Raw genomic sequence first — 72,089 nt, forward strand, 5'->3', positions numbered from 1 at the left:
TTGTTCAAGAACCCATTTTTCTTTTGTCTTTTTGGCTGACCACGATATCCTCATCAATTTTCTCCAGCACTACATCTCAAATTTTCTAACAGTTTCTTCATTGTCTAGCTCTCACATGATGATGGGAAATACTATGGCTTGGATGATCCTAACTTTAGTATTTGTCTGTATATACTGTATTTGGACTTTAAGATCTTGTCTTGTTTCTTCACAGCTGCCTTTCCCAGTCTAAGGCGCAGGACAGACCATCCAAAAAGGACGGTCGCCTGTCGCCTTGCCTTGCTCTGTGGGGAAGCCGCAGCCTCCAAACCATGGGACTTGCCTGTGGAGCAAAAAGTACCCACAAAAAGCATGTTCTTCTTGCAGCACGATTATGATGCCGCAATGCACCAGTGGCACACTCACAGCGTTATAATGGCGTTGTGGCGTGCGGACACTAAGCATCTGTCACATCAAAATGGCGGCGCCCATCTGTACAGGTCACCGCCATTTTGATGCCCTCGTCACGTGCGAGGGGCGAGGGCCATCTGGAAGCTCCACCCCTCGCACGTGATGAGGGCGCACTATAGCCCCCGTCTGTATAGCTCTCTAGTTTTCTGTATAGCTCCCTAGTTTTCTTCTGATTTCTGGGCTGCAATCTTCATTGTGATCAATGATTGACCCAAAGTATGGGAAATCTTTAACCATTTCAATTTCTTCATTGTCCAGTTTGAATTTATGTAACTCCTCCACGATCATTATTTTTGTTTTGTTAATGTTCTGTAATAAGGCTGCCTTTGCACTTTCATCTTTAACTTCTTTTAGTAATTGTTTCAAGCAGATGTTATTTTCACCTTTCCCTCTCTTCCTCCAATTTAAGGCACCTACAATGCCTGGTTAATTTTGTGTTTTACACTGCTTATTAACCATCATATATTTTAGTTTTACATAGAGAACTAGCAAATAAATATCCAAATAAAATAAATTTACATAGATAACTAGTAAATAAATAGTTTTACATAGAGAACTAGCAAATAAATAAATAAATAAATAAACAAATAAATAAATAAATAGTTTTAAGGAACTACATGACCTGCTTCTTTCCAAATGCTTTTTAGATGGTTTTATACTGAAATTACAGGAATCAAAAATGAATTTTTAGAACTGAAGATGTCAAGAGTAACAGTAATTCAGCAACTGTTGAAATGCTTCTTCAGCCTGGACTAATCCTCTCCACATGTTGAGGCTCTCCATCCTTAATCACAAGCGGCACATAGATTCTTCCAGATGCAACATATCACCACAGCAGCTCCAAGAAAAACCAGTCACTTTATCATTTCTCATTCCCCTCCAGAGAAATCAGACCCCACTGTGTGAAAGCCCCTTGGCTATGATCAAGGACCAAAGTCCCTTATCTCTTAGCTGTACTGGGAGGATTTACCACTGCGGGAGTCCAGCAGAGGAACCAAATAAGATGTTGCATTAACGAGGGTTGTCAGCAGGAGAGAACAGCTACACTTGAGAGCTTTAGTTCAGTTGCTGTAATATTTCTTATAGCCTTTAAAAAGAGGGAGAGAAGTCTTGTTCTTTTTTTTTTCCCATAGAGTGTTTCTACCAGTGAAACACAGTATCTTCTTCAGGAGTGCACAACTCATGCCAGCCTGAAGACGCATATAGACACACACAAGTACAGTATGTCTACATCAAAAGTGAATGGGAAAATTCAGCTGCAATTTGCTCTTTTTTTAGGCTATTCTTCCTTTTCTTTAATCCCTTTTAACGCCTTGTGATTCCTTTATTTGCTTCACCACAGGCTGCTCTAAAGTTTCCCCCTCTGTAAACCGTCTCCCTTTTGTCACTCTCCCATAACACTTTCTCCTCTCTCTGAACCCATTAGCACAACTCTGATTCTTTCTATCTGCAACATATCTCAGTTCCTCTTCTTCCTTTTTTCTCTCCTATAGCCAACTAGGCTAACTGCAGTCTCATATTTGAGTTTCTTCTTTTATACCTCTGTAGTCCATGGGATTTTGCACCTCTGAAATGTATTGTTGTCACTGTTGTGTGCTTCTACTCATTTATGACTTGTGAAAACCCTAAGGTGAACCTAGCATGAGGTTTTCTTGGCAAGATCTGTCCAGAAGTGGTTTGTCATTGTTTTCCTCTGAGGTTGAGAGAGTGTGATTTCCCCAAAGTCACTCAGTGTCTTTGAGTAGGACTGAGCAGTGAGTCATACCATCATCTCCTGAAATACTAGCCCAGTATTCAACTACACTACACTGGCTCTCCTAAAACCAAATGCCTAAAATGAGAAAGTATTACAAGGTAATTTGGAATCCCTCCAAGAAGGCATATATTGAAGTGGGGCTGCTAGAGTTTGCTATGTTAAGGAAAATGCAACGTGGGACATACAGTAATAGAAATAAAATATGTATATGAAAGTCACAATGACTAAGCAAGAGCAATTAAGAAGCTACACAGGTGAAAAAGCTAATGTAATTTAGAAGTCTTGAAAGTCAAGGACAGAATTATAGAATGTACAATTGGAAACACCTGAGATTCATTAAGTGTATAAGGTAAAATGATGAAATACTTGGGTTGGTCTTAAGTGTGGGTTGAACTATGTGAACCAATCAAAATCAATGTACGCACCCACTGGGTGGAAACTGACTCGTGGGTGGTGATTAACAATGGCTATAATAATTGCAATGTTTACCAATGTTATTTGTTGGGTAGTTGGTGTAGTTTGGAGATATTGTGGAGTTTTGGAGATTGTAGAGATTGTGATTTGTAGGGCATATAGTATTTGTATATAGTAGAATAAAGTAGATCTTTTATATAAGACTACTGAGTTGTCTGGTGTCTTGGGTGAAGATACAAGAGCCAGCAGAATCCTGGAGAAGTTTGGAGACATCTGAGGAAGAAGAGTGAGAAGGCTTGGAGAGTTTGTCAGGGTCTTCAGCCTATTCTCTGAAACTCTGCTGCTTAGAAGAAAAGCATTAACCACTGACCAAAGCTGGTCAGCTCCGCTGCATAACAAGGTGGTGAGTTAGAGCCAGAGGTGAAGAGCTACAACTCCCATCATCCCTGACATGCTATTGCCCCTTCTATAAGGAATTTTAAGAGACCTACTGACTTATGATGATAGGAGAATGTCTTATTTACCTAGAGTTCTATGGCTGGCTGGTTTGTTACCTTTATATTCCACTTTCTTCCACAAAAATTTAGGTGGCAAACACAGCTGTCTTCTTCCCTAGTTTATCCTTGCAACAATATTGTTGTTGTTGCTAAAATTCTTAGAATTGGAAGGGACCACAAGAGTCTTCTAGTCCAACCTCCTGTCATGAGGAATACATAATTAAAGCAGTCCTGAAAGACAACCATCCAACCTTCATTTAAAGACCTCCAAAGCTAAACCACCCACCAAGGCAATCTATTCCACTGTTGGATAGCACTTACATTTTAAAAAAGTATGTAGAGAGATCTTGTAGCACCTTTGAGACTAACTGAAAGAAAGAAATTAGCAGCATGAGCTTTCCTAGGGTGAAGTCTTAGAAGATTATCACATATCGTTCTGGGAACGTTCTGGGAACAGATATTACCGCATTGAAGAAAGTGGAAAGTGATGGGAACATGATGGGAACGCATTTTACCGCACAGCGCATCCCTTCTTCTTGAGAACGTTCCCAGAACGTTTTGCTGTAGCGCATGCATATTTCATTTGGAGGACTGTGTAATGATGACATCTCCACTCTGTGGTTGTTTACATAATTTTCCCTGGGTCCTATCCACTCCTTGAGTCTCCGCTTTGGCCTCTGCTGTCCCCGCTGTCTTTCTAGCTTGCCTCGATTGTTCCCTTCGTTTCTTAGCTTCTGCTCCCTCGCTGTTTCCCTGAGTACTTTCCGCTCCTTGAGTCTCCGCTTTGGCCCCTGCTGTCTCCGCTGTCCCTCTGACTTGCCTCGATCGTTCCCTTCGTTGTCTTAGGGCTCATTCCCACTGGCGGTTTTTAACTGGAAGGAACTGGGAAGATTCGGTTTCTGCCCCTCCGAATGCCTCTGGAAGCAAGTGCCCACTACAAATACCTCAATCGGGGTATTTAGCCCCGGCAGCCATTGCAGTTCTTTAAACCGGTTTGAAAGGAAGAGTCCTCTGCTGTCACTCCAATTCCCCTTTTTGGCAGTTTGTCACCCTTTTGCCTCCTGTGTGTGTGCATGTACGGTGTGCCTTCAGGTTGTGAGCTTCCCTCCCCGCTTTAACTCTTGTCTGGCTCTTTGATATGGAATTCTGGGAGTTGTTTGCTTGCTTTTGTGTGGTGCTCCAAACAGAGGAGCTTTTGTGGTTCCCTCCTGGAGGGAAGGAGGAGAAGGTCCTGGGCAACCTTGGCATCCCTGCCTCCTGCAGGCTGACAACACAGGAGCCCTGCTGGACACGACACCAGAGGCCTCCGCAGAAGCAGCCAGACCCTCTCTCTCTTGCTCTCTGCCCTGATCCCCTCCTTCCCCTCCTTCTCTCTTTTCCCTCTGTTTTGCCCTCCTCCTTCACTCTCTTTCTCGCTGCTTATCCTTCCTTCCTTCCTTCCTTCTCTCTCCCTCTTTCCATTTTCTCCTTCCCTCTCTCTTTCTCTCTCTTTCCCTCCTTTCCTCTTCTCTCCCTTGTCCCACCTTCCCTCCCTTTTTCCTTCCTTCCCTGCCTCCTTCTTCCCCCCCCCCACACCTTCCCTCACTGCAGTTGCTCGCCTGCCTGCCTGTCATTCTTTCAGCCAATCAGGAGACGGAGGAATGAGAGAACGGATTTGAGAATGGAAGAATACTGCACAGACCTCTTGTGGAACGTTCTGAGAACGTTACAGCTCGCTGGGAACACATCTAATCCGTCCCCTCCCTGGAACACATGTGGAACACATTGGGAACGTTCTGGAAACCCGATGGGAACACATACGTGCGGTATACTTAACTGCATTCTGTTCCCATCAGGTTCCCAGAACGTTCTCAGAATGCAGTGCGGTATTCTCCTTACTGAAAAATGGTAACTGAAAGAAAGAAGTTGGCAGCATGAGCTTTCCTAGACTAAAGACTACTTCCTCAGATGCATATGTAGACTTTAGATTACGAAAGCGCATGTTGCCAACATCTTTCTTTCAGTTAGGACCTTATCGCATTTAGAAGCTTCTGACTTCTAAAAATGGCCATAGAAGCGTCTTAGATGACCCTGGCTGCATCTGGGATGGGCAGCAATTCCATGGTGATTTAGGTGTGATAGGACATGGCTGCCTCCTGAATTAATGCTGAATTTGGGAAAGGTAAGCTGCACCTTTCACCCCACGAGATAGGGTTTTTAGTCTCAAAGGGGCTACAAGATCTCCTTACATATTGATTCTACAGACTAACACGACTATATCTTTGGATTCTATTTTTTAAAAAGTATTTTTAATGTTTAGGTGGAATCTCTTTTCTTGAAAATTTAATCCATTGGTTTGTGTTCTAATTTACGGAGCAATGAAAAACAAACTTGTTCCATCTTCTTCCTGACATCCCTTCAGATATATAAAGTTGGTTACCATGTTACTTATCTATTTTCTTGTCTCCAAGTTAAACATAACCAGTTCCCTAAGTAATTCCCCACAAGGCTTCATTTTTAGACCTTTGATTATCTTGGTTGCTCTTGTCTGGACACAATCTAGCTTGTTGATATTCTTCTTGAACTGTGGTACACCGAACTAGACACAATATCCCAGGTGAAGCCTGACCAAATAAGAATAAAGCAGCTCTACTACTTCCCTCAATCTAGAAACTATATAATTCTTGATACAGCCCAAAATTGCACTTGTGTTTTGTTTTGTTTTTGGCTGCTGGTATTAGCATTCTTTCCCTCCACAACATCTGATGGTCTCCAGAAAGCACTGTTGCACTGAGATAGACCGCCTCGGCCATTCCATTGCTGGTAGACAGTGAGCAGAAAGAATTTTTTGGCTGTGTCCTCAGGAATAGGCACAGATCCATGACTGCATCTGTTGAGCTCTACAGAAGCCCCCATGGACCTCAGCGACTGTCCTCAGCTTGCATCTGGGGACCTAGGTAGATGTACTGCTCTCCACTAACTATGGAATGCCAGCTATCACAGCACAAAAGTGAGTTGGGGATGATGATAAGGGAACCATAGTGGTGCTCCACATGTGGAACTCTCCACTATATAGGATCTCAGCCCCATTCACTTTTATGGCTCATAGAATCATAGGACAGGCAAAGGGCCATCCAGTCCAACTCCCTATCCTGCAAGAATACACAGTCAAAGCACTCATGACAGATGGTCATTCAGCCTCTGTTTACTGTTTGGAACGGTATAAAACAAGCTTGCTCCATCCTTAATATGATATCCTTTCAGTGACATCCTTTCCAGACAGAGGCTCAGTGGGACTTTAAAGTTGGATCTCCTAAATCTGAAATCCATCACTGTCAGCACTACACCACAATGGCTAGTTTAGATTCATGTCTCTCTGTGTGTGCATGTGTGTTGTGCGTGTGCACCTTCAGGTCAGCTGTCAACTTATGGCAACCCTATGAATTTCATAGGGTTTGCTTAGGCATGGAATATTCAGGTGGTTTTGCCAGTTCCTTTCTCTGAAATATAGCCTGCAGTACCTGGTAGTAATTAACAGTCTCTCATCCTAGTACTAACCAGGGCTGACCTTGCTTACCTTCCAAGATCAAGCATGAATTGATGCCTTTGGGGTATTTAGGCATAACCCTATCTATATTAATCCTAATGTTTAACTGAAGAGACTGCATCCAGTTGAAGCAATTATATTTATAATTAAATCTGGATCCAATCCATTACATTTTCTGATTTCCCCTTATCCTGTCGATAGAAGGTTGATTGTGACTTACAGGAATATACAATAGAATGGCAAGGGTTCTTCAGTTGTTCAGGTTTCAACACATATATACCTTTAATGGTCTGTGACTGACAATAAAAATTGATTGATTGATTGATTGATTTCTGCTTGCTATTACCAAGTTCAGAAACTTCAGTTAGTTCAAAACATGGCAGCTAGGTTGATTACTGGGACACCGATCTTATAATCACTCCACTGGCTGTCAATTAGATTGCAGGCAAAGTACAAAGTGTTGGTTTTCTGAAGATGCCATCCTCAGATGCTGGCAAAATGTCAGGAAAAAACTCTTCTAGAACACAGCCACATAACCCAAAAAAAACTCACAAAAACTACCGTATGTTGGCTGTTATCTTTAAAGCCCTATATGGTTTGGGTCCAGGTTACCCACAGGCAGTAGCATCACTGGGGGGTGCGGGAGATGCGGGTCACACAACCTGACACCCCAGAAGAACACACACACACCCCAGCCCTGGGTGGTTTCATTTACATGGGCTGGGTCTTGATTTTGCTGTTTTTCAGGACTGGTAGACAAATAGGGGGGTTTCCCAGCAGACAATGGATCATTAATTAAATAAACATCCTGAGGCCTTGCCATTCAACAACAGATCAACACTGAGATTATCATGTAAATCACTTCCTCTCAACCAAAGGCCACACAGTATATATATATATATATATATATATATATATATATATATATATACATACACATACACACACACACACACACACACACACACACATATATATATCCCACTCACTCCCATGCCAGCATTCTCTGAATATGCCAGCCACTGATGCTGGCAAAACATCAAGAATAAACTGTTCCAGAACATGGCCACATAGCCCGAAAACCCCACCTGCTGAAATTCCCCCTTTTACACAACCATTAAAGGTACAGGAGCCATCTCCAGTTTCTGTTCTGGCAATCCTACTGGCAGCAGAAAGATCACAGAATATTACTTTTTAAAACTACAATTTTCACAATCCCCTTAGAAGTCCCTTAATCTCCAGGTGACCACGGCCAGCAGACAGGCTGACTGGAGGATTATTGGCACTGTAACCCAAAAATTGTTTCTGAGTGCAGAACACTCCCTTTCTCTCCCAGGCAGATGGGTTTCTCCATTTTCCTATAGGCCCATTCCACACGGGCTGTCACACACACCCTAACCCTAGTACATCCTGGGGCCGTACAAAATGGCACTGTCCGTTCTACATGGGCTCTGCCATCTTGATGTAGTGGATGCTTAGTTTCCACACGTCACGTGGCACAAATGATGCCTCACGGCGTCATTAATGCACCGCAACAAGAAGCGCCATTTTTGGTGCTTCTTTTTTGCGGCACCAGGGAGCCTCATGGTTTGGCTGCTGGGGCTCCTCGGTGCCACTAATGGCGGCGGCGGCAGACTGCCGCTTTCAGGCGGTCTGTAATGCACCAGTGTTCCTCTTACGCTATCCTCCATAGTTTAAGATTGCTTCCACACTGACACCAACCTATTTTCATGTTGGCAGCTTCTCTGAATTGCTGCTTCACCCAAGATCCAAGCACAATGGTTTGTGATAAACAGATGGTTAGAATGATGGTTTCTTGCACTTCTACACTGACAGAAAATCCAGTTTACCTCCAGGCTCCTCTGATCTGCAGCAACCATGTGCTTATCCTCACAACTGCCACACACACCAAGACACGTTCGGGAACACTGGCCATACACAGTTCTCCCTTTTGAAATCACCTCATTCAAAAAAAAAAAAAAAAAAAACACATGAGTGATCACACAGCCATGGCTGTCCCAGTTTTCCCCCCTCCTCCCTGCATGGGAATGTAGGTATTTCTGAACTTCTCCCCCACCCTCCAGCTCCACAATAATGTAGTTTGAGAGTGCAGATATTCAGATTTTCTGGCCAAAACTAGAAAAAAAATTCCCCCCTTTTCCCCCCTCAGGATTAAAGCCCTGAGGCAATGAAAAGGCCCCAATTTGACCCCAATTGTCCCATATATTGTTTGGAGCTGGCTGTGAAAACTAGGTGAGACTATTTTATTTGGCCCATGTAAACAACAGAAATTCCCAGCATTATAAATTCAGGTATACCCCCAGCTTCTCAGTAGACACAACATTGAAGAGAATTATCAAGCCAGTATAGAATATGATGTAACCCAGTGTTTTATTGACTGCTGCAACATTTTTATTTCATGCCACATTTTTTTAAAAAAAAACATTAAAATAAAACACAAGGTGTGGTTTGGAGGGCAAAATACCACAGTATGGATCAGTATCCAGCCCATCTGCCAGCAACAATGACCAGCATGCAACCTGGCAAAAGGTATGTCCAAAACGTACTCCCAGAAAGCTTCTTTGGGGAGTAAATCATAGAAGAAATCCAAAGAGAGATTCGCCAGCAAATAGATGCACTTCATATGCAGGCTGCACTAGAATGAATTACTCTGAAAAGTTACACCGTACTATCTCATCAATGGGTGTGAATGGGACATTGTTATGGGATTAAAAAAGGAAGGTAGAATTTCTGAAGTTGCTGTTCACAGGAAGAAAGGAAACAATGAAGGGCATTTGAGATTCTTCAGTCCATCAAACCTCTAAGATTGCACTCAGATTTTAAAATAAAAAAGACTTTTTATACAAATAGGTTAACACAAAGAATAGTGCCCTTTTGTCCAACAATTATGCCACAGTTAACATAATTTGTTTTGATAAAGGTGTAATATGTGTTTCATGTGTAAAGAAATCTCGTTTAGATAGATAATAATTGGGCTATATTCTTTTGAGTTTACTATTTGAGCAACCAATGAAGATTGCAAGACTATGGACTTAATACCATAGCTTACATGCAATGATGTTTCTTTTTTGGACAGAAAGTATTATATTGCTACTCCAGATAACTCTAGATTAACATGGCCTGAATCCTATTGCTAATTCCAGCTAGAGTATCTGTCTATCTACTTATTCATCAATCAACAATTGATTGAATGAGTTTATTCTATATAGGATTTACTAATAGAATTCAGGCCCATATTTGGACAATTTGAGAATGTGGTGAGGGAGATCTGAGGTAAAAATTCAAGTGTCTAGAAATCATATTTTATTTAGGGTTATGTCATCTTTTCCCAGAGCTGTCCTGTTTTTCAGAGCTAAAGTTTCTGTTCAGGCAGATATGAAAGAGAAAGCAAAATGTGTTATTTAAATACAATGAAGATTAGGAATATTTCTAAAAGCTATTATCCCAGTTTATATAGGAGGGGTATTTAAAGTAAGAATCATCAGTGATCAGTGACTTGCAATAGTCAGTGAATAAACATGTCCTATTTTGCTTTGCATAATATGGTAAGCCTATTTTGTTAACACTACATGCACAGAAACTATTTTATGCTTTTGCTTCCAACCCTCTGCCCAGTTTCAATCTCCTGCAGGCATCCTCTGTTGGTAACAAGAACAATGCCAAAAAATAAGAGCCCAAATGGGGTAATCTCCTCTTCTTCTTGTCATCATTTCTTTGGAGCTCTATTACCACTGTTTTCAGTTCTGAAACTAATTGAAACTGGACTTCGAACCATTTCAGATGCTTAACCCGTTCTTTACTCAATCTTGGAAGCATCACAAATTTTGGAAAAAGATGCTTCAATAAAATATTCAGATATTTCGCCCCCTTTAGAGCTACATCCTCCTAGTGAGCGCACAGATTTTTCATGTTCTCAGATGCTCCAGATGGACCAGGTTTTCATATCTAGTAAGACTGGTAAGGCCAGCTGTTGCAGAAAAATGAAAAGGAAGCAACATATATTACATGAAATATGTCAGCCAATCACTGAAAATGTGTAGTAACCTCCCTGACAAGACATGCAGTTACTGAGATGAAATCTTCCTCTACCAGTTTCCACTATTTCGTCTTTTAAAAAAAAAGAAAGAAAGAAAAAGAGGAGGGTTACATTCAATTCTGTCTGACTGCAGGAAAAAGTGGGAGAAGTGCATCTCCCATAGCTTTGAAAAGTTAATTTTCCCTGCAAGTTGACAGGCTAGCTGGTGGATTCTGGAATGTATAGTCCAAAAAGTAACACTTATTTTGCCACAGGTATAAGTGATGGCACATGTCAAGCTATTACTAACCCTGCCTTTCTTCCATTTCCAGAAAGCTCTTTGGTGGAGCTAATACTGTTCTGATGGGAAGCAAAAGAGGACCTTTTCAACTTTCCATGGCCAGCCCACCCCCTTCACTAACAGTAAGCTGTGTTGCCCACAGAATGGGTAGAGTGGGGAGTCTGATCACTCACTAAAACAAATGGAATGCATTGATGTATATGCTATATCCACAGCATCTAGTCTGAGCTGATCACTTCTTCTTGAAATGAAACAGGAGCTATATACAGAGGTCACACAGCAATCTCACCCAAATGTGTAAAGCCATGTGATCAAATAGGAGCCTTCAATGGGAAATTTGAGAAGAAATTGAATAATTCAGAAATATCTTATAAATCAGACATCAAATTGGCCAATAGGAGTAGCTTCTTTTCCAGTACAAACAATTGCTATTTTGTTATAAAATGTGTTGCTTTTACATGCTGCATTGCTAAGTGTCTGAAATATTACCCAGCAGAAATAGGTTAGGCTGGACAATGCCTCAGTATTTGTCTCGTTCACTGGTTTCTGTTCTGGGACAAGCAACTGGCTTGTCTAGAAATAAGGTGATATAATAACTTCCATTCCTTCATAAAGGAGAACAGCAGGAAATGAATTGGCTGAAGAAGAGGTTGGTTAATATGAAAAAGGAAAATGAGAGTTGCCGGAGTCAATTATGTTACTGAGAGGATATGGAACATGGAAGAGAATATATATAAATACACACATGGAAGAACAAACAGAATCTCTGATTCAGTGTTCATAACATCACTAGAGATATCAGTTAAGACAGAGAATTTACCCTGACAGTATGTTTACATTAGTTTTCCTTCCTGAAATCAAGAATATTTTTGTAGAACGACTGTTGGATCTCCCATTCTAAGCATGATCCATGCTAAATGCTGAACATCCAATGTTCTGTTGTTTATTGAGTAAAGCAGCAGAGAAAATTTACTCACTGAAGATCTTTTGTCTTTTAAAAAGTAAAATTAGGGTGAGAAAATATCTGCTTGATCTTTATTAACCCTGTATCTGTGTAACTCATGGCTCAAATTAAGGAAGGAAATATTTACCTGTAGTAACGTAACATGTGGGACTGAGCAATTTCTCCCTACTCAGTTTAAATATATATCAAAATTAATCTACACAGTCACCCAACCTGCAGTGGGGCTCTGATGTGGCAGTACAGAGACTATGAACCACATTCCAAAACCATTTCATAGTGTGTCTTCCTGCAAGGTGATGCTTTATGGTATTGCATAGGTATATCCATCCAACACATACATGTATGCTGGCACAACTATTCTTATGACTGAACTATAAGGCTGCAGTACTCAACACACTTTCTCATAGATTCACAAAGAGTGATTAGATTTGCAACTGCTGTACAGTCCAAGCCCTACTGACATCAGATCAGAAATATAAAAGTGCCACCCTATCTGTATCTCCTTTGAAATGTGATTGTGTCAATGGGGCTTGTGATTGTGTCAATGGGGCTTGCTGCCATGTTAATCACAGGTCTGAACTAAACCTAATAGCTTTGCATTATCAAACTGTCCACCATAACAAATACGTATTTGCCAAGTCTAAAAAAACATGCACCCGACTTCCAGAGTTCTATTACTCTCAGACAAATTGTGGCAGGTGGAAGATCAATTTTAGAAATAAAAAGGAAAAATATACTTGGCAAAATGAGTTCTTGGCATACATGCATTTAGCTTGTCTTCAACTTTTTAAAAAGGTTTACAAATTTGGATAAGGGTTGGGGGGGGGTTATACAATGAAGGCCTTTTTAAAAAAAGATTGGAAAGTCATACAAATATCCATCACAATTCAGAAAAGAAAATGCTTTTTCACAAAACAGTAGACAGCTGCACAACTGCCTTTACCTCTGTTCTGGGGCTCTAAAAGGCAAAGTTATGGAACCGCCACTGCTGCTTACTTTTAGCAACATGGATAAAATCCAGGCAATTGTATGGCAAATTGGAAGCTTATCCTTCTCTCTCGCTCTCTCTCTCAATTAATGATATAAGCCAGCACAACCAACAGTCTATGCAGGAAAATGACAAGGCAGTCCATAAAAGGCCCCAAGTTGAGCATAACGACCTTGGCTCTTGACAAATGTCTTGCTCTGTTTTGTATCTTTGATTGTTTGAGTTGCCCATCTGTAGTCTGCCACAGAGGATCCTCTGTAAACGCTCCATCCCATTGAAAAATACAAGATAAATAAAGTGCAAATAAGACTCAAGTTTCCCCCGTCTGTTTTGAATGTTTAGTATCTTTATTACCAGTATTGCCAACTTGATCTTGACATTAGTGGGAAGGTTGGTGATATTCTTCATTTTTTAAAACCCTGGGTGGTATTTCTTCAGTTAAAGGCAAGTAGAAAAGAGGGGTGCTTTATGCCAAAGAGGTGTGTAATACGAAGCTGCCATGAGTACCATTGCTGTAATATGCAAATACAAGACAGTGTCAAAAATAGTGCATTTCTGCAAGTAAAAAGAGTGTCCAATAATCATAGGAAAAAGGCCATGTTGCCTTTGGATCTTATTGCTTGCAAACAGTCTCCAATTCATCCTTGAATAAAATGCATTGAGTAAACTTAGTCTTCATTGAGAACTGCATCTGTCTTCCCTGCATCTGCAATGAAAAATGAAAGACAAGGTTAAAGTCCAAAAAGGACTGGGGGAAGACCTATACAATATTAATAAGTCTAAATCTTTGGTATAATCTATGCTTGATTATTTGTGTGTTTTTTAATTATTTAAATAATGTCTATGACACAACAGAGGGTTAAAAAACAACTAGCACCGAGAAATTTAAATCAATTTAGATTGTGAATTTAATTCATTTCAACATTCTCCTCAAACTGAAGCAATTTAATTAGGTGCTGAAAAGAATACAGAATGGGCACTTAGTGCATCACTTTCAGGAGTACATTCCAAAGTTGAGGCAACACCACAGAGAATGAGGACGTTCTTTGCCTCAACTTTGGAACACCCTCCTACATAGCGCACTTCTCTTAATCATAGTACATGGAGAAGTGAAGCTTTCAGGACAGACAAAGGTGGAGGGTGTTTCATTTTATTAGCCTTCAATATTCCTATGGCTACATCTAGACAGAGATTTATCACCTCTCCATCCTGACCTGATTGAGATGTCTTTGAAAAACAGAGCTGGGGTCCTTATATTTCAAAAGGATTTTGCTTGGGTATAGCTGGAGCAAAGCAAATCCAGTGGCCTTTTTCTGAAAGGGAGCACTTAAACAAGGAGCACAATTCTTGAGAAGAGCTTGGTAGAACAACATTAACATTGAGAGCGAGAAACGTTGTTTTCTTTTATTTTGACCATTAGGAGGATGTTCAGGAGAACAGTTAAAACATTAACAATTGTGTGCAGGCCAGAGGCAACAAACACTAGTCAGACTCACAGATACATTAGTTTATGTAAACCAGGATTCCAGATCTAAAAACTAATCCTCCCCTCAACTTTAATGTTCTCCTCTTCTTTCTGATATTTTACTTTGTTAAAAAAACCTACTACAGTTGCTCAAGGCAATGAGTTCTTTCCCATCCTTAAAAAAATTGTTACTAGTTTTTTTGCTTCTATGGCTGCTTCTTGGAAAACATTTCTTTAACAGGTTGGCTTGGGGGCTTGTATTAACTGAGAGAAAGTCACACAGTTCTTGTTCAGTCATTCTGTATTGTATTGTATTGTATTGTATTGGTTGGCTTGCTGTCCTGAACTTAGTTTTTATGCCTAGATTTGGCTATTGTTTGAAGTGCAAAAACCTGGCAGTGGCCTCTGAGACACGTTTTTAGAGCTGCATTGTGTGTCCTTTTTGTTTATATTTATTTTTATGTCTGGATTTGGCCTTTGAGAACTTGCATGGACCCTGAAACAGGATGGTGGTGGTGGTGGGGAATCAAGCCCCCTCTGAAACTAGTCTGAGGAGGTGAGGTCCCTGCTGAAATGAATAGGCAAGATTGGATCATCAAAACATTATAGTGTATTTGAACACGCTTAGAAATTATCAGTGAAAAGTGTACTAAAATGAACATTATTTTGCTCCTGCTTTTACATATTCAGATTATTACCACCTTCAGTTGAATGATGATGGTGGTGGCACTGATGATTGCTTCAGCACAATGGATTGTGTTTCCACTGTGTTGTAAAAAATACCTGTAAGTTATCAAAATTTATAATAACCTGCCTACCAATGTTGAGCCTCCCCACCGTAAAAACAAGGACACTGCTGTCCTGTTTAAGGGGGACCTGGTGGACACCTTTAAAACCTATGTTGAGTAGCTTAGTACCCCCTTCAATTCCACATGCATGATTTTAGCACTGAATTCTTCTTCCTCCTATGTGCAACATGGGTTGTTGAAGGAACAGGAGAATATATCTGAAAAAGAATGCTTTTGTGTTGCTGTGTGGGTCAATATTACTATCAAGATCTCTGAATGTTCAAATGCTAATTACCTTGCCCAGCAAAAGTCAAGTGCTCATTGTAAAGTGTAAAGTGTATTTTGGATCTTATTTATAAAGAAGTGATATTATTTGAATTATGTAATGAACACTATCCCATCAAAAGAACTGCAGGCACAGCAGAAGGTTGTATGCATGCTACTGGTTCTGAAGACTGAAAGAGTGCAGAGAGCTATAGTATAGGGAGTCTGTGTGGAGTGAAGGTGTGGCATTCTTAAGTACTACCCAATTGCTTGATGCGGGCTGTTGCATATTTAGCACAGCGTATCTGACTGCAGAAACCTGTTTTCACATGTGGATTGCAATCCAGGATTAGGCCATAGGTCCTTTGCCTGCATAATTTAGTTTTGCAGAGCCCTTGTTCTCTCAATGTGGCAAATGGTGGCTACATAAATGTAATGATATTGTAAACAAAATTATCATACCAACTAAATTCCTGAATTTCTTTTTGGCTTCTGCTCTTTCTTCAGCATCAAAATACCACACAGTCATTGCATATCTGTGAAAGAAAGGAAAGTGAAATACACCTTTGAATGCTCCTCAAATGAGAGCAGAATACTAGACTTTGCTCTAGAAAGAGTGATTTACTGCTGCCTTATGAAATATATTACTAAACAACCAAATTGGTCAGTAGGTGACAGTCTCAGCATGCACATCATAACTCTGTTCATCTACATGCAATGCACGCAGGTATAAACAGGCAGGCAAATATAGCTGGGGTTTATGCCTTCATTTCTCTCCAGTTATAGGCACCTCCAGAGATTAACACAGCACACTGCAACTTTACCTAAATTGTTGCTAGGCATTACATGGCTATATTTTCAAGCATGAAGACAACCAGCTATAGGCAATTGGTAGACTAAACTTTCCAAAGGGTCAGGTGGTACATTCATATTGTTATATAAACATGCCATCCAAATAGCCACATGGTCAGAAATCTTTATTCATAGCCTGATCAGAGTGAGAGTAACCACATGAGTAATCTGCACACTGGTGCAGATATGGCATACACACTTAAGACTCAACTCAGCAGTATAAGCATGTTGCATTCTTTCTGATGACAAACAGAACATCTCTGGATTTCCATGGAAAGCCACTGTTCATGATTTGCTATATGGATATAGGGTAGAATTAGAAGCTACCTTATTGATGTGCCAGATGTTTTGGATTGCAACTCCCATCAGCTCAATCAACATGGCCACTGGTAAAGTACAGCATTAGGTGGTACTTGCCAGCCCAAACATTTGAAACAGGAGGTTTCTCACCCTTGATTAAATTACTGCCTGTTTTCATGTACCAGGCCATGGTTAGCTACAAAAATCATTCAACACAAGGTGCTTTCTTGAATAGTAATGGACAACATGTTCAGCATCCAGAACCACAATGGAAACATATGTCTAGCCAGCAGGCCAACATTAATTTGCAACCCACTTTACACAAAGCTATGCAAATGCATATCATTTACATGAGAATAGTGAATGCCAATCAGTAGACAGTCAATATTATTCTATGATAGCTTACTTTTGAAGTGTGTTTTTAACACCTAAATGTGAAAACCCTGAGAGTTTTTTCTTCAGAAATAAGGTGTCATTACAAAATTTAGTCCAAAAAAATAATATTTCTATGTTGTGCCGCTGACTAAAATTACTTGACCAGAATATTGGACTGTATAGTTTAATTTCATCTGGTCAGACTGGCAACAATTTTTCAAGTCTCTAGAAGATCTGCTACCTGAAATCTTTCTCAAATTTGTTATCTACAGTCATTTAACAGATATATATGGCTGGCCTGGGATCTTATGTACATACAAATCAATCCACTCATTTTTTCATGCACATACAATAAAAGAACCAACCAACCAACCAACCAACCACATTTCCCTTACCTTGTTGCATAGGAAGGTTGCACTTCATGTGGGTTTCTTCGATCTGACCAGAAAAAAAGTAATCTGTCAAATATGGGTTCGATATCCGCTACATAAGACTTGCCCTCTGGGAATATTCGGAGAATTCCTCCATGCAGCTTAAAAAGAGACAGAAAGTGAATGTTTATGTTATATATGTTGTTGTTTTTGTTTTTGTTGTTGCTACTGCTGGCCTTTAAACTGTTTCCAACTAATGGTCAACCATTAGGCAAACCTACCACAGTATTTTCTTGGCAGGATCAGTTTACAGGAGCTTTGCTGTTGCATTCCTTTAAGGCTCAGAGTGTGAGTTGCTCAGATTCACCCAGCAGGTTTCCATGGCTGATCAAGATTCAGACCCTGGCCTCATGGAATTCTAGTCCCACGCTCAAGCCACTACTGCATGTCAGCTCTCATATACCTAGATAGAACTTATTGGTTTACTAACTATGATAAAATGTGTTGTTTTCCACTTTGATTTGTAAAAAATCAGGCAGAAGGGGAAAACTATAGAGAATCCTACAGTATATTTACACTGGGGAGGAGGACAACAGAGGAGACATTTGCTGGTAAAGACATGTCATAGCTATTGCCATGCCATTTTGTATTGTTTTTAATTAACTTTTATTTCTTCATTGCCTTGGGTGCCATTGTAGGCTGGGAAGTGATACAGAAATATTTAAAATAAATACTTAAATAATAATTTTGTTGTAAATAATGCAGGTGAAGAACAGTTTTTCCTTCTTCCTTCCAATTTGAAGGAAGTAACTAAGCCAATCTTTCTCACTAATACAGGACTATATAGCTTCTGTGAGTGCGTTGGAGAAAAGGAATGGAGTTGGAACAGGACATTTCCATGTCTTTGCCAAAGCTTATTTTCAGCTGGTCTCCCAGAGGTAACTGTTGTCATGAAACAAGAGCTTTGGAAAAGTTACATTTTGGGGACTACACTTCACATAATCCCCCAGTGTACTCTCTAGGGGATTCTGGGATTTACAGCCCAAGCTCTGCAGAACCACTTGTTTTGATTGAGATTCCCCCTGGTGAGCCAGTATACTTCCAACACCATCTCTATCAGGAATGCAGTATTCACACCACTTCTTATGTTGCCTCATCCTGCCTTCCAGTGGGATTTGGATTTTACCCTAAGTGTAAACTGAAAATAAATGTATTTTCTGGAGAAAGTGTGCAATGAACAAATACACTGAACGCAGCTGTAAGAGCAGAATATTTTTCCCTCTCTGGTACCATTATTGGAATAAGAAACTATGTGCGATTGTCAATGAGATATAAGATAGAACAGTTTCTCAAAGACCAATTATATTTAGAGGCATGACAGATGAAAGAAAAATAAAGGAATTTAGAAACAGAATGCACTCCCTAGCCCCATATATCAGGAATGCTGTTTCTTTTCTACAGAATGCCTGTTCATCATTTCTGTTTTTTCATCTTCATTTGCTGTTCCAGAGCCATTGTACTTCATAACCATTTGTATTTTTTATATAAAAATGTGTAAAGTATTAATGTAAGATGGTCAGTGGCAAGCTCCTCTTGTCAAACCTTCAGAACCCAGTCTTGCATACTCCTAGAAAAAAAAATCACTTGCCATAAACCTCCAAGTAAGCTGTGTTACCTTTATTGCATTATAATAAAGATTCCTCACCATCTGGCACACTAAACATGAGTAATTTATTTACACTATACCTCTCTTTATATCCTACACTCCATTGTTGCCCTTGTCAAAGATACAGGGTGTGGCCTTGTAGGACACTTTTAGGACAACTGGTTACTTTTGTGGTTCAGAGGTTTTACATCACAAGAATGAAGGAAGCATCACTAGAACACATGTATACTTTTTCTTCTGGAAAGCACCTATAGCAGGGTAGGCAACTATGGCACTCCAGGTATTTTAATCTACAACTCCCATCAACCCTAGCCAACAGAGTGAGGTACTGTGAGAGTTGTTATCCTACAAAATCTGGAAGGCTATGGTTGCCCATCCATGCCTTACACCACCACCAAGAATATAAGTAATAATAATAATAATAATAATAATAATAATAATAATATTTATTTGTATACCGCCCTCTGGCAAACCAATCCGGGCGGTTAACAACAGTAAAATATAAAATATGACAATTAAAAACCCTTTATCCCTCCCCCCCTTAAGACAGTATTAAATAGTATAACATATTAAAAACACAATATCTAGCATAAAAACAGTAATTAAAACTAAAAACCCTGATATCCCTCTGTTGATCCTCAACCATCACTAAGATGGGGCCACGGGAGGAATGAGGGAATCAGGGAACCTGGGCCGGGATGGTTAATCTGGAAAAGCCTGCCGGAAGAGATCCGTCTTGACCGCTTTTTTAAAGCTGTCTAATGATGTTATCTGACGGATCTCATCTGGCAGGTCGTTCCAGAGTTTGGGGGCGACAGCAGAGAACGCCCTCTGGGAGGTCGCTGCAAGCCTAGATTTTAGAGGCTGCAGTAAGTTCCTCCCAGAGGACCGGAGAGCGCGGGGAGGATTGTACGGGAGGAGGCGGTCCCTAAGTACACAGGTTTGAAAGTTGGCACAGGGATTACAAGAGCATAGGAGAGCAGTGCTCACTCAGGGCCCTTTGACGCATGTAAACCATAGAGTTCACAGGCACTTTATTATCAACCATGAACACCTCCCTCTGCTCACTGCAAAATAAAGCCATCTAATGATTATTCAACCTCGGCATACAACCAATCATTGTATGGTACCCCAATAGTAATACAAAGCACATTTTACATTTGCAGCTATATGTTTTAAAACATTTTAAGAAACTATCCCATCTTAGTGATATGGAAGCCTACACAGTACAAAGAGTTCCACAGAACTCATTTATTCATTTATTTAAAGCTAGGAAAGGAAACCATCATTCTTGCCTCTCCTAATGAATAGAGTTTGGAGAATTTTCTTGTAAGCTCAAGCTTTCTTTGATACACAAGCATCACTCCCCATACCTCCATATACAAAGATTTGAAATCTACATTTTTGATAATCAATACCCCTAAAGATGTAATGCCTATTCATTTCTCTTCAGGTGCATCAGCAAATACCTCACTTTTAATGAGGCTACAACATGGGATAGGAAGGGGAAGCACTGACATGGACATATGCAATTATGCATGACCTACAGCCAGTATGGTGCTATGATTAATGTTGAACAGAAACTTGGGGAACACAGTTTCAAGACATATGTAATGCTGAATGGCCTACAGTCAGTGTGATGTAGTGGTTAGTGTTGAACAGGAACTTGGGGAACACAGTTCCAAGACCCCACTGAGTCATGAAACTTACGGGATGAATTTGGGCCAGTCACATCCCCTCAGGATAATCTACCTTACAAGGTGAGGAGGGGAGCCACGCATTCCACCTTATGTTCAGTGAAGGAATAGAAGGCTGTAAGTGTAACTATAGCCAGAAAAAGAAGGGCCCTCCCTCCATTCCAATTGCCACCACCATGGCCTCAGAGGCAGAGAAAAACTGGCAGTATCAGCTGGACTTGATCTCCTTCCCCACTCCCATCCCCTTGTTCTTTTGTGTCACATCATTTTGACTGTAAGCCTGAGGGCAGGGAATTGTCCAATTAACAATTTTATGGCGCTCTGAGAGCTTTTCTAAAGAGCTGGGTATAAAAACAATAAATAAATAAATAATAGTCACAAGATACTAGTGCAAGAAAACTCCCAAAACGTACATACACAATCCTCCTAACCACAAATGTTCCCGTAACATTCATTTTCAAATCTGTTTCATGGGAAGAAGGGATACTGCATAGGATGAAAGGACCACAAACCATTCATTAATCTACTTTAGCTGTCAGAGTTCATTCATTTCTTTGTGGCTGTCATTTGTTTTCATTAAGCTAAAGTCTTAATTATCTATTCCTGTAGAGAATGACTGTCGTAGCAGCTGCCCAAAGCTTACAGAATACACCTGTTTTCCATAAGGAGTATGTCAAATGGAAATAAAAATAAAGCAGCAAGGAAATGGATTTTAGTTTCACATTCCCAATATGCTAACTACAGACAGTGGTTTAGAGCTACCATCTTCCTCCCATGTTTGGAAAGAGCTCCTTCTGTGAGTGGAAATCTGATCCAGCCAGTAGAAAGGGGATGGAACTAGTCTTTGGCGGGATACAAACGGGCAGGGGAAGACGTCTTGGAGGTGTATTCTGCTGAATACGGAGCCTCCAGACCGCCCACCCCGGGGGCGTGGCTCAGGAGATGGGGCTTCCACATGGGGGGCAGTGAAGACGCCTCACCTGGGGCCGTTTCTGACCCGCAGTTTCCAAACCGCCGCCTCGGAGGACGCTGCAAAGAGAGAGGCAGCTTCCTCACGGGCGGCCAAAAATGGGGCTTTTTTTTTCCTTTGCCGGCTGGCGGATGCACAGCTGCGCAGCTGCAGCGCTAAGCAGCGGCGGCAGAAAGCCTATGTGCACATTTAAAGTGCCCAAGCCCCTTTAAAACTTTTCCCCCTGCTCTGCCCAAGAACAATGGTGGTCTCCTGCCAGCTGGTGATCAGCTGGTGTTGGCATCCTTGTCCTCTTGCACTTTGCCAGTGTCACCAGCATCATGGATGCCTCCTCTCCTTTGGTCCCCGCGCTCCTGCTGAATCTGCAATGCACAGCCACAGCTGTCGCCACTGCCACCGCTGTCCCCCTGCCATCCCCCATCACCTCCCTTGTATATATGTAAATATTTACAGTTTTAGTGGTTTTTATTGTTAGGTGAAAATGGCACAGGAATGTGTGTAGGGGCTCACTTTAAAGTCCAAACTTTCCAAGCAGCGCATGCGTACATGTTGCTCTAGGGTTAGGGTTAGGGTTAGGGTTAGGGTTAGGGTTACGAGTCTTAAAATGCGCTGCAGCTGTGCTGCAGCTTCCACACCTGCATGGCAGCTGACGCTGCAATTAAAGCCTGACTGCAAACTGCGCATGTTCCAGGACCCCGACTCATTATGCGACGCAGCTGACTCGGAGCTTTTAAATGGGCAACTTAAATTAGCGGCGTAGCAATTCTAGCGTACCGGTGCAGCAGCTTAGACGGAGCTGCGCAGCTGCGCATCAAACGGAAAAGAAGCGGAGAAAAGCAGCACCTTTTTAATGCCGCTTCTTCCCGCTTGGGGCGTGCGGGGGGCGTGTTCATGGCGGCATTCAGGTAAGGCCTGTCTGAAGGCTCTACCTTCATGACGTCATGAATACACCCCTTTTTGCCCGTCTGTATCCCGCCTTTGTTAATTCCACTCTCTGTCACAAAAGTTTGTTCTGCTGCAAAAGTTGGGAGGACTCTCTAAGGGGGTAGTGATATATGTTGGGGTGGAGGAGTGACAGAAGGAAAAAAATCAGTGATGAGATCCCTTCCTTCCCCCTTCCAGAAGTGGGATCATTCTGAGGAACCCTCTGCTCAGGGAATGATCCCAGCTGTACAGAAGAAACTCAACCCAATCCAGTGGCTAGATACCAAACAGCAGCAGTGTTGTATTCAGAAATTCTGCAATATCCAGCAAAACATGAAAAAAAATAACAAACAGAAAAGTTACTTCCCAGACAGTCTTCTTTACATGTGCATCTCAAAATGACATGACCTACATACCTTTGAGTCCCAATTCTTGTTTAGGTAGTAAATGCAAGTGATACAGCGGCCATCGCCATTGGGATTATCTACATGACGCACATAACCAGTTCCATTCCCAGGGTAGCAGGCCACCATTGCCTAAGTGACAAAAAACATGAAGAGAAGGAGTATCTGTTAGAATTTTTGTTTGCTTGTTTTGGTAACTTCCATAGGGTTTCTATTTACTCTTTTGGTGTGCATCAAAATAACATCACATACTGTTCATGCTTTCATTGATGTGGGTCTTGTAAATGCTAACAAGATTATTCATACACATTGCATACTTTTGAGGTAATCCTGGTCCTGTGAAAGAGTGAAGAATGTGAAACCAATTCTTATTTCAACTGATTCACTAAGAAGTTTATGTTAGAGATTAGATGCAGGTAAAATTAAGGATCAATCAATGAAGTGGCTGCTGAGGACTTGAATAATTTATCTTTTAAAATAAAACCTAGAAATATTAATTTAGAAATTACTGTCTTGTACAAACTACCCCTGGAAGGAATGAGACATTAGCAAACACTACAGGAGTACAGATTTTTGCATTGTGACAGCCTGGTTCATTCTGGTCCTACAATGCTGCCATTTCAAGGAGCAAACTAGGTGTATGCCATAAAATGCAGGTAGTAAACCCAGCACTTTCTTTATGCTCCACTCAGAAAGGTGATTGAACTTTGGATCTGGGCATATGGAGAAAAATGACGTGAGTGAGGAACTTAGTTAAGGGGCAAGCACCAAAATGACTTTAAGCATCACCTCTTCATGCATTATTCTCCTATATTAGATTATCCCGCAGTTGCCTTTACTTATGAAAACAGGGAGTGTCAGGATTTTGACATATATTTCTGTCATATTTAATACTTCAAAAAAATATTTTGAGTGAAATTTCATCAAAAGGCATAATCCATTAGGACAGCCATCTGCATCCAATGGCCATGCTGACTAGGGATTATGGGAGCTGTAATCCATGTAGATAGTTTCAAATTGAAGATATTCTCTTAAGTAAATGCCACTGATTTGGATAACAGTTCTGGGAAAATATCTGCATTGTTTTCACCTCCCTATGGTTATCACAGAATTTCCAGGATCAGCACCCAAATCTGTGTGGAACCAGAGCATTTAACTGAAAGTTTGGCCAAGTCTGGACAGCCATATTTGCGGGGGGGGGGGGGGGGGTGCAGACTTGGTATTCTTTAAAGCTCTGGTTTATCTTCATTTTCATTGCCTTCTTCTGAGCTTCCCATAGATCTCCTTTGGGAAGTATCCTTAATTATGAAGCATACTATGGATTTCAGTCATTTCAAGTACTTTCATAGACTTGGGCAAGGCACACTCTTTCAGCCTCAGGGGAAGGCAATGGCAAACCCCCTCTGAAGAAACATGCCAAGAAAACACTGTGATAAGGTGCCAGAAATTACTCTTAAAGACACCCCCCAAAAAGCACACTCTCAGCATCAGAGAACAGCAATGGCAAATTTCCTCTGATGAAACTTACCAAGAAAAACCAGGGAGAGGGTACCAGAAACGACTTGAAGGCATACAGCAAACACACCCCTGTCCAAGTCTGGGAGGAGGAGCAGAAGGAGATGGCACCCCCCAGGACTGTGCCTTGTGTGGGGAGGGGGCTTCCACCCAGAAGCTCACAGCTCAGTTCTCCATGGGACAACCGGGCTGTAGCAAGGATCTGGGCTGGCCGAGTGAGTCTCCCACCCCTCCTTCCTGCAGCCACTGCATGCCCAGTGAAATGGCTTCATGTGCCATGGCTGGCATGCATGCCACATGTTCACCAACACTGCTGTAAACATTACCATAATCTAAATATATGTGCCAAGCAGGAAGGCAGAGGAAAAATAAATTGAGAGATTCTATGAAGGAGTCCAGGAAGAAATTGACAACACTCCAAAACAGCACTGCTTGCAAATAACAGGCAAAAGTGGAATACTAAACCAAAAGCAAAGAACAAAAACTTTTGGGTAGATTTAGACCATGAACAAGAAATAAAACAGGAGAGTAACTCATAAAATTTTGTGAGGCCCACAATCTTTAAATCAGAACCATGAATGCAACTGTTCAACAACTAGTAAGCAAGGATAAAAAGCACTACTATAATAACCAATGCAGTGAAACAGAACACAATAACAAAAAAGAAAAAACAAGAAATCTTTTCTACAAGATCTGGAAACTCAAAGGGAAGTTCTAACCAAGGGCAGGGATGGTCTGATCAGAAGAAGAGCATACAGTCCTTCCTTCCCTTATGCAGGAGATCCTCTCCGGATCCCCTCCCCCCCACCCGTGTAAGGGGGAAATGCTTGCCGCATTCATTATATTGTACCATGGCTTCAGCGTATGCTGAAAGCTGCAAAAGTGAAGCCCACATATGGCACCATGGGAGCGAACCTCATTCATTATAATGTACCACGGCTTCAGCGTATGCAGAAGGGAAGCCCATGAATGGCTCAGGCTCCCTGTACTACACAATCCAGAAGATATAAAAAGACAGTGGAAGGAATACACAGAAGAGCTATATAAAAGAGATGATAAAATGAATGATACTTGAAATGAAAAATCATACAAAGAGGAACCCCAAATCCTAGAAAGCAAGGTGGAAGTTGTGCTAAGAGAAATTGAAAAGAATAAATCACCAGGAAGAGATGATATCCCAGTGGAACTGTCCACACAGACAGAAATAACTTTAGTTTTAATGAAAATATGCCAACAAATATAGGAAACAAACCAATGGCAACATATTGGAAACAATCAATATATATCCCCAACCACAAAAAAGGAGACACAAAAGTCAGCAGCAACTATAGGACAACAGTATTAATTCCCCACACAAGCAAAATTATTATCAAAATATGGCAGGATAGACTCCAATGGTATGTGGAGAGAGAGATCTTAGGGGTGCAAGTGGGGTCCAGGAAAGGAAAAGGCACCTGGGAGCACATTGCAAACATACAATGGCTAATAGAATGCACCCAAGAATTTCAAGGGGGGGGGGATCAGCATGTGCTTTATAGACTATTGCAAAGCCTTTGGCTTCATAGATCAGAAAAAAGCTATGGAAGAAATGGGAGTGCCACTACATTGATATCCTGATGAGAAATTACCTACTATAGTTGCTTCAGTAGTTTGTGTGTGCATGTGTGTGTTAAAGTATGTCTTTGTGCATAAACTCCCCTTTTAAAATAAACTACATTAATTTGGAAATTGCCTCTGGAGTTCTCTGGATTTGGAAACATTATACAAAGACAAAGCTCCCAGCCAGAAGTTACCCTGGCCCTCTGGCTACATTAATTTCCCCATTGACTATAATTTGTGAGTGATCTGTCAGGACTCCATACAATTTAAGTAACACATTTACAATAAAAAGATATTAGGGACTGCAGCTTGCTTCTGATTTCATGGTGACTGGAAATACTGCGATCGCTCACTGGAGAACTAGGACCTATGATGTGAAGTGGTAGATTGCTGTAGTTACAACAAAATATTCTCACCTCACCTGGCTTTCCCCTGAGGCAAGTAGTGTTATCATCCTTGGATGTGCCACACCTTGGTAAAGAAACCTTAAAGAATGATGTTAGGTCTGAGGAAACATAGCTCACTGGAAGAGCATAGGCTCAGCATACAGAAAGTCTGAAGCTTGAATCTAAGACCCGAGACAGACAGGCCGAATGGGGCTTGGTGGCGGCAATACTAGGTTTAGGGACCATGCACCAACTGCATGGCCCCTAACCCTAGTACGTGCAGGTGGCATTCTGATGGCGGCCTCTCATCCACATGGGGGCCACCATCTTTACATAAGCGGTGCGCAGTGTCCACACGTCATTACTTGCACACACCTGCACACTGCATACCTGGTTAAAAAGAAGTGTTGAAGAGAGCAGGGAGTTGGAAAGAAGCAATGTTCACTTAAATGGACAGACTGCTCTTAGTCAGAAGGGCATAATCAAGACTATATTAAGTTCCACTGATAATAGGAAAGAGCTAGCCCCATGCTTAATCCACCTAGTAAAATCAGAGAGATTCGTATTCACTTCACTTGGGCCAAATCACATCTCAGGCTTTTCAGGCTAAAATTGGATAACACACACATACATATACAAAAAGAGAGAAAACTATAAAACAGTCTTCTCAAACTGCCTGCCTTTTGTCGCTCTGCATTTTCAGCAGAAAGCAAAAATGCTAAAGGCTATGAAAAGAAAAGTGAGGTTAAAAGGAATTTGGTTAGCAACGGGATCATAATTTTGCTTGCAGTGAACAGCCTGGTCTCTTCTCATTATCCAAACAATTAATCTTTCTTTTGCACAAAGGGTGTTGCCTTGCTCTTTAGCCCCACATGCTTCAGCATTATATTGTGATGAATTATTTATCTGGAAGCATCCTGCTGGCCACTGCCTTTTGCACAGCCATAATGGTCAAAACTTCTTCCTTTGTAAATAAGTAAACAAACAAGCAAAGATGTTGAAATTGTAGGCGGCAGATTCTTCTCCCTCCTGTCTCCAGAAGCGCACCATAATTTCAAACCTTATCCACTGCATGTCGAGAAACCATCCCAGCTTTAAATGCAAGCAAATTAATTCTTTTCTGTCAGGGCAGCCAGAGTCAGCCTCCAATTAGCAGAAGCAAACACTCCTGGTGCATCAATGTACATACTCATATATCAGTGGAAACCCTTTCGGTTTAAGGAAGGCTTCCTCAGAGCTGCTGTGTGATCTGGCTCTGGGCCAGCTCAGTGATGGCTTAATGACAGTGCTACGTGCAGAGCGTGAGGCTATCAGCAATCAAACACAAACTTCACTCCAGAGTACACTTCACAGAGAAACCTTTGAAGGGAGGGGAGGCACATACAGAACATAGACTACTTATGTCTGATTCTTGCTGAAAGTTGCCACTCCCCCCCCACACACACACACACCATGCACTGCTCGATCCTTCTCCCCCTGACAAGCACACACTCTCAAAATCTTTTGATTCCTGTTGTGTCTCACATTCTTTCAATCAAGTTGGAAAGGGGGAGGAAGGGGAGAGAGTGACTATCTATGTGTATTTGGAGAGGGGAAAGAGACCCTATGCCCTCTTTTACAAATTTCTGACTACTAAGCACTTGCAAGTAAGTTGCTTGCTACTCTTATTTCTCCTGGCAGGACTCTCGTGTCTTTAGCAGCGTCATGATAAACTCCAAGGGAACACCTTTACCCCCATCATTGTCTCCCTGAAAGGAGAAACAAGTGCTCCTGTCAGATGGTTTTGTCTGTCATGTGTTGCCAAAACTCCTGGAGAAAACAGGTGCCAAATATTACCCAGAAGCAAAATGCTGTTTTTGTCCCATAGATGACAAAGCAACTTGAAGTTAGACATTTTATTTACAATGGCCTACATCCAATTGCTAATCCAAACTACAGTAAATCTACTCAACTAACAACAATTGTATAAGTGTTGAGTTACTATTCTGGAATTGACTAAACAGGCACTCTTTGGTTGAGATTAATAACTGGGTTTATTTATTTATTTGTTATTTTTGTAGTTGGGTGTCTTCAAGCCATTTCTGACAAAACCCTATCCCAGTGTTTTGTTGCCATAATTTGTTCACATGGGCTTTGTTCTTGTTTTCCTCTAAGGCTGAGAGAGCATGACTTGCCCAAGGTCACCCAGTGGGTTTCCATGGCTGTGCAAGAATTTGAACCCTGGTCTCCTAGTGTCCTAGTCCAACACTCAAACCACTATACCACCCTGGCTCTCTAATAACTGGGTTTAGCCTGGTATTTAGAAAACTTGGTTTTGGCAAATATTTTAATACTGCCCGTTGACAATGTGGTTTACAATTATTTCTCTTTAAAAATACAAATGTAGTATAAGAAAAACTAATTAACATAGCATAAAGAACATCCCAAAATCTGTAAAGACAAATTTGTTTATTAGGCCAAACAAAATGTTTAAAAAACAGTGTTGAAGGACCATACTACCTAATATTCAAATATACGCTGAAGTACATAAATAAGATAGCAGATATATAATGATCACTGAAGCAGTATTATTCAAGATACTGAGGGCAAAACTATTAAGCAAAAAAAGCGGAACAGAAAGGATTAGGATTAGTACATAACAAAGAAGGGTGCATTATGCTTATTTCCTCCAATTTAAATATACACATCTTTTTATTAAAGGAATACAATTAGTAGCCAGTAATGACCCAACAGAGATTAAAGGAAGCCATTAAACTATGACATTTGTCTTCTCAGCAGAATTCCCAGTGAATGGGACTTGGTAAATTCATATACAACCATCACCTCTCATATCTTATCTCATCTGCTTCCTGGAAGGCTGATGGGGAGATTGCCAGTTCTTAGCTATGCATAGTTTCACCACAGTATAAAATTGCTGAATAAAATTGCTCATATAAGAAGCCAGGCTCATTGTGCTCACAATGAGTAGCATCGTTTTAAGATTTACATCCAGTTTGGAATGGAGAAAATTGTGGCTGTGCTCAGCAACTAGAACCCAAAGGGCTGTACCTCACTGGGGAATCACGTACTTTTCATGAAAATGGTCAGAATTTCGGAAGCAGCCATCACAATCTAAAGCTCTCAAGATATTTTATGTATTTGTTTATTTTATATTCCATCTTTCTCCCAAATAGGACCCAACATGGCTCATGCATGATTAAAACAAGACATTTAAATTAAATATTAGTAGCAAACCCCACAAATAAGTTACTTTATTGTTGTTGTTAACTGCAGAAATCCTATGAATGAGAGACCTCCAAGTCACTCTGTTCAGGTCTTGCAGACTTAGAGCTGTGTCTTCCTTTAATCTATCCAACTGGAATATGGTCTTCCTCTTTTTCTGCTGCCTTCTGCCTTACTAAGCATTACTGTCTTTTCTAATAAGTCATGTCTTCCCACTATATTAAAACATCAATACTTTAAAAAATATAAAATCATTCAAAACCATAACAAGAGTAACAAATGCATTCCATTGAATACCTTTCCACATAGCCATTTAAGTCAACAAATGCTTGTATAAATAAACAAGGTCTCTACCTGCTAGTGAAAGGACTGCAAGGTAGGGGCCAGTCTAGTGTCACTAGCAGACAGTTCCATAGCCTGGGAGCAGTCACCAAGAAGGCTGTCTCCCATGTCTTCACGAAACATGACTGTGAAGGTGGTGAGAATGAGAGAAAACCCTTCCCTGAGTATCTTATAACTCAGACAAGCTCATATATAAAGATACAGGAGATGATCACATGGGAAAACAGGTGCAGGTTACATGTGGCTAGTGTCCATCTCCAACGGATCATACTGCACTGCCCTGTGCCCAAGCAGTAGGCAGCCCACATGCAAGCCAGGCTTCTCCAGCAGCCTTTCAGGAACTGCAACTTTGGCCCTCCATGCAATTTCACACTACAGTTTCACACTATATCTCCCATAATCCTTAATCAGTGGCTATGTTAGATAGGACTGCTGGGAGTTATAAGCCAAAAACAAATGTAGGACCACAATATTTCCAACAAAATTGGTTGTAGGCCAAGTGAGTCAAACTGAATATTTTTATGTGGACCTAAGCAGGGCAGTGGAAGATAAGGAGTCTTGGAGATGTCTCATCCACAGGGTCACCATGAGATGAAACTGACTCAAGGATGGTTAACAACAATAAATCTTTATATCTGCCCTCTAAAAAGCTTAAGATGACACACTTTGGGCTAAATGGAATTGTTAGCCCCAACTAGATTAGACCTATTGAATTAATGGGAGCTTCATAAGTGAACAGTTATTCGTTCAGCTGAACCAATGGTATATCTACAAACAAATGCATTTAGCCCATAGTGATACAGGTTAGGTACATAGAGACATTTAAATTTTGTAGATTTGAACTGAAAATTCCAAATCCTAGTCTACTATTTTCTGATATTTGCTATTGTAATATATTGCGAAGAAAGGAAGTAAAGTTGAGACAATTTTTATTTTTATTTTTTTAAATCCCTTTAAAAATTAAATTACTACATTCTCCTGCATATGCTCCCTTGAAATTTATGAATCCTACATTTGTGCAGTCCCTGCTGATTTCAATGGGATGTGTGCAGGATCCCATTGAGGATCATGCCAAATGTAGTCATTGTTAGTACTCAATGAAGACAGAGAAGAAAAAAGACTCTTTTATAATGAGCCACATGAGATACAGTGAACAAGTGCTCAGCCTTGAAGGCAAATAACTGTTTAAGTATATGCTCATTACAGACATCTGAAAGAGATCTCTCCTACTGTTCATGTTGCTGGGGAGAGTAGAGGTCTGGAAAGTTAAAATGACTCTACATGAAATTATGTTAAGTGTGTCTATACCCTTATAAGTTAGATCTACATGGCAGCAGGAGACTGTGTAGCTCCTCATATATTCTGCATTCCCTGAAAACACTTGGAATGTTATAACTCTGTTTTATTAATAACAGCACAGTTGATAAATTAATCCATGCCTCATAGACTTCTGGATTGTGTTTTTAAATGTTGAGATGCAGTGTTAAGACGTCCCTGGTTCTGATTCAGCTATTGTCACTAGTGATTCCAGGTGGGAATACATATACTTACACACATCAAGAGATGCACTGGACCAGTTCAAAATGACTCAGATAAATATAATGATAGAATGTGGAGGGACATCCAGATATCCACCTGCACTAGCTGGACCAGGGTGACAAAGATTATGAACCTATAATTTAAGGCTGTCCTTCCTCTTTGGTGGGCAGTGTATAAGTCTACAGCAAACTGAGACTCAGGGTGTGCCTTTTACTTCCTGGTACAAAAGAAATAACATTTTTATGTTTCTTTCTTTCTCCCTATTTTCTGGGATAAACCTTCCTGCTCTTCTTCAGACATGTGCAACCTAGACATCCACAGAATCACCAGAAAGCAAGTGTCACAGCTAAAAAAGCCTACTGCCCATGTTTCAATGGCATGATCTTGTCCTTCCTTGTAAGAGGCTCAACTAGTAGGTGAGAAGCCTGGCTGCACTGCTCAGTTGCAATGGGCACATTTCCACCAGAAGATTTAGACAGAAGGATAAAGAGGCTTTGTGATACTTATATGTTTCCTCTTCAATTTTGCTAGTTGTTCATGTCACAACTATCGCCATTACATTCAGTGATATACAGGAATTACAATTTATGAGTAACATTCATACAAAATACATTGCTAAGGATTCTGTACAGTATGGTATGTGAGGAGGTCAATGCGGGCAAGGGCTGACACCATGAGTTACTGCACCGGGCGATACCAACCCTAGTGATTCCATTGCAGGGAAGGGGTGAATGAACTGATGTCTCATCGAACATTACTACAGTACCTTCACCTAGGTACTGTAGTACCATTACTACAGTACCTTCATCTTCATTTGAACTGATAAAATTTATTACTATTATCACTATTAGTAGTATTAGTATTATTAAGTTACTATGTACAGCGCTGTGTAAATTTACAGTGCTTTATAAATAAAGGTTAATAATAATAATAATAATAATAACTATTGTCAGTTCTCTTTCCTAATCCTACCTGGAAATCCCTGGTGTTGTTTTGTGATCTCTCATTCAATTATTAATCAGGCCCTATCCTGATTAGTTTCCAAATTAGGTGAGAACAGTTTGTTCAGAATGTTATGGTATTACCCTTACATTTTGTTTTAGCAAACATGGGCATCACCCATTATTTACACATAACTGTTCATATGGAAAGGAATCAGCAGAGAGATCTGTGTATGAGAAGGAGAAAGGGAAGAAAGAAGGTCCCAATTGATGACTACATCATCCACTGTCTTGATAATTCAGCAATATGAAAAGTCACAGGGGAAAAAACTCACAATGAAAGAAAAAGCAAAACAACACTACAAAATGACAATCTAGCTGCTCAACTTTGAAATCTTCAGGTTCAAAATGCAATATAAATACAAAGAGATTCCCAAGAGCTTCTCATGATTGATCGTCATTAATCACTTCAAAGGTGAGAACCCAGGGAAAGTAAGTGATTTTTCAAGAAGCTGATGACAAGAGACTAAACGCAAACCAAGAGTGGTTGGCTCCTGAAACAGTATTTTTGCAACTGGCCATGATGACTGAACCCACTAAAATTGGATACTAAGTTCTGCACATTCCCCCCACCCCCCCACCCCATCATCAAACATCATTTTGGCAGATTTCACAAACATGCTGCAAATGGGTTTTGTCCAGAAACTGCCTGATGCAAAACAATTTAACAATTAGTTGTTGTTTTACTTTTTAAGGGTGGATACAAGTACTTGATCACAATTTAAACTGTAATTGTGAATGGCTACAGTAAATATAAATGCAACAATGAAGAAAGGATTTAGACCTCCTTTCTTTCATTGTGACAAAGGCAATATGAACATTAAAACACATAGGCGAGTTTCATGATTAACAGTATTGTGTGTGTGCTTTTTTTTCTTTTTAGACCCAGGTACAAAAAAATTATTGATCTTTATTAACCCACTCCTACAAACATTTAATTCTTTTGTCTTTTCATAAACACTCAATTTCTGAAGTACAGTTTTGGTTTTTGAGCATCACAGACTGATCTCTTTTGTACCTTTTGTGACCACTTCTGGCACCTTTGCTACTCTCTTTTTTATTCTAAACCTTATCTCTATTTTATGTTGTTCCAGCCATGCTCCTATGCTCCAGTCTTAAGAAAACTTATTTGAAATTATGTTCTACTGATTTCAATGGGATTTGTTTTCGCACGTATACATTTACATGGAAATGTACTAAATAGCACCTGATTTCTGTATTGTACATAGTGCTACAGCTTGATAAATGTTAGCAAATATTAGTCACAGGGTACTGTCACACTCTGGTATGGCCAAGCAGAAGAATGCAGAATGTAGGCATATGGAAAGAAGAAAAAGCCACCTATAGCTGTGCATTTAGATTCCCATTAGTGGAAATAACCTCATTATAAACTAATATTCATAATGAGTATTAATCAAAACTTTTCAGGACCTCTCCAAGGTTCTGATTATATTTTGAGGGCAGCGTCATCATTTTGCATAGATCCTTTAATGTTCTTTGTAAAATGCAGAGCAGATTTATCACCCCACTGATGTAGAATCCGCCAGCCACCACTGCCCAACAATATCCCCAAGGGTACCAGTTTCTTGGCTCCCTTATAAATGAATTATTGGCATTTTGTCTTGTGAAAAAACTAAAGCATTGCATTTGGGATACAATATTTAGTAAGGAAAAAACATACCCTCCACGCTAACATGAAGTAGTTTGCCCTGCCCTAATGGTATCGTGCAATAGGACAAAAGACATATATAAAAGACCAAATGACCTATATGAACACACACACACACACAACAGGCATACTGCTAATTAATAATACACCTCTCCTTTAATTACAAACTGTGTTAACTGTGTTAAAGCCATGCTATAAAATCCAGCTCTAGACCAGATAAAGGGTCAGGTCTGTTGCTAATGCAATAAGATTTATATCAATGGCTCATTGGTGTTACCTGTGTAATCAATGAGAAATAAATGTCTTAAGATGTATAACCTACCATGGAGGGACCCTGATTATTTTCTAGTTCATCGATCACACTGGAAACCGCTACACGAAGAAAGCAAGAGTATTAATCTCTCAACCCAAGAAGCAAAACACACCCCCAACCTTCTTTTTTCAACAGAGATATTTTCCCAATGGCTATACACATGTCTTGTGCTTTCGAAAGTAACCCTGAAGAGATGCTGCCACCATCTGACAGCAACAGCTGTGTTTTATGTGCTCAGGCAATAGCTGCACTTCAGAATAAGGCTATCCCATGGGTTAAAAACAGACATAGCCTTAAAATATGGACCAGTCATGTTAGTCAAAGCTAAAATACTCAGGGCAACTCTACTTCTTTGCTGTGCTAACATGGCAGGCTGCAACTAGTAAAAAGAAAATCTCACTCTTCTCTTTGAGTTCAAAAAACAATTCAGCTTAAATGAACAGATAAGTGCATTCTCCAAACTAACTTTGCTAAACAACTAGGTGGGACTAATAGGAGCCATAAAGATGAGCTAAGCTTGAAGAAACGCTGGCCATTCTGAAACAGCTGTCTTGGATACTGGAATTAAAAAAAACACTAGAAACAGCCTGCAGTTATTGCTCTTGACTCTCTGTGCTAATGGCTTCTCTTTCTGAACCCACTCTTTCTCAACCTGCAAAGGGGATTTGCACTAGGGATATCCACATCTGACTAATTCATTGCTGCAAATTTCTTCCTCTCCCAGCTCTATGTACAGTCCGAGCTGCTTCCATCTGTCCCTTTGTAAGGAGGAACTTTAAAAAGAAATAGCATCTATCAGATTGCATGCCTTGTTCGTTGATCTCTCTAAATGTCTAAATAACCAAAATACATTAATACACTGTTGTGAAATGTACATAATTTTCAAACATGTGCATTTTATCAGACCTATTGTTCAAAATCTTGAAGCACATAGATTTCTGAACCCCAAGGACATCTCATCTACATCTATTTCCTGCAGCAGACGGCATATCAGTGATATCTCCTACAATAAAATAATATCTGATACAGCTGATTCCTCACACACCCTAACTCTCACAGTGATATCAAAAACTACAGCATCTCATTCTTGGGTTGAAGATGACCAAACTTTATCTCCATTTGAGGAAGAGAGCACAATACACGTATTTATGATGTTCATCTTTTACCTCCTTGGGTCACTTAAGCTCATACTTTACTATAAGTCATTGAAGGTCTATAAGAACTTTCAAAAAGCTTTGATACTAACTGAGTTCTTGATGGACAGAAGTTCCCCTCATGACAGAGCACCTTATTACAAGACATTCTTTCATTCTCCAGCATCTAATCATTTGTTCAGATGCTCAGAGAATCTGACTGCAAGCACAAAGCAAGCTCATCTTTACCTATCTACCTCTTTGTCCCATGTTTAGTACAATGGAATGCCTCAGATATACATCTACATCTAAGGTAATAAATTAGAGGCCCATTTACACTACATAGTTATAGTGCTATGTTCCCCTTTAACTGCCACAGCTGCTTCCTATGGAATCCTAGAATTTGCAGAATGGGATTTAGAATTCTCAGTCACAGAGCTCCAGTGCCTTCCCAAACTGAGGGCCTGAACAGACAGGCCAAAATAAAGCTGCTTCGGGTCACTTTGGATGGGTGTTGTTTAAATGATGGGTGCGTCCTAAGAGGCCAGAAGACACACCGAAGTCTCACTCCAGTCCTAAAGACTGGAGCGCAGCTTTGGCGCAGCTTCTGGCCTCTTAAGATTTGTGTGTCATTTAAACAGCATACCTCCAAAGTGAACCAAAGCAGCTTTATTTTGGCCTGTCTGTTCGGGGCCTACATATCCCAGGTTTCCCATAAGATATTGCCATGACAATTAAAGTAGAATCATTGGGCTACAATTGTGTATTGTGAAAGGGTCATAAATTGATCATTACCCAATACCTGGCTTAACTCAGCACCAGTAATGGTGAAACAATAGAGCTGATGGAAATATAATCAGTGTAATTGATTATAATTGTCAAAAATGTCTTGTGTTCCTATAGTTCATAGTTTTTGTTAAACCTTGATCTTACATGGATTAAGTGAAATTAAGTCTCATTTATGCTGAACCATGTTGAGGGTAGTTTCAATGAAACCTATTATGAAATTATCCTTGGGATCCAGCACACCCATAAAAACATGAAAAAGGCAGGGTTGTTGACTTCGCTCTCCAAACACCAGCAACTCCACCCCATGCTGCCCATAAGATATTGCACACCATTGCCACTGTTTGGAAAACAAAGTAATGTGGAATTTGAATGACGCATTTCTCTGGATCAAAGTCAATGAGTTACAGGTGTTCCTGCATCTAATTATGCATGCTAAAGTTCTCCTGAAGCAGAAAAGCAAGCATAACAACAGGCTTTGAGTGCTGAATATGACCTTTGGCGGAGTGTCTAATTTTAATTGCTGAAACAAAAATCCAGCATTTCTTGTCCATAATGGATATTAGCATTAAATTTAGAATTAGTCTTACTTTACAGCAGTATTTTTCAAAGTGGTGGTCCAGGAACCAGTACCAATTCATAAACCATCGGCTGCTGGTCCTGCCAAGTTTCTATGAAAAAGAACTGTGGCAAAGAGACAGAAATATGGTACTGGCCCCTGGCACACTGAGGGGGGGAGGAATGCTGGTCCTTACAATAGTGCAAATCTGAACTCTAATATCTCTTACAGTGGGCTCTTGGTATCTGCTGGGGGTTTGGTTCCTGGAGACTGCATGTATACCAGAATTCATGGATGCTCATGTCCTATTAAATACAATGGCATAGAAAAATTATGTCCCTTATATAACATGGGAAAATCAAGGTTTGCTTTTTGTTTTTTGTTTGTTTGTTTTTGTGGTTAAATCTGTGTATAAAGAATCCTTGGGTCACTGTGGCCCGAAACACCAATCCTGACAGTGTCCTGGTGACGATAGTAGGCCTCGGGACCACACACCAACCACATGTTCCCGAGCCCTACTACGTACCAGCGGTGCCATAATTGTGCGGCGCCACCCACACGGGGGCATGTCTATGATGTGTGGGCGTCTGAGCACCCACATGTCTTCTAGAGGAAGCATTGCAGCCCTTATGATGATGCAAAAAAGGAGCTGCTCTAGGCATCTCCTTTTTTGCTGTGCAGCAGTACCGCGCTGTTTGGTTGCTGCGGTAATGCTGTGCAGCAAAAAGGGGCAGCATTTCTCCATCCGTCTGTCTTGGCCCTGTACTTTGTAATACAACTGAACAGTTAAGAACAATTAGATTGTGCAATTTTGGGAAACTTTCATTTTATTAGTTTAGAAAATAATACATAATATACTCATGAGCAACCACCTAAATGCGGTAAAGGCATCAGATCTTTCTGATCTTGGCTGCTAAGCAGGATCAGCTCTGGTTAGTATTTGAATGGGAGATAGCCAATGAATGTCCAGTGCTGTAGGCTATATTTCACAGGAAGGAACTGGGAAAAACACCCCTAAGTATTTCTTTACTTAAAAAAAACTATTAAATTGATGGGGTTGCCATATGTTGACAGGCAACATGAATGTACATTCACACACACACACACTACTTCTGCCAAAGCACATCAATTCCTTAAGAATGGTAAGAAGTAAATAACTGCCATAAATATAAAAACATTTATGTTTAAACCCAGTTACATCCCAGCTAAGATTAAATCCATGGAATCAATGAAAATTTGTTAAATCAACACATATGTAAGTTCCATTGACTGAAACAACTGTATTTAGAACAGCATTTATTAAGGTAAATCTTAAATTTTAGAGAAGTTTAATACTTACTAATGCAATATTACTGGTTCATGGCTGTCTTTAAAACCTAGGTCCAAAACACACTATAGAAATAATCCAGTTTGAGGCCACTTTAATTGCCTTGGCTCAGTACTAGGGAATCCTGGGAACTGTAGTTTATTGTGGCACCAGAGCTCTCTGACAGAGAAGGCTAAATGTCTCACAAAACTACAGTCCCCAGAATTCCCTAGCATTGAGAAGGGCTGTTAAAGCAGTCTCAAACTGCATTATTTCTGCAGTGTGTTTTGGACCATAGATATTCATGCAGTACCCATTTACCCACCCATGGGCATTTGCATCTTTACGTATTATATCTGAGGCCATCCTCCTTGAGAACTGAGAAGCCACCAGACACAGAAAGCACTGAAAAACCAAGTACATTCAGATGTTGGTGGACTTTGAACCAGACACCCTAAAGCCAGAGTTTTATATCACTTTAAATAGTTTTATATTTTTAAAAGCCCAGCATTAAATAAATGCACAGTCTTTAAATGTCTACAACTAGATCTCATTTTCCACACTCCCACTGTCATCTTATTCACAGACTGAAAAAGAAATATGAGTGATCTTCCTTTTTCATGCTTGTAGGTAACGCAATGCATGCGAGTGTGACAGAGCCATTAATTCATGTTTATGAAACCACAAGTATAGATTAAGCTGGCATGTTTGGGATGAGATTTACTTTTAACTGTTATGTTAAAATGAGAGCCAAGAAAGAAATGTAGTATTTTATTATTATATTTTTAAACAATAAAAAAATCTGATTTAAACTTTTTAAAATGCCTATTTATATTTTGTTGGGTTTTTTAAAAACCTATTTGTATTCACCCTGATACACCAGGAGACTAGGATGCATAACAAAGACATGCAGCAAGCCAAGGAGCCCTGGGATATCAATGGAGAATGATGCAATCAAGGCTGGTCCATTTAAATTGCTAAAGAAAACCCAGATCTAGGAAATGTTACTTTTTTTGGACAACACTGTGACCTGGGAGTTGTAGACCAGAAAATAAATTCACAGGTTCTATGACTTTCATACAGCATTGGCTGTAAATGTAGAACTTAAAATACCATACTGCCCAACTGTCCTGCTTTGGCAGAGATAGTCCCAATTAATCATCTATCATCCCATTTTTTCCATTGTTCAAATTGTTCCACTTTGTTTCTCCTCCCACTTTCTTCTTTGTCCTCAAGCTTAGTTCAATTGTTGCAAACTGAGGCCCTGTACACATTGGCCATTAAGGCCAGCATGGGGACAGAGTTGGGGCTTAGTGTCCTCCCAATGCATGCTGGGCTCCATCCCCCAGGGCGTCCTGACACCGTGTGTCACTCCACATAGCATGCGGTGTCATGACGCTCCTCCGGCACTGGGTCCATACAATGCAGTGCTGAAGGAGCACCGCATAGCTGCAGCAATGCAAGTATGGCGCCTTTTTGAGGGTGCAAAAAGGAGTAGTTTTTTGTGGCTCCTTTTCGCGCTCTTGAAAGGCCAGATTAGGGCCATGGCATGAGGTTGTGGTGGACATGATCCGGCGCATAAGGGGGCAACTGCAGGCCGACCCTTAGGGGCAGTCTGTAGAGTCCCTGAGTTCTAACTAAAAGTAGTTTGCACTAACTTAGAAGGGAAGAGAAGATAGGAAAGGGTAGAAACTTGCCTTTCCCAGTAAATTCAGGCAAAAGCAAACTGCTGCAACATCTCCTAACTTGTGTGTTCCTCCTCATTAATAACTTTTGCTATCTTGATCTCTGAAGTTGCTTGGCCACAGGTGTCCCAGTTTCCATCTGTGAACTGTTGGAGAGCGTAAAACAGCAGAACTATTAATATGTACTTTCAACAAACACATAATTCTTATCTGGCCCAAGATGAATCTATCCATAAGATGGGGGGCTTACTTTTTCATTCCCCTTGGACCCATAAGCTTGCAAAGAAAAAATGGCTCTTAACTGAAGGAAGTGATTTTACACGGAAATAAAGATACCAATGTAAATTGTTAACTCAATTAGACACCTGGAATTCCTTCTATAAACAAACAGGTTTGCCCTTCACCAGACACACTTGTCTGCATCAATCAGAATAATGAACATCCGTGCCTTTCCATTCATTAGGGACCATTTTAATGTATTATTCATTAAAAAATATTTCTGGGAGTGAAAAGAATTACATTAAAATATACATGTTGAGTCTGCGTTATCTGGAATTCCAAAATCTGAAATATTCTAAAAACCAAAAAAAATTTCATGGGTGGCTGAGATAGTGACACCTTTGCTTTCTGATGGTTCAGTGTACACAGACTTTATTTCATGCACAAACTTATTTTAAAATATTGTATAAAATTACCTTCCAATTATTAGGTGTATATGAAACATAAATGATTTTTTTTTAGACTTGGGACCTATCTCCAAGATATCTCATTATGTATGTATATGCAAATGCAGGTATTATAAAATCCAAAAATATCCAAAATCCCAAACACCTCTGATCCCAAGATTTTCAAATAAGGTGGACTCAACCTGTATAAGCAAGCAATGCTGGATGTGGAACACAGGAAGCTGTGTTTATCATAATTTGGAAAAGTTAGTTTTATGGACTGTAACACCCAGAGTGGGCATGCTGCCTGGCCTACTTCAGGAGCTATAATCTAAAGCAGTAACCCTTTCCCAGTCCTGAGTCAGACCTTTGATTTGTCTAGCCCAGTACTGTCTACAAAAACGACTAGGTCTCTAGGGTTTCCAGTAAACGAACCTACATGGAGCCAGAGAACATGCCTTGGGCTTTCCATTTGCAAAGCATACTCTCTACTATTAGCTATGGGCCATCCTCCAAAGGCTTTTGATAAGTAAAGTTGAAGACTTTCATGGCCGGTATCCATAGTTTTTTGTGGGTTTTTCGGGCTATGTGGCCATGTTCTAGCAGAGTTTCTTCCTGACGTTTCAACAGCATCTGTGGCTGGTATCTTCAGAGAATGAATGCTGAACCACAGATGCTGGCGAAACGTCAGGAAGAAACTCTGCTAGAACATGGCCATATAGCCTGAAAAACCCACAAAAAAGCTTTTGACAAGGTTTGCTTAGTGTAGTTTGCTAGAATTATAGATCTGAGAGACCATGGTTTAAAGCCATCCTAAAGCCACACACCTCTACACTGAAATTTGGTTTCAATTGCAGTCATCTCTGCACAAGGGCATGAATGTTATTACCTTCTGGGTATCTTCTCTTTCCAAAGGTTTAGAAAATGGTTAGCAGAAAGTATATAATGATACCACTGCTGCACTATTTAGTAATATTTGGTGTTCAAAAGTTGCAAATCAAAGAACGCAGTGAAATGCCTTGGAATCTAACTCTTTGGAGGTGACAAAGTCTGCCCTGGTCAAGTCAGAGTTTCTTAGGTTAAACTTTACTCCTTGTGATTTTAATAGTTAGGAATTGTGAGATCATTGCCAAAAGCACTATTATCCAACTTTTATGGCAGTTTAAAAGCCGTGTGTGATAAAGTTCTAAAAGTCAGCTCTGATTTATGGTCATGCTATTATGGTGTTTTCTTGGCAAAATTTATTCAGAGGTTTGCCATTGCCTTCCCCAAAGCCTTAGAGAGTGTGACTTGCCCAGGGTCACCCATTGGTTTCCATGGCTGAAAGGGGATTTGACTCCTAGCCTCTCAGAGTCCTAGTCCACTATTCAGCCAACAATACCACACTGGATCACAGTGGGATCTATTGCTGAGCAGGTGAGTCATAAACAAAGGCAGGTTTCCTGTTTCAAGCAAATATCCATATGTTGTGAAAACTAGAGATTGCAAAATCTCACAGGTTTGGAGGTGACTCAATGGATTCATTCCCCTCCTTCCATCCACTTGGAAAGCTTTCCTTTTCTATACTCAGGGGTGGTGATAATGTAGCTCACAGGCCACATATGGGCCCATGGACATTTCAAGTGTATATCAGATATGACATGTTAGTATATTAGAAGAGAATATTGTTCTCAAAGTTCAATTTTAAAATATTGAGACACAAAAAATAAAGATATTAAAAACTGATCTAGATACCCTAAAGGAGCCAGATCCTGTCTGATCTTGGAAGCTAAAGGTCAGCCCTGGTTAGTATGGATGGGAGACTGCCAATGAATACCAGGTGCCATAGGCTATATTGTAGAGGAAGGAATTCTGTAGATAGTATAAATAGCTAAAAGACAAAAGAATGGATCCTAGAGCAAATCAGAGCTGAACACTCTTCCAGGCCTCTCCGCCTGAACTAGAAACAAAAAGTAAATTGAGGCTATTCTACTTTGACCATATCATGAGATGACATGTTTCAGGGCCTTTTCACACTATACAGTTAGAACATCATTATTCCACTTTAACTAATAGTTTCCATCTTATGGAATCCTGAGGCTGGTAGTTTGGTGAGGCAATAGGTTTCCCTGCCTAAGAATTATAAATATTGTATCCCACCCTAGGCAAGGATTCAATGGGATGTTACCATGGCAATTATAGTGGAATATATTGCTATAATATTATAATATGAAAGGTCCTCAATAGAAAAGATTATGGTGCTCAGTAAAGTGGAAGGCAATAGAAAAAGAGAAAGATCTCACTACAGATGGATTGATTCGAGTGAGGAAGCCATGGCCTTGAATGTACAGGGCATGAAGAGGACAGTTGATGACTAGAGTCCTTGGAATTCTCTCACTCATAGGGTCACAATAAGTTGAAAAACCACCATCATCTCCTTCTGGCTGTTTTATAAGCTCTTAGTGGAAGAAAATAAAACTAAGAAGGAGAATGGACAGGGGGAAAGATAGCAGGGAGAGAATGAAAGGAGCACACAAGGCATCCTGTTCTTCTACCCAACATTTATCCCCTGCATTCACATTTCCCCAGCAAACTCCATTTGTCAGGGTAGCTTGTATTTAACACCCTTACTTGAAATCCCCAAAATACAGTGAAAATTCCCTTCCTACAAGTGTCCAAGAGTCCATTAAAGCTTTTCTATTTACTACAACTTCTTATTTTTGCATTTTAAATGGTCATCTGCAATGACTAGAGAGCAAAAGGCATGTCTTCAGCTTAGTTCCACAGAAAAGGTCACCTAGAGTTCAAGTCGTTTACAGAAATGTCTTTTCCCAGGAACAAGAATTGTCAATGCCAATTGGAGCCCTGATTTACAGCTGGATTAAAAACAAAGCAACAAGGTAGATGGAAATACTCCAAGAACTTTGTCTTTCAGGTGAAGCCTTAGGCAGCCTATGTTTTGGTTCTAACAGTATCAGAATTATTCATACCTTTCAAAACCAAACTTTCTTCATCAAGAAAAGATTGTTTAAAGCATGTAAAGAGGAAAGGGGGTGGTGGAAGAAGTGATGACATTAGAGTCTGAGAGTTGTCATGTTGTCTTTTGAGGGTATGAGAAGAAAAGTCTACGATGTATCAAAACAGACCCATCAGGCCAGGGACATAGCTAGGATTTTGGGAAGGGGGGTTCCAGACTAAGTGCCACCATTATAATGGGGCTTGGATGCGGCGGCACAGCATTACACACCATTCATTTTTCTAATGGATGGGGGGATCTGGACCCCAAGAACCCCCCCCCCTTGGCTACGTCCCTGATTAGGCCACACCTCTAATGGCCCTGAACCTGCTGTAAACAAGAAAGGCAATGAAAATAGATTAATAAAATAAGATTCTCCACTTGAGGACTTTTTTTTTCCTTTTTGCTCACTGTATTTCTACAATAGGGACTTTGGAATTTGTCTTATGGTCAATGTGGTTTGGAAGAGCAGCTATGAAGGAATGACAAAAAGAAAATCAGTTCATTTGAAATGTGGTGCTACAGGAGAGTTCTATAGATGTCATGGATTAAAAAGACAAAACACTGAAGCCTAGAGCCAGTCAAGCCTGAATTCTCACTAGATGACTAAACTGGAGCTATTGTACTTTGGACACTTAATGAACTGACAAGACTCTCCAGAGAAGATGATAATGCTTGCTAAAGTGAAAGGCAGAGGGAGACCACACTACAGGTGGATGGAGTCAATCAAGAAAGTCATAGATCTGAGTTTCCAGAACTTGAGGAGGGCAGTTGATGACCAGGGCTCTTGGAGGTCTCTAATTCATAGCATTGTCATATATAAAAGTTAGCCTGACAGCAAATAGCAACGAGGCTATCCCTTCATTGTTGCAATCAGAAAACCAGTTCTCCTCCAAAAACATTGTATAGATAAAGAGCTGCCTGGAGAGTACACTAGATTCCCAGGTGTGCATCAGTATTTTATTTCACTATGGGTGTCATTAGTGTTCCTGGAACAACACTTTCTATCAAGCGACACACACATACATGTTTGTGTGTGTACATACACATATCAATCAATAATTTCTATAGCAAATGTCACTCTACAGATTCCTAAATTATTAAAACAGGGATGTTCAACTTGTGGTCCTACAGATACTGTTGGATTTCAGCACCCTTCAGTTCTTGACAATGTAGTCAACAGTGGAACACTGACATCCAGTATCTGAGGACTCACATTCCTCACTCCTGAAATATAATCTCTTGTACCTTCCAAACAACCCTGTGAAATAGGTCATGCTGAAAGGTAGAGGCTTAAGACTCAGTCTTCTATCTAGAATTCCTTGCCAGGACATTAACAAGGCACCTCTCTCTTCTTTGGCTGCTGCCACACTGAAGAATTAGTGCAGTTTTATACCACTGTAACTTCCATGGCTCAGTGCTATGGAGCCCTGGGATTTGCAGTTTGTTGTGACACCAGAGAAAGCTAACACTAAAAAAATTACAAATCCCAGAATTCCACAGCATTGAGTCACGACAGTTAAAATGGTTTTAAACTGCGTTAAATTTGCAGTGTAGATAAAGTGTCTTCCTCACTTTGGGGCTGTGCAGACCAGCTATTAAGACCAGCCTGGAGGCAGAATCAGGATGTGGCATTCATATGACACATGCCCCAACTCCACCCCCATGGCAGTGTGACGCCACGCACCACTCCACATGGTGTGAAGCATCACAGCACTCCTCTGCCACTGCATTTACAGTGCCAAAGAAGTGTTTTAAAGCTGCTGCACTGCAGCTATTGCGCCTTTCCCAGGATGGAGCTGTGGTGTGCAGTTGCTGTGGTCCCGATCTGGGGAAGATGTTTTTCCCCTGAGGGCACACTTTTTTTGGCTACCCACAGAAACTAAACCAGACTAAACTTGCCTGCATTTTCCTGTTACCCATACCTGTGTCTGTCCATCCTTTTCCTTCTTCCTATTACATCTGCCTCTCCAACAAACAATGCTTTAGCATTCTTGAGGCAGAAACCTACTGTTTTTATAATGTACATGTCTCTGTAGCATACACTGAACAACAAGTTATATTGATGTGTGATATATCCATATACACTAACAATGTGGCAGTTGAAGAATTTGAGCAAAGGCCTCTAACATCAAAACCCAACATTCTAATTTCTGCATCACCTTAAATAAACTAAACTCTGCTTGCTCTAAGAAATGTTTTCAGAAAGCATGAATTCTGGGAATACCATTTCATAAAATAACAGTTAGGAAAATAAAAGTGTTTTAAATTGTATATAGTTTTAATGTCTCTGCTGATATTGCTAAAAAAAAACTGTACAAAAAAACTTCATTCCTGCATATAATCAATGAGGCTAACTAATCTTGCCTGACAAACACAGATATTAACATCAGTTCTGACACAGAGCCATGGCAACTGCTCCAGGATCTCTGCCAAAACTGGATTCCTCCATCTGATATCATAAAATGACTTGTCTGTTGTATTTACAGTTCCAGTGGCTATGGACCCGAGCTGATGAAAACTGGGCATCCTGGATGTCAGCCAGGAGAACAGATTTGAACCGAACCATTATGCCAGAACATGTGCATTTGATTAGAAAAAAAGAAAGACAAATTATGCATATTTCTCCAGGATGGCAGTTTTCATCAGACCTTCCATTGTAAACTAATTGCAAGGCATGCGGCTTTGCAAGTATCATCAAAAGCCTTTGTAACCTATAATAAACAATCATTGGTCCAAAGGCGGGACTCCTCATCAGCCCAGTAATAAATTTCACTCACACTGCTGCTTAGGTTTCAGACCCAGAGTGGGAATAAGTGTTAATTTTTCATTTATATTTAATCTCATTGAACATTTAATAAAAGCAGCAACTTGTGTCCATGGTTAAGATAAATTCAGCTATCACTGTGTCCCTATTCTGGCATATAGGCTCTGTGCAAAATGAACATATGGAATGAAAGAGAGATTTTGAACCCTGGAAAATCACATTATTAAACTGTGTGGAAAGCCTTTGTGGATAGGTGAAGTACTCCACTGCAGAAAGCTGCACCTCCACACATGTGATTGATTGAGGAGGGCTACAGTACTATACTTGTCTTCTCTGAACAGTTGTGAATGCTTGACCAAGGCTTAATGTGCAGCTCAATCCTGTTTATGTCTCCTCAGCATGCACATGCACATAGGCTTGCAGAAGAACTTTGGACCTTTTCACACAGGGAAAATTGGAAGGTTAAACTGGTCACAATTCAGGATCATCCAGGGCATTAGGGACAATTTCACAATTGCTTTTCAGGCGCTGCCATGCACAAACCGGTTAGAATCCAAACAGAAAGTGAAGTTAATCAGGGAATAAACATTTTCACAAAAATACCGTGTTTTGATTTCCAGTTCATTCACGAATTTGCTTTCTTCACGTAATTACAGAAGTCTGAAAACCATGTGCCAAATTCCCCGTTCCCAGATTTCCCATGGTTCCTTTGCTGTGCTGAAGAGAGGGAAGCAGCCTTGTTCTTAAAGGGACACACACACCACACACACACCTCTTTCCCTCGCGTAGCTAGTCTCCTTTTCCTGCAACAGGGAACAGCTGGTGGGAGCGCAAGAGAGAGGACATTTTGGAATTCTTCCTGTACAGAAGGGAGAAATGGAGGATATGTCCTGGAAAAGGAGGACATCTGGGAGTTTCATCACTCGCTGAAATCAGGCAGGTTTATGGACCAGCCACCTCCTCTTTCTCTCTCGTTGTGTGTGTGTGGTTTTAAGGGAGTTTGCAAAGGGAAACCTCAGCCTCTGAAACAGCTTCTGGGGCAAAGATGATTTTCCTCCCCAGTTTACCTTCTCTCTCTGGAATATGTGTGTAGGCACTTGTGAAAATGACAGTTTGGAGCATGCGCAAAAAAGTTATTTCCAAGCTATCAACGGGATTTGTCTTCGTCTGTCTGAAACTCAAATTTGCTTTCTACCCACCTTCTTGTCTAAGTAATGTGCTTTTCACTCATTGTTGTGATTGATGTGCGATAAGCATTAGCTAATTTGCTTGCTTTTCCAGGATGCCAAAATTTTAATCATTTTCAGGATAGAAGTACATAGGTCCCCATGTGAAAAAGTCCTTAGAAAAGTTTTTTTGGTCAAAAGCTCCCCCAAACCCTCAACCAACCATTGTGGTCACAGGTGTGGTCCAAAACCTTTTCCAAGCTTTGGTCCATTCAATTATTTCAACACAAGTGTTGAAGTAAAATAGACTATTGCATAAAGTATTATAGGATCTTTTTGGAAAAGCAGGTAAGCAGGCTTTAATTCTGAGATTCAAGCAGACCTTCACGTGTTGTTGAACTGGAATCCCTAGTATTCCCCAGCATGGGTTATGCTGACTAGGGCTTTCAACGCAACAGCATATGGAGGGTTGCATGATTATCACCTCTGCTTTAATGCTACGTGAGCACTTGTATGCCAGTTTCAAATACATAGCAACATCGGTCTGACCAGAAGTAACTACATTACATCCATTCAACATCTACCAGCACTGTCACCGAGGTCTAGGTAAATGAATGATGCAACAATTATGTAGTGCTTATTCAGTGCAAAAGCTGTGTTACCATGTTTAGCAGGGCATTTTGAATGAGGTGTTCAGTATGTTTGAAAGCATCCCAATAAATCTTCATGTGTAAAAGTAATGTACTGGGGAAGAAGGCTGCCTACTTTCTTTTTGTACGATCACCGCACTTATTCATTTTAATGGAACTGCTTTCCATTTACAGAAAATGTGACATTGGAAACCTTGCAACCAACAGAGCTATCCAATATGCTCATATCCAAAATAGTTCTAGTTACATGAGAGGACTCTACCATATATTCTCTCACTTACTATGCTTTAAAGATTTATAGTGAAAGATTTATAGTGAAAATATTCATCATATATACTCAACTATAAGTCTAAAAATTTATGCCCAAAATCCCAGGTCGACTTATTTACGGGTCACTATGGTAATGAGATAGCAGCTCTTTCAGACTGCAGTTTCTTTCTCTCTTGAGCCAAGCAGAAAGAGTCTTGGGTGATTAGTTGATACTGCTGTTTGTTTAAGAGTCCCTCTCCTGCCCACTCACCCCGCTGTCTGAAGGCTGAAACGAAAACTGAGCACTGAAGCAAAAAACCTGAATGAGAGTCACTCCAAGTTTTACCCTCGACTTATCCATGGGGCATGGCAAAATCCATAATTTTGGCCCCCAAACCTTGCCTCGACTTATACATGAGGTTGAGTTATAGTTGGGTATATACTATATAAAGCTCTCTTAAATGAAAATAAAGAAATCAAAACAAAAAGAAGGATAAGAGTGACGTGCAAGCTTGATTCTCCAGACCATGGTTTGGGCTATTGTTCAAACTAATCCAATGGCTTTCCTTGGAACTGACAATGACAAATTGCTTTTATAAAAATGAGGGGTGGGGAACCAACCAACTTTAATGTCAGTAGTATAATGACTACTGTAATATCAGTAGTATAAACCCTACTAAGTACTGGTTAGCTGATGCAAAGCTGTGGTTACAATATTCCACTGTATTACAGTGAGAAAAGCTGTTTTAAATTCTGTGTCAGATCTCTTTATAATTTGCTTACAGCAATTCCTCTTACTTTACATATTGTACATTTTTATTACAATATTGAACAACAGTGTAGTGTAGTTTTGCAGTATAATGTTTGGAGTCATTTATTTTCTATCTATAACTTTGAAAGCCATTGTACCATCTTAGTTTTGTTGAATTCTTGCAATAGCTCTTACCTTACTATAAAGTTTGGTTCCTAGTTCAGTCTTTATGAAAACATTCAGACTGGATTTATAACTGCAATCCTAGACATGTCTACTCAGAAGTAAGTTTTACTAAGGTCAATGTAAATGCCAGCTGGAAAACAGGGGTGACATAAGTTAAATCAATCAATTAATAAAATAAGACTTGCTGCCAAATAAGAGAGTATATGATTGTGGTCCAAGGCACCAATCTTAGGTCATCTTCCCAACCTGATCCTTACATTAGCTTCTAAGAAGAATATAAACCAATCTTGGCTGCAGCATTCATTGGATTTCTCTTTCATATTCACTTCCCATAAACAGCATTCATACATGATACAAAAATAATAAGAAAGGCTCAAATGCATTTTTCTAATGTCATGCATTAAAAGCCGTTGAGTTCCAATCTCAATGTAGTTGATTCAGTGTTAAAGTCACATTTTTTCATTTTTTGCAGCCATATTTTAACAAGCTACAACACTGAGGTCTGGTCAAGAATTAATACATGCCATCTCCTAAATGTAATTTGAAGACAGGGAGCTCCTTTCTTTTCCTATGCAAGATCATCTCCCATAGGAATTTAGGGTTAAGTATAATGTACTGTTTTATCCACTCTTGTGGTGAAAATGTCAATAGCCATGGCTGGATTCAAACCAGTTTTCAATTATTCCTAAAAGTAGGCTTGAGAATGATGGCTTGACCATACCATAGTTAGTGAAAATGCTGGTATAGCAGCATAACAAGGGGAAAGACCCAGTATATTATAACTGTCACACTTAACACTGAAACGGGTTAGAAGAAGACACAAATGGAAACTGAAGAGCTGAACTGCCTTGTGCAATTCCATTTGTATTATTTATTATCACCATTTGTTCACATGCTCCACCTATTTAGGTACAATAACCTGGGGGGAAATGTAATGCACCGCACATTTCATGACAATTAAATTGCATGGAAACATCTGATCAGCAACAACTAGTTGGAACAGATGGATGCGTCACTGCAAACAATCAGAATCAAATACATTTGAATACAGTTTGTGCAGGTCTAAAGGTCCCAGATCCCCCATCTGATCTTGAAAGCTAACCAGGGTCAGTCCTGGTTAGTACTATGATAGGAGATTGCCAATGAATACTAGTTGCTGTAGGCTATATTTCAGAGCAAGGAACTGGCAAGAGTATTCCTTGCCTAAGAAAACCCTATGAAATTCATGTGGGTCACCATAAGTCGACAGATGACTTGAAGGTACATACAGAGAGAGAGAGAGAGAGAGAAGACTACAGATCAGTCAGCTACTTTTTCACCTTTCTGGGCTAATTTTAGGCAGGTTGCTAGCTCAAATTCTTGTACATAACCAAATATATTCTTCTATTAATTTATAACAATTTATATACTTATTTGTAAGGCTGCTATACAGTGACTTGTATGATCCTTCAAAATCCCATTGAAGTGAAAGGGATTTATTCAAAATCTAATAAGTAAACTTCTTAGGGAATAAATCCCTTTGAATTCAATGGGACTTTCAAGGAAAGTTGCTTAGGATCATACAGCACAGACAGCAGAAAATCACATATATAACATATATAAACTGTTATCAATTTACAGAAGAATATATTTGCCTGAATATACCTATGAATAAATGTGCTTAAACATGTCTAGGTAACAGAAAAAGGAAAACTAGTGCACTGGAACTTCACTATAAGGAAGTCCTCCCTCCCTATATATTTAGATGAAAATTCTTAAACCAGGACAGGAGTGCCTAAATGCACCAATGAGGAACAGGAGCTAACATGATCAGTGGTCATAGTAAACTGTCTGACTATTATGGGGAAGGAATGGAGTACTGTGGTGCTGGAGGATACAGAATGGACTGTCCTGAAAAGAAGTATGACTAGCTAGAACCCTGAATAGGAACATACCATGCTGCAACATTTTGTTGCAACTCTTCCTTGCCAAAGAGAGATAGAGAGAGAGGGAGAGAGAAGAGTTATGGGTTGCTGATGCTGTTTTGTAAGCTTAATTATTACCGAAGGGAGAGTTCCAGTAACTTTTCTGTTGCTGTTGTTCATTGGTTAACATGTGTGTTCCCAAAATAATAAACAACATAGGATCAACAAGCCAATTTCTAGGCTGCTGCCACATTGCAGAATTTATGCAGTTTGACACCAATTTAACTGTCATGGCTCCATTCATAAGGAATCCTGGGATATGTAGTTTGTTGTGGCACCAAAGCTCTCTGAGAGAGAAAGCTAAATATTTCACGAAACTACACACTTTATTTTCTCAGTTTAAAGACCTTCTGTGTGTAAGGATACATGCCCTACTTTCCCCCACAAAATGACAGGTCCCAGAATTCCACAGCATTGATCCATAGCATTTAAAGCAGTGTCAAACCACATTACTTCTGCAGCGTACATGCAGCGCTAATATGTCCACCTGACATGGTTTGCCTTTCTTCATTCGAGCAGCTAATTATCTTAAATTATTTACCTCTCTGCCTCCTGACTGGCAAAGGTGTCGATATCACAAGCCTACTTTAGCTAATGTCAACAGAGTCTGTAACAGAGGGAGAAGAATACCAATATAAGTGGGCCCTTGGTACAGTATATGCTGGGATTTGGTCCCAGGACCCCTGTGGATTCCAAAATCCATAGATGCTCCAAGTCCCACTAAATACAGTGGTATAGTAAAATGATGGCCCTTACGTGAAACAACAAAATCAAGTTTTGATTTTTGGAATTTGTGATTGTTTGAAATATTTCAAACTCTGGATGGTTGACTCCATGAATAAAAAAAAAAATCCATGGATATGAAGGGCCAGCTGTATCTGCTATTAGAGTTTTCTCCCATGCTCAATCAATCAGGAATTGTGTTATCCATTTTAAATATCTTGAGACTTCTACAGATGCGATCCCTAACACACTTACTATGGAGGAAGCCCCATTCAGCTCTAGGGTTCTTACTTGGAAGGAAGCAAGGTTGTAGAGCAGATGGAAAACAGAAGTTTGAGGTGGAGCAGCAATTCCACCAGTGCACAAACCTCCAGGAACACAAACTTCAAACACCAGATGGAACTGAGGTTTGCACCCAAACGTCTGTCGCTTTTTAGCACAAAATTAATTTATTAATTGCTTGTGGATTCTGTTTTATTTACTCAGCTGTGCGGCATCCTCTGCTTGTACATATGTGCCTAAATTAGGGATTAACTTTATTACCTCTCTAAAGACAAGCTAAGCTGCTCAGAAGCCTGACAAGCACTCAGTATATGAGTACCGTGAACGATCCAAGCTTGAGCTTAGTGGAAAGTGACAGGAAAGTAACTTGTTAATCTAATTACACTGTGGACTTTTGCAAACTTTTGACGCCGTTCAAAATAATGCCGCGTTTCCCAAAGCAATGGTAGGAACTCGGCCTATTGGTTCATTAGCCATGCCATACTGCAGTGTTACCAATGTGAACAAAAGTTTTGAAAGAACCAAACTAAAAAAAAAAAGCAGCCTGGATTTTTTTACTTCTAAGATACAGCTTGAAAAAAACTGGTATAGTTTCAGTTGAATCAACTACTTGCCTCAGTCTGCATTATAAACACATTTCATTCATACACATTTGCTGTGCTGCGAAATGAAAGTTTCTAAAATCCCTAAAGATTTTGACCTGAAAGTACAGTGTACTCCTTGGTGACTGAAAGGGAACTTATTACAAGAACAATGTGAAGAAAAGTGACTTTGTGAAAAAGAACCAAGCTAGAAAAACCTATTACAAGAACCTGGTTAGAACTGTAAACTTTAGAGGGGAGAAAAGGGAAAGAGAGAGGAAGGGGTGGTTATAATGACTCCTGGCCATTCACTTGCAGTGCCAAATTGCAATGGGAACAAGGTGAACAAAAGTTACTTTTTTAAAAAAGTACCAACCCCCCCCCCAAAAAAAAAAACAAATAACATCCTGGATTGTTAATTCTATAGGAGTCAGCTTCAGGAATTGATATAGTCTGGCTGCATCAATTACCTGCTTCAGTGTGCATTGTAAACTCCATTCATGTGCAAACCCTGCGCTTAAAAGGGAAAGCTAAGAACTTTTACTTGGAATTACCCCTATGGACTGCAATGGAACTTCATTCACAAAAACCTGGTTAAGAACTGTAACTTTTGAAGAGAGGAGAAAAGGGCCAGAGAGAGAGGAAGGTGTAGTAATTATAATGGCCGTCCCTTAGCAGTGCCACAATGCAATGTCAAGAATGTGAAGAAAAGTGACTTTGTGAAAAGAACCGAGCTAGAGGAAAAAAACTTTCAGAACTCCTATTGTCTGAGATAGAACTTCTTGACAAGTGTCTGTTTAGAACTTTAGAAGTAACTTTAGAAGGGGGAGAGGAAAGTAAGTTTAGAAATGGAGAGGAAATAGAGAGAAGGACAACTATAATGACTCCTGCACTGCGGAAATAACCCGGTTTGGCATGAGTTAAAGAGGTGCCAAAGCGGGTTATTTCTCCAGTGTGGATGCAGCCATGGAAAGATGAATCCCAGCGGCAGGTAGATGGAAGACTTCTTCTCCTTCTTCTCCTTACCTTGGACCTTTCCTTGACATAGTACTTGCCCAGCCTGCTCCCACAGTACATCACCAGCCTGTCTATGAGGGACAAGAGGAAGCTGATGGCCTCGCAGCCCTCCTCGTTGCCGGCGATCCACTTGATCTGGTCGCCCCTCAGGTGCCGCTTGGCGATGCCCTGGCGCTGCCCGGCCAGCTGGCCCTCCTGCAGCTGGCCCTCGAAGTGCATCTGCTTGACCCGCTCCAGGACGCAGTCCCCGACCAGCTCCCCCAAGAAGTGGTCCAGGTAGCAGAAGCCCAGGTCGTGCAAGCAAGGGACGATGTAGCCCAGGGCGATCTTCTCCAGGTCCACTCGCAGGACCTGCCCCAAAGGCATGGTGGGGCGGGGGGCTTCAGCTCTCCTGTTTTCCCCTTTTGGCCCCCTCCTCCCCGAGGGAGCAATGGCCCCAAAGTTTACGCGGGTGGCCAGGAGTCCTTAGAAAAGCCAAGAGGCAGCCCCGCAGCCGGCCATGCCTCCGATCCCTGGATTCCCAAGACTCAGAAGAGTCCCCAAAAGTTTGTCTAAAAGTAACAGATGGATCTCCTCGAGTCGCCCCAGTGGAAGGCAAAGGAGGCCCTCCTCCTTAGAAGTGACCTCTCTTTCTCCTGTCTCTCAAGACTAGAGCCTCAGCAGACCTACATTGCTGAAGGAGGAAGCCTTGTTCTCTCTCTTTGCTTTGAGGCAGGGAGATCCCTCTGTGTGTGTTGTGTGCGTGTGTCTCTCTAAGTGTGAACACTCCCCAGTCGCTCTGAGACGATCACTTCCCGCCCCGCCTATCTATCTATCTCTCTCTCTATATATATATATATATTAATGTTTATTTATTTATTTATTTATTCCCGAGAGAGCAAAAGTCCGGCAAACTCTCTCTCTCTCTCTCTGCCTTGCTTCGCCCAGGGAGCAGATGGCCCCTCTCTCTGATTAATACGTCTGCTACGTGCAGAATGTGTTCTTCCCACTCCAACAAGGGAAGAAGGCAGACGGAGGTGGAGTCCGGGCTACGGGGACAATCGGTCTCCCCCCCCCCCCCCCAGTCCCAGTCGCAGTCCCAAACCCAACCCAGGTCCAAGAGCAGCCAATCCAGGGCCAGACGAGGAGGGGCTCCGGGGCCTTAACACCCTAAATCCCCCCATCCCCTCCCGAAGCTCAAAAGTTCACGGCTGGAAGCATGGCACGGAAGAGGAGACGAGAGGACAACGGCAGCCAAGTCTGGAGGAGGCGAGGCAGCAGAGCAGGCAAGGAAGGCCCCGCCTACAACCCAAAAGGGGGCGTGGCCTCCGCCATTGAGGAATCCTGCCCCGGCATGTAGGCTCCTACTCTCCAGTCACGTGTGTTTTCAAGTCTGGCCACCCTACAACTGAGCACCAGAGTTAGACTCACACAAGACCCTGTATCCCCTATTGCCATGTATGGATGTGAGAGCTGGACAGTTAACAAACAACAGGAGGAAAATCCATTCGTCTGAGATGTGGTGCTGGAGAGGAGTGCTGAGGATCCCATGGACAGCCAACAAGTCCAACACTCTTCCTCGGAGGGTGGTGGCATCTCCCTCCTTGGAGGTCTTTAAACAGGCTGGATGCTTTGACTGAGAGTTCCTGCATGGCAGAATGGGGTTGGACTGGATGGCCCTTGTGGTCCCTTCCAACTCTAGGATTCTATGATTCTATGAAATGGGTCCTAGAGCAGATCACACCAGAAATCTGTCATACTTTGGACACATCATGAGGAGACACGACTCACTAGCAAAAACAATGCCAGGAAAGGCAGAGGGAAGCAGAAAGAGAGGAAGGCCACATGCTAGATGGATGGACCCTATTAAGGAGGTCATGGATATGAATTTGCAGGACAGGGAGTCTTGGAGATGTTTCATTTACAGGGTTGCCATGGGTCGAGATCAACTCACGGGTGGATAACAATGAATAAAGGGGTTTTCTTGGCAAGATTTTTTCAATGGGGGGGGGGGTCTGCCATGGCTTTCCCCTGAGACAATGTGATGTGCGAAAGTGTGACTAATTCAAAGATATAAAAGAATCCAACTATATAGCCGTGTTAGTCTGTAGAATAGTATGTAACAAGATCTCATGGCACCTTTGAGAGTAATTGAAAGAAAGAATTCAAAGATATAGCTGTGTCAGTCTGTAGAATCAGTACATAGAGAGATCCTGTGGCACCTTTGAAACTAACTGGAAGAAAGAAGTTGGCAGCATGAGCTTTTGTAGACTTCACTCTACTTCCTCAGATGCATTTAAGCTCATGCTGCCAATTTCTTTCTTTCAGTGAGTCTCAAAGGTGCCACAAGATCTCTCTACATACTAAAGAAAGAAGTAGGCAGCATGAGCTTTTGTAGACTTAATCTAAAAAGCTCATGCTGCCCACTTCTTTCTTTAGTTAGCCTCAAAGGTGCCACAAGGTCTCTTTACACTACCATGTAAACAAACGGTGGGGAAGAGAAGGAGTATCAAGTGTGTAAGTGCGGGGCAAGGGTCTTTGGGTGACCTAGGTCCAAAACACACTGGAGAAATCTTCCACTTTTGAGACCGCTTGAATTGCCCTGGCTCAGTGCTACTAGGAAATCCTGGGAATTGTAGTTTATTGTGGCACCAGAGCTCTCTGACAGAGAAGGCTAAATGTCTCACAAAACTACAGCTCCCAGAACTCCCTTGCACTGAGCCAGGGCAGTTAAAGCTGTCTGAAACAAGATTATTTCTGCAGTGTGCTTTAGACCTCAATTCCCCTGGATGAGGTGCATCTGAGGAAATAGGATCAAGTCTAGCAAAAGTCATGCATTAGTTGTTGTTGTGTGCCTTCAAGTCATGTCTGACTTGTGACAACCCTAAGGTGACTCTTGCTGTTGTTGTGTGCTTCTAAGTCATTTTTTACTTATTGCAACCTTAAGGTGAAGCTATCCTAGGGTCTTCTTGGCAGGTTTCTTCAGAGAGGTTTTGCCATGGCCATCCTCTGAGGCTGAGAAGTGCACTTTTTTTGCTCAAGCAGGGAGTCAAACCCTGGTCTCCAAAGTCATAGTCCAAAGCTCAAACCACTACACCACACTGGCTGTGATAAAGTTCAAGCTACCAACTTTCTTTCAGTTAGTCTCCAGGGTGCAACAAGATCCCTTTGCATAGTGGTTTCCCTGGTTAATGCAGCTCTGTCTTTCAGTAATCCCACTGGGAGAGGGAGTTGGCAAGTGCTGATCACCCTCTCCTCTTTCCTTTTCCTTTTGCTTCTTTTCTGGAAGTCCCTTTCCCCTTTCTCTACACCTGACCCCTCTGCAAACAAAGCATCTTGAAAGGCGTCTGGAAAGTCCTTTGCAAACACTGTCATCTACCCTGGAAGTACAGATTGTTTTTAAAAGTCCCTCCTTCCAGGTCTTTAAAAAGTGTAACCAATTGGTTTCTGGAGCTCATTTTCCTGTCTGAAAGGAAAACAAAACAGGCCCAATCTCATGCAAATGTAAGTACCTACTCATAGAAATGGGGTGTTTGCAGGGGTGTAAGGAGTGTGATGTGTTACTTGTAAATGACAGGTGTGTTACATGTTAGGAGTAAAACTACCATTTAGACCATCAGTTCTCTGGAAAGAGTGTGTATGAAGAAGAGGTGAAAGGGCAACAGAAAGCCAAGAGTTGTCCTGAGCGTGGCGAGATTCTCTCTTCTTGAAGGTCCACTTTGCACAGGGTGACCAGGGGTCCTCCTTTTCCAGGACATGGCCTCCATTTCATCCTTCTGTCCAGGAGGAATTTCCAAATGTCCTCCATTCTGAGAATGACTAAGAAGCATGCACTGACATTTCTATACGTGTTTTGAATTTTTCTTTGGTCATGGCCTCCATGTTTTCTTGAAGGTTCTCCATTTGGCGGTGCCTTGTCCTCCTTAGAAGTGAGGCCATCTGGTCACCTTGATGTCGCAAGAATAAATCCGGGCGACCCAGAACAGATCCCAAAAGCCTCCCATTTTGAAAAATAGATTTATTTTATTTCTTTTTTGACAAGGCAGTGAAACTAGAGATTAGGCTTGGAGGAAAAGTCGGATGGCTGGAGGAATGAGGAAGAAAAAATGCCAGGCTGCAAAGCATGCAAGAGGGCCAAGGAAAGACACAAGGAAAGACCCCTTGAGCGCATGGAATGGCAGAGAAGCTCAGCCTGCTTCCGCACTGGAGAAATAATCCAGTTTGAGACCACTTGAACTGCCCGGCTCAAGTCTATGGAATTTGGAGCATGGCAGTTGGTTGTGGCACCAGAGGCCCTTGGTATCCGCTGGGGTTTGGTTCCAGAACCCCCTGTGGATACCAAAATCCGTGAATGTTCAAGTCCCATTAAATACGATGGATAGTAAAACGAGACACAAGTCGGCTCAGCCTGGCTCTTTGCTATGGAATTCCGGGCGTTGGAGCGGCGCTCCGCTCTGGGCCCCACAACCAACTCCAACTCCCAGAATTCCATAGCAAAGAGCCGGATAAAGAGTTAAAGCGGGGCAAAAGTTGGTTATTTCTCCAGTGTGGAGGCAGCCCTAGACTCCAAAGTCCCAGATCCCTTAAAGAGCACAGTTCGGGGAGACTCTGCTTTATAGGGAGAACCATGCCATTTGGCGGGAAAGTGTGGGACCCGGAGGCGGCTGCTGCTGCTGCTACTGACCTTGTGCCTGCCTCGGATGGTGTAGGGCCCCAGCTTCCCCTCGGCGTAGAGCACCAGCCTGTCCATCCTCCTGAGCAGGTGGCCGATGTGCTGGCAGCCGGGCTCGCTCCCTTCCACCCAGGCGATCTGGTCCCCGCGGATGGCTTTGCTGCTGCTGCTGCTGTTGCTGCTGCTGCTGCTGCTGCCGCTGTGTCGGTGTCCGGCCAAGGCTCCGTCCTGGAAGTGGTGGCTCCGGTGCAAAGCCAGGACTTCTTGGAAGACCCTCTCGGCCAGGCGGGAGCCCAGGAAGCGGTCCACGATGCACAAGCCGTAGGCCTTCATGCAAGGCACCAAGTAGTGGAGGACCAGGCGCTGAGCATCCCGGCGGGGCTCCCGCTTGGGGCTGGAAGGAGAAAGGAGAGAGAGAGAAGGAGAAGGGGCCCCCTCGGCCTCGGAGGGGCCCAGGGGCTTCTTGCGGGGCTGCTCTTCCTGCCCCCCTTCCCCTTCCTCTGCCTTGGCGGCGGGGCGCCTCAGGAAGACCTTCCTCATGCTTTCCAGGGAGTGCTCCCGCTGCTCCTCCTGCCGGGCCCCTTCCCCTGCTTCCCCTCCAGAGGAGGCCATGGGCCCCTCAAGAAGACCCCCTCAGGCCCCCAGGAGGAGGAGAAGGGGGCATGGCTGCTTCCCCCGGCGGGCTTCCAGCCCCAGCCACTCCTCCCCAACCGGCTCCAGGCGGGAAATGCCATCTTAGCCCGGCCACAAGGCCGCCGGATACCACTCCAGCCAAGGGGAGGGGGAGGGGGAGGGGAGGGGGAGGAGCTGGGCCTCGGAGTGGGCCCACGTGGCAGCCCCTCCCTCCCTCCCTCCGCCTTCCCTCGGGGACAGAGGCTGGGAACACGCGGGGAAACCACGAAGCGCACGGAAGCAAGGCTCGCTCTCTCCGGGCCGGGCAGCGCCGGACGTGCCGGGAAGAAGGGGCCGGGGGCGGGAGGCTGGGCCAGGAGGAGGGCAGGAGACGGGGGAGTCAGATGGGGAATGCTCTCCCTCGGCATTCCTTCGCCTGGATGGACCAGGGCTTCAACGACCACAACAACACACAACACACGCACACACACACGGGCCTCGCCCTCCTCTCCGGCTCAGGCTCTTTGGGAGGTTCGGGGGGGGGGGTTGCCCTGCCAGCCTCCCAGGACTCAGAGGGCATGGGGGGCATTGAGGTGGTGGCCTCCCAACCTCAACCAAATCACCTTCTAAGACTTTTAACCTCTATTCTATACCACATTATGCCTGTCTTCCAGATAGGGACAAGTGCCATTGCCATCCTCTGAGGCTGAGAGAGTGTGACATGCCCAAGATCATCCCATGGGTTTTCAAGGCTGAGCTGGGATTCAAATCCTGGCTAGTAATTTGTTGTGGGAACTGCAGTTCCCAGAATTCCATAGCCTTGGGCCACAGCAGTTAAAGTGGTGTCAAACCAGATTATTTCTGCAGTGTGGATGCCTCCTAAATGAAAGAAAGAAGCTGTTGGTACTCTTGACTCTCCTTATCAATAGATCCTTTATCCACGGATTCAACCATCCACTGCTTGAAAATATTCATATATATATATATATATATTCCAAAAAATGTGAATACATTTAGGTTGTGCTATGATACTGTAATTTAAAGGTATAACAAAGCTGGTAGTGTGAGCTTTCATAGACTTGAGCCTACTTCCTCAGATACATGTTTGGAGAGAAGAGTGCAGAGACACATCATAGGTAGGCTTAAGTCTGCAAAATTTCATGCTACCAGCTTCATTCTTTCAGTTAGGAGCAAAGCAGGTGGGCAGGAAGGAGCTGCCCAAAGATGCTCCCAGCCCGATCACCACAGGGCTGTGGTGAACACACGCTGCAGCCCCATATTTGGGGCCAGATTTGGGCTGCCTAAGGCAACCTTAGTGCAGCCCCGGGGCAGCTTCTGGTTCCACGGGCATGTGTCATGTAAAAGCTATGCCCCCAGAGTGGCTGGAAGCCACCCCCATCTGCCCATCTTAGTCTCTTGACTCAACAAACATGCATCTGAGGAAGTAGGCTCAAGTCTATGAAAGCTATGAAGCTATCATAGACTTCTTTCTTTCAGCTAGTCTCCAGGGTGCTACAAGATCCTTTTGCCTACTGACACCTAAGGAGAAAGTGTCTTTGATGGATACTTGAACGCAGGGTTTCAAAGTTCTGAGCAGGTCTTATTGCTCCTTCCCAATTACTCTAAAAAGCTTTTAAAAGAATATAAACAAGTTTTCAATGTCTGGAAATACATAGTAATTTTTGATGGAAACTGTCTCTCTCTCTCTCACACACACACACACACACACACACACACCACCCGACATTTGCCTGCCAGGAGATGAGAGCAGGCTGCAGCTACTGACTTGTGATGAAATATAGTCTAGCCATGCACAAAGGCAGGGACATCAGTATGGGGGTGCAAGGAATGGAGACCACACCAAATTCTAAGGGCAGGGTGACATTGCTGCTCCCCAAACATCAGCCTTTGGGGCAGAAATGGGCTTTAAAATACTGAAGAGATGGTGTGAGTGGGGCAATGAGAAAAGGAAGGAGAAGCTCCAGTTTTTTTAAAAAATAAATAAATTTTAACTTTAAAAAAAATAGCATCTTCCCAAATTTTCACTTTAGCCACATGAAACAATGTATATGTAGATACTGTAATTTAAAGATATAATTTTAATAAATAATTTTTCTAGTTGTTTATGTCCCAGCTATTGCTATTACATTCTGGAATATGTAATATGATTTACGAATAAAAAAACATTACTAAGGATTGTGGGTGGTATGGGAGGAGGTCAATGGGGGAGGTCACACCATGAGTATACACGCACTGGGTGATGCCAACCCTAGTGACGCCGCTGCGCAAAGGCATTCTCTTCCTTATAGTCTCCTCTGTATGGCCTTAAAGATTGCTATACCTTTCTTGGCTTTCAAACTGATGCCAGCATCAAAAAAGCAACTCTCTTTAGTGATTTTGTTCCACTGCAAACAAATAAAGGCTCTGACAAATCCTAGTCGAAGAACAAATCTCTCGAGTGTGTACATAGAGAGATGAATTGTGTTGGGTGGTAGAGTAGATTGGATACAAGCCTTGAGCTCAGTTCTATATACCTCAATGTAGATATGTTCCCAGTGTGTGGAATATCAGGCAGATACAAGTAGATACATTCAAGTACCAATCAGATAACAAACAAAAGGGAATAAAAAACCATCAAGGCCTCATCCATGCTTGCCAGCTTTAAAAAACAACAGCATGCACACTACCAGTTCTTTTTCTTTTACAACAGTCAGATAGGCACCTAATATAAGACAAAATACACAGCTTCTGGTTTTTTGTTTTTTGTTTTTATTTATTTGTTTTGTTTTGTTTTTATGAATGACCTAGAGAGCATGTTTATAGTGCAATGTATAATCTCATTAATGGAGTCAAAAGCAGAATGTTTACACCTCCAACTTTGTGGTACAGCAGTGGGATTTTCTACCTCCACTGTACTTAGTTTATGATCATCCTGATATAAATACATCTTTACATTATTCACAGTAGAAACAAACATATGACTTAAGTATTTAGAGATACTATTTCCTCAGAAACTATCGCTCTTCAAGTATACTCTGAATCTTCTCTGTCCTGCTCACATTTCAGGAGTCTTATTATGCTAAGTGTTGCTTAAAATAATACTGTGCCTGTAACAAATATATCTTGTAGACCCTGGTGTACAAGTGTTCTTATTCACACCAGTACATTCCAGACTTGAAAAATATCAGCACATTAAATAGGAAATATTTACAATTAATAAATCATGCTTTGCATGTAAATAGTGTCACTTGGGAATGTGAGCAACTGAAATTTAATAAGCCTACTTCCTTGTCTTTGAAGGGTTTTGCTTGTCCTTCTTGATTTATAGTGGCAACCTAAAGAGCAGCTCCCATCTCCTGGTGCTTGAATTTGGAAAGGGAGAAATAGAGACTTCCTATAAATCACAATTGATTGTGTTAAGATCTATGCTTCTTTTATAATATGCTTTTCTTCAACCCAACCCCCCTGCTATATTGTGCACTAGTGTTCTAGAAAGTAAGCATTAAATCCCACTGATAGAAATATGGCACAGACTACAAACCTGCTGCTGTGATGCATAGGTGAAGTACTGATGCAAGCTTCTCTTTCTAAGCATCATGCATGGTGTGATGCAGTTGAAAACCACTCCACATACTAAAACTTGAAGATTATAATTATAGGGCTTTTTAGACTTTTCAAACTACTTATGAAAGAATAAGCATTAATACCAAAACACCATACCTGCCATATATGTGAAATATATGTGAAAGGCATGGTATGCCTTTTTTTAAAAAAAAAAAAAACTATTTTAATTTTTAAACAATGGCTTGAAAACAAACCTTTGAAACAAATTTGAATGGTGTAACATAGTAATTATGTAACAAAGTAACATAGTAGAGGGTGTTACAGTTTCTCGGAATCAAATTGCTCCATCCTCCTGTAACAACTTGATCCTGAAATCTGATAGAGCTATAGGAAGTATGAGCTGTAGTACACACAGTTGCCTTCCCCCTTCAACCTCTTACTATTAAGGTACAGATAAATTTGTTCCTGGGACATTCAGGACAAAGTTCAGAAATATATTTTAAAATGGTCTGGAAGTGGTTTCGAAACATGTTCTCTGCAGTTCAAGGCATTTGTTTTTTACTGCAGAGAACATGTGTTGAAACCACTTCCTCTGCACACATAAACCACCTATCTTCATCTGCTGTGTGCCTGCTGTGGAAAGACCATTGTTGAATCTATACCAGTGTTACATAAATACTTTTGTACAAAACCTAAATGCTGGTGTCCAAAATATATCCACACTGCAAAATTATATTGCACTCCGAGACAACTTTAACTGTCATGACTCCATGGAACATAGGGCTTGTAGTTTCATGAGGTATTTAGAGTGCTGTAGTCCAGTGCTATTCAAAATGCTGGTCCCTGTATCAATGCTGGTCCATGAAACAAAAGTGTCCACTCTGTGGGGAGTTTTCTGGAAAGAAAGTAATAGTTGTAGTCAATGGCCACAAATATGTCACCCATTCCTGGAACATTGGGGGGGGGGGGGATGCCAATCCCCACATCACATAACCTGTGAAACACTGCTATAGTGTACTCCACTGACTACAGCATTAGATCTCTCTGGCAGAGAATTCTTTCACCATATCACACATCCTAGGATTCCATAGTATGAAGTCATGACACTTACATTGTTATCAGTTCTGTTATGGATAAAGCCTGGGACAAGTAATAGCCACCAGGGCCAGTAGCAGCAATCAACATGGTTGAGGAGTTTCCAAGAGTCCTGTAAGACTTGTAGTGCTATCCTGACCCCAGTGTTCACCCAGGTTAGTCTCTGGGTCAGCACGGGAACAGGCTGGTGTTCACACACCCATCCCCACACCGACCCAGGAGCTGCATGACACTCCTTACCTTTCTGGCAGTGTATCCAACTGAGAAGCCCCCCAGTTGCCCCATCATGTGGGAATGGACTTCCTGGCTGCACCCAAGTGCCTAGGCACCCTGTTTCTATATCAGATGGGGTGACTGGGTGGCTTCTCAGTTGGATCTACCACCAGAAAGGTAAGGAATGGCAAGGGGGCTGACTGAACAGCTGCAGAGTTTCTTAAAACCTCCACAGAAAAGTAGGACTATTTTATCCTGGGGTAAAGGCTTTTCACCTTAGGTCAGGAACTGTACAGACTGCCCCTAAGGGGCAGGCTGCAACCGCCTCTCTCTGCACTGGATCGGGGCTCTTGGACTAATGTCATATTGCACTAAGAGGTAACAAAATAGTGATAGAGTTTGGGAAATGTACCTTTTTGTATAATTCCAAATATCTCCCACCAATTTTTTAAATTATTTATTTATTTGTTTGTTTATAGCACTTATAGAAACTTAGTGCTCATTCCCATTGCAGTTTTCTCTGAAGCAGGATTTGGGGCAAACAACTCTCGTACCCATTTGAACATGCTTCTGATCCTCATTGGATTGATTCCAGGAGGAAAGAGGTGGGGCAAACACAAATAACTCGGGGTTACTTGATACTGGGTTGTTTTGTTGTTGTTGTTGTTTTGGCAGTTCTTTTCACAGGAATTGATCCTGAAGTGAGTCAAATAGGTGGGAACGACAGATTGGAATCGCAGCATTCAGCGGGGAAGAGACAAATGGTAGAGAGGTGTTTACCACCTTCCTCAGTTTATGACATTTCTCCCCCCTCTCAGTGCTGCCTTTGTACTTGTCTTTTTTTAAAAAAAAAAATAACTGAGTACATATTCGATTGAACACTTTTGCAACTCCCAGAAGTCCCCTGTTTCTCTCCCTCCCTGTGCTTCCAGAAATCCCCCATTTGCCTTGCCTTTGCCAGTCCTCCATTTCTCTCCCTCCCTGCTCCCCATTTCTCCCTTCTCTCCAGGCCTTCTTCCCCCTCCTCCATCCCCAACTTGGGGGCTTTCCCTCCCTCCCTCCCCCAGTCCTGCCATCAAATGATTGACACCCGGAGCACAAATAGGAACAAGAATCATGCAAAAAAAAAAAAAAAAAACATGCTTACTCTGGAGTAAGGTAAATCTTGTTTGTAGTGCAGACAAGGGACCTTTTGGAATCGATTTCTGACACGCAGCCAAGCCGGTTCAGAAATTGAGTCATTCCTCCAATGGGAATGAGCCCATAGAGTTGGAAGAGACCACAAGGGCCAGCCTGTCCAAACTCCTGCCATGCAGGAACATACAGTCCATGCTCTCCTGACAGATGGCCATCCAGCCTCTGTTTAAAAACCTCCAAAGAAGGAGATTCCACCACACTATACCCCACCTTCCTCCCAAAATGGTATCCAAGGCAGTTTTACGATAGTGTAAAAAACAAAAACAGTTAAAATATTGATTACAAAAGTTAAAAGAGAATTAAATAGGATATTACTAAAAACGTGGTCAAAACAGTTTAAAAACAATTAAAACATATTTATAAGCATGGCTACATGTAATTAATGGTTTGAGTTTTCTTAAATTTCTTCATATCAAAGTGCCACAGTATTTTACTTAGGGCCACCCTGTTCTACAGTCTGCTGTGCTGTCATGCATCTTTATGCCTTTGCTGTACTTGGCTTCATAATCACAGCATGAACAATTGATCTGTTACCATGTTTAATCACAGTAATTAAAGGCACAGTGCAGCCATCCAAATACGTGCTCCTCTGCACACACAGAGTACTGAGGAGGAAAAAAAGTTGTGTCATAAATACTTCCTTCAGCATACTAAAAAAAACCCTGTGGTTTCTTCAGTTTTTCGAGACTGGGGGCTGAGAGGTCATCGTGGCAATTTGAGAGTATTCTCTTGGGTTCTCTTGCAGAACCTCTAAAATCCCCTTTACCACAAGGTGAAACTGAAATGGCACAAGATTATTAGAATCACAGGCCATAATACATTCCTGCATTCTTTTGTAAGAGCCTGACAGCATAAGCAGCCAGTTGGTTAGCATAGGAGAGACTGGTGAAAATTATGGCTTATTTATGTATTACATTAATAGCCCACCTTTCCTTCAAGGAGTTTGATACAATCTAGTGGCATCACAAGGGTTGGCGTCAGCCTGTGTGGTAACTCACAGTGTCACCCCTTCCAGTGACCTCCTCCCATATACCAAACCATGCAGAATCCTTAGTTATGTTTTTTGTACTAACGTTACTCATTAATCGTAATTCCTGTATGTTACTGAAAGGTAATGGTAACAGTTGTGACATAAACAACTAGCAATATTAAAATTATACCTTTAAATTACAATATCATACCCATAGCCTAAAGGCATTTACATATACATATATGTAGTTTCATGTGGTTGAAGTGAAAATTTGATAAAATGTGGTGTTTTAAAAGATTTTTTAATTATTTTTAATTTGTTTTAAAAATAAAATTTAAAAATGGGGTCTTCTTTCATATCCCACTGAGACTCACCCCATTCATTCCATCCCTTCAGCATTTTAATGGGATACAGGTGAATGCCACGGCCCATTTCTGCCAAAAGGCAGATGTTTGAGCAGTGGTGTCATTCCCTTAGTGTACCTGGTGCAGTCCACACTCTTTGCACCCCCTTAGTGATCCCACTAATACAATCTACATAGTTTTCTCCTCCTTCCACCTGCACTTTATCTTTACAAGAATCTTGTGAAGTACTTGATTCTGACAAAAAGTGATTAGCCCAGTGTCATATAGTTTGGTTTTTTACACTAATACTCCACTTTTTCTTTGGTGAATTGAATGCAGCATAAATAACTGTCCTCCTCACTTGATCCTCACAATATAGGCCAGGCAGAGAGAGAAGATGACTAGGCTAAGGTTGTCCAATGAATTTCATGGTTCGGGTAGAACCTAAATCTGGATTTCGTAAGGTCTGAACCAATATTCTAGTCCAGAAGGGGCAACTATGGGCTTCCAGATGTTTTTGCTCCCATAACCCTTCACTATTAGCTGTCTTGGATAATGCTGATCGGCCTAAAACATCTGGAGACTGATAGTTGCCCACCTCTGCTCTAACCACTACACCACACTGGTTTTGAGTAAATATGTAAGTAGGGCAGGTTGTCCTATTGCCCTTTACAGGGACTCTTTCAGCAGATTCTTTGCTAAGCTTTTGACCAGGCCATCTGCAACAAATTATAACAATAAAACAGAGGCAGAATTCTGAGTGGATGGCTTAATGGAGTGTGCTATTGCAAAGTAAAGGGAGTGGGTGCACTTTTACATGTTCTTCCACATTAAAAAACAAACATCACATTCCACAAATGAAAATCTAGCATATCAGGGACAAAGGTCCCAGCCCAGTTCTTTCCCTGTTCATATTTTATGGGGCTTTGATGGGTTGAGAGGCAATACATAAATGCTATAAATTAAATTAAATTAAATATTTACTGGATGCTTTTTTAATTTGCATGGAGTTTTATAGTATACAAAAATGCCCCCCACCCTGGCATTTGGAAGAAAGGAAGCCCATTCTAGCTTGTCTGTATGTGACCACTTCATTTTGGTGTGTGTAGACTAACCTTCAGAAAGTATGAGGTCATTAGTGAGTTTTCCCATCTTCATATTTTGCAAATGGATATAATTTATGGGTACTAAGTATGACTAGTTATCCTTAATCCTCAAACACAGTCTAAATGAAGTGTGCTATGCATAAATGATTTCAACATTGCTTTAAAAATTAAACCGCATTGATTCTGCTTAATGAAATGCCCAATGCCCTCACACAGAAGTTAGTACTCTGTGGTGTGTCCAAAATTCCTGAAAGTGAAGCCTTATATCAACACTTCAGAAAATTCTGCTTTCAGCCACCCTACTGTTCATAAATGCGATCGTTGGATAGCCATGGGGCTACTTCCCCTTCTTTTAATCTTCTCTTGTCTCCAGAGCTTTGACAAATTGCCCTGTTAGCAACAGAAATCAATTGGTTGTTTGGTGATTACCATAAGTAAAAAGTTAGCAGCAAGCACTTGTGGCAGCTGTCACGCTTACACAGCTTTCAACTCATGCTGGGCAAATATTACACTCTTAAAAAACAAGAAACCTCAAAGTTCTTATCTTAATGTTTAAACAGTATAGAAACAGTATTAGCATTTCTGGCATTTGGTCCATGGGCTGTTGACTTTTCAAATGATGTCACCTTTCAACATGTAAGCCTTGGTATCCTTGAAAAATATACTGATGTTAATCATGGTCTGGCTCTCATCAAACAAATTCCACAGACCACATATACTAAGAAGTGCCAATTTCAAAAGGGTAATTCCAAAGAAAATCCACTCTAAGTAATACAGATTATTAAAGTTACTCGGGGTGGGTGGGTGGGTGGAGAGGGAAATCCATGACTTCATTGATGCATGTAATCCACCAATGAGGGCCACAACTATTTCACCTACCCTCATAATGTTCATTTCTGTGGCCAGTTTGACAGCTGGTAGCCATCTTTTTGCTGTATGTGTGTGAGAATGTGTGTATGTAGTCTTTGTTCAGTTTGTCACTGTCAAGTAGCTTTCTATAAGCGCTGACATTCTTTACTGTGTTCTATAATAACTCCGGAAACCTGAAATGGAATTGACATGTTACAGACAAAGGACTGGGACAATTGTAAGATTAATGGGGATGTGGGGCATTAAAGCAAGGCTCTGATGAGTAAAAGTATTAAAGAACAGTTGTCTTAAAGAATTAACAATAATAACAAGAAAAACACATTAGAGTAAAATGTAATTTGTTTGATGTTCTTATTCAAAGTAGTTCTATATGAAGTATTTGGGGTTGTTATTCCTTGCATTTATTTGATGAAAGTGAAATGGTTGAGAAAAATATTCAAATCAGAAATACTTTAATTATTTGAATAATTTTACTAATCTGCAGTTACTAGCTGCAATATTTTATAGTATGAAGAGATAGAAAATGCTCTCAAGAACAACTAAACTTTGCTGCTCACAAGATACACAAGAACATTTTTCTGTGATTGTCTAGTTGTGTCTGACTGTAGGGGGTGGTGCTCATCTCTGTTACTAAGACAAGGGAGCCAGCGTTGTCTAATATGACTCCATCGTCATGTGGCCAGCATGACTATATGCCAAAGCACATAGAAGACTGTTACCTTCCACTGAAGTGGTACCTATTTATCTACTTGCATTTTTACACGCTTTCAAACTTTTGTGGAAAGGCAACAATGTTCTTTTTCTTAACAAAAAACCTGTAACTGGATGACAAATGTTAATCACTAGAATTCAAATAGGGGAGATGTTTCTTTTGCTGTCATTCTTGATGATTATAGCTAGACGGATGAGGTATGTTCTCACTCAGAAAAAGTTAGAAAACATTATGAAGTCAAAGGCTTTCATGGCCGGCATCCATAGTTTTTTCTGGGTTTTTCGGGCTATGTGGCCATGTTCTATAAGAGTTTATTCCTGACGTTTCGCCAGCATCTGTGGATGGCATCTTCAGAGAATGCTAACCTGGAAGAGAGTGGTGTATATATATATACTGTGGCGGGATACTTACCGCCATTTAGTACGTATAGAATACGTACTAGGGTTAGGAAGGGGCGGTGCTTCCGCACCCCCCTAACCCTAGTACGTATCCTATACGTACAAGATGGCGGCGCCCCTTCCACATGGGCGCCGCCATCTTTGCGTATCGGACGCTGAGCGTCCGTACGCGTCGCGCCGCTTGTGACGTAGCGAGCGCGCCCCTGGCGCCTCGCTACGTCGCAAACGTGACGGTAAAAGAAGCTCCATTTTGGAGCTTCTTTTTCGGTCCGCGCGGGAGTCGGGCCGTCTGAAGGCTCCGGCTCCCCCGCGGACCTACTGGCGGCGGCGGCAGACCGCCGCAAAGCGGCGGTCTGCACCCCGCCTATGTGACTCTGGATGAGGAGGAGTGATTCCCATGTTAATCTGTGTATTGTTCTGTTGTTGATGGCCTCCTCAGGGTAGGAGGATATGCAAAGAGTGGTTTCTCATTTGCATTTGCTGAGTCCTGGTTTTGGTGTCCTTCAGGACTGGTAGCCAAACTTTATTTACTTTGAGGGTTTCTTCTTTCCTGTTGAAGTTGTCCAAGTGTTTGTGGATTTCAGTGGCTTCCCTGTGCGATCTGACCTGATAATTGTTGGTATGGTCCAGAACAACCTCCAAATGGTTTATAAACCAACCAAGAAAATCCAGCAAATTCTACGCTCAGCAAAGGACAAGAGAGACCCTCTCACAGCTGCAGGAGTTTACTGCATACCATGCAGCTGCGGACAAGTGTATGTAGAGACCACCAAACACAGCTTCCAAACACGAATCAGGGAACATGAAAAACACTGTAGATTGGGTCAGCCGGAAAAATCAGCAGTAGCAGAACACATTACAAACCATCCTGGGCACAAAATGCTGTTTGAAAACACTGAAATTTTGGACCATGCCAACAACTATCAGGTCAGAATCTTCTTTTGCATATCCTCCTACCCTGATTAACATGGGAATCACTCCTCCTCACCCAGGGTCACACAGTGTGTGTATGTGTGTGTGTGTGTGTGTGTGTGTGTACACACACACACATACCCTCTCTTTTCCAGGTTAGCATTCTCTGAAGATGCCAGCCACAGATGCTGGTGAAACATCAGGAATAAACTCTTATAGAACATGGCCACATAGCCCGAAAAACACACAAAAAACTATGGATGCCAGCCATGAAACTTTGAAAACATTATGGTAGTTTATTGAATATGATCTGTGATTGTATGCCCTGACCTTGAACATTTTGGACAGAGCATGTTTTGACATTCATCTCTGCAGTTCCTAATTTCCTTTACAGTAGGTGGGAAAACCAAGAAAAGTTTGAATCTGTTACGCAGCTGTTCTAACTTGCATGAAAGATCACAGTGTCTTCTATTGTATTTTCAGGGCAGATGGAGACTGTGAATATGACTTTGTCATAAGGAACCATAATGAGGGCAGCTTGCCAGGTTGCTTATAAAAGATACAGGTGAGTTTCTTATTCTGTTAGAAGGTGTTAAGAAGCTCAAAGTGTAGCCTAGTCCTGACAAATAATCATATAAATCACTTTGCAGTATGAGCAGGTGTACAAACTCCTGATGAAGGAAATGATGTTATTTCACCCTTTAATAGGGTTGCCAAGTGTAGTATGGTGGATAAGTGTTGGACTGGAAGATCAGGGTTCATATCCTCATTCAGCCATGCAAACCTATTTGGTAAACTTGGACAAGTCACACACTCTCAGCCTCACTGGAGGGAGGGAGAAATGGCACCTCCACCTGAACAAATCTTGGCCAAAAAAACCCCATGATAAGTTCACCTTAGGGTTGCCATAAGTCGGAAATGACTTGAAGGCACACAACAACAGCAACAGTTTTGCTAGACTGAGAGCAGACATATGGGCATAATTGGCATCTGTCTGGTTCTAGTTCCTGAATATCTATTGAGAGATGTGTTCTTCCAAGTGAATAACTATTTTTAAGTTGGACATCTGTCTATATGCACGTATAGGCCTATCCTGTTTGAAAGAAGTGTCATTATCCAGGATGCCCAGGATGCAAATGATGCCACATTTGCATAGTTTTAGCTGAGAACTGTTAGTAACCACAAGTAGTTTTCCACTTTTTGTTTTCTCTTCTGAATTTGTCTTGTAGTAGATTGCTTCTGGCTGAGATAATCTGTTTGTTTTTTTCCTCTCTAGTTGGGTGAGTGAGTGAGAGATGCATGATGGGAGAAATGTATTCCTAACCACAGAATATACAAACAAGAAGGGCCTGTAGTATAGGATCCAAGAGAGATCTCTGGAAAACA

General features: G+C 41.4%; 1 protein-coding gene across 2 annotated transcripts; it reads right to left on the minus strand.

The window, feature by feature from the left end:
- Positions 1-9,038: 9,038 nt before the first annotated feature.
- On the minus strand, positions 9,039-59,470 carry LOC149314899 (prolyl hydroxylase EGLN3). Of its 2 annotated transcripts, none has more exons than XM_089522092.1 (5): positions 58,723-59,470; positions 23,021-23,140; positions 17,372-17,508; positions 15,912-15,985; positions 9,039-13,638 (listed from the first exon to the last, which is right to left on the minus strand). In XM_089522092.1, the coding sequence occupies exons 1-5, from the start codon at positions 59,320-59,322 to the stop codon at positions 13,601-13,603; spliced, it is 969 nt and encodes a 322-aa protein (XP_089378218.1). In that variant the 5' UTR covers positions 59,323-59,470; the 3' UTR covers positions 9,039-13,600. The 2 variants fall into 2 exon arrangements, with proteins under 2 accessions (XP_089378218.1, XP_089378219.1); XM_089522093.1 differs by lacking the exon at positions 58,723-59,470 and adding an exon at positions 54,069-54,841.
- Positions 59,471-72,089: the final 12,619 nt, after the last annotated feature.

The sequence above is a fragment of the Sceloporus occidentalis genome, unplaced genomic scaffold, assembly GCF_023333645.1.
Source record: "Sceloporus occidentalis isolate IW3139 unplaced genomic scaffold, rSceOcc1.0.p SCAF_4, whole genome shotgun sequence".
NCBI classification, from domain to species: domain Eukaryota; kingdom Metazoa; phylum Chordata; class Lepidosauria; order Squamata; family Phrynosomatidae; genus Sceloporus; species Sceloporus occidentalis.

Coding starts and splice junctions, on each gene's coding strand:
- LOC149314899 (XM_089522092.1), bottom strand. CDS start 59,322: ATGGCCTCCTCTGGAGGGGAAGCAGGGGAAGGGGCCCGGCAGGAGGAG. Junction 23,141..58,722: donor CCATCCGAGGCAGGCACAAG/GTCAGTAGCAGC, acceptor TTTGTCACTTAG/GCAATGGTGGCCTGCTACCC. Junction 13,639..15,911: donor GAAATTCAGGAATTTAGTTG/GTATGATAATTT, acceptor TTTTCATTGCAG/ATGCAGGGAAGACAGATGCA.